Source organism: Macadamia integrifolia, chromosome 6 (genome assembly GCF_013358625.1).
Source record: "Macadamia integrifolia cultivar HAES 741 chromosome 6, SCU_Mint_v3, whole genome shotgun sequence".
Classification (NCBI taxonomy): domain Eukaryota; kingdom Viridiplantae; phylum Streptophyta; class Magnoliopsida; order Proteales; family Proteaceae; genus Macadamia; species Macadamia integrifolia.
Window position 1 is genome coordinate 3,334,422 of NC_056562.1, and position 72,089 is coordinate 3,406,510.

At 39.8% G+C, this 72,089-nt stretch overlaps 1 protein-coding gene across 2 annotated transcripts; it reads right to left on the reverse strand.

Moving 5' to 3' along the window:
- Window positions 1–6,780: 6,780 nt before the first annotated feature.
- On the reverse strand, window positions 6,781–29,796 carry LOC122081693 (FIP1[V]-like protein). Of its 2 annotated transcripts, none has more exons than XM_042648890.1 (9): window positions 28,573–29,796; window positions 15,460–15,713; window positions 13,633–13,759; window positions 13,489–13,557; window positions 13,219–13,368; window positions 12,820–12,921; window positions 12,360–12,715; window positions 9,802–11,515; window positions 6,781–7,131 (listed from the first exon to the last, which is right to left on the reverse strand). In XM_042648890.1, the coding sequence occupies exons 1-9, from the start codon at window positions 29,599–29,601 to the stop codon at window positions 7,117–7,119; spliced, it is 3,816 nt and encodes a 1,271-aa protein (XP_042504824.1). In that variant the 5' UTR covers window positions 29,602–29,796; the 3' UTR covers window positions 6,781–7,116. The 2 variants fall into 2 exon arrangements, with proteins under 2 accessions (XP_042504824.1, XP_042504823.1); XM_042648889.1 differs by lacking the exon at window positions 6,781–7,131 and adding an exon at window positions 7,133–8,123 and having other exon boundaries at window positions 28,573–29,792.
- Between the last annotated feature and the right edge of the window lie 42,293 nt (window positions 29,797–72,089).

A 72,089-nucleotide genomic window follows, 5' to 3' on the forward strand; every position in this document is an offset into this window, starting at 1 on the left:
ACTCAACAATTTTATGAGTTCAATAATCAGATGTCATATTCAGGTATCGGTGCTACCCATTGAGAATTGTATGCAGGTTTGGGAAAAGTAAATCTGAACTGAAAGGATTGTCTTTATTATACGAATTAATATTAAAATTAAAAAATTGAAATTAATGAAAAAAAATAAAGAAACTATAGATACCACAATAATTCCATTAAAGAATTATATAGAATTCACAACATGCGACTGTATTCAAGAAAAATGATAATTGAAGTTACAAACGGTATTTGTAAAGTAAAACAATATCAATAACTATATTCAGAGTTGTTGTGTCTATGATCTTCTTAAGAACAAATCCTTGTACAATTTTTCCAAAAAGGTGAAACTAATGTTGTGATGCACTCAAAATCATAACCCCTCATGTCATACTTATTTGAAGGACGGGTGCATTTAGACATGGAGAACAAGCAGCCTTAGTAAACCTTAAAAAAACATTCAATAGATATAGGATCAAACCCCATCATCACCCACCAAACTCTTAAAAGATGTAGTAACCATTTATTATTGAGGTTGAATCTGGTCACTTTTAATAACTAGCTAACCCTCCATTTAAGTTACAACTATTGACAGACTAATACTGATTCAATTTGTTGTTACTGGACTTTCACTATGCCATAAATATAAAGGGTGACATCTTGAATGTATTACATTACCATGAACTACAAAATCCAACACCTAGAATTTACTTTTGTTACACCTTCCTTGGCAACCTCGTATGAACCCATCTAGCGACATTTATTGATATCCATATTCTTGATGGCATCATTGTTATCTATGATAAAACAAAGTAGAGTAAAGATAGTGTTCAACATTTAATCTAAGCAGAGAGATTAAAGTCATTATCCAACACTTTAATCCAGGTACGGACTAAACCACCATACACCTGATTATATGTAGAAAAGTTTATATATAGAAATATTATATACACCAAATTAAAAATCTACTTGGTAAAATTAATGCAGCATTAGCCAAATTCTACTAGGGATCTAACATATTAATGTAAAGGTTAGGTAAAGTAGCGCATGTTATAGTACAATGTTCAGAGATCCCTGCAGTGAAGGTTGGTTTGAGCGAGGGAGTTGGAACAGAAATATAGTTGAAAGAGATGCACTTACACAGAGGCTGGAGCGCGGAAGTGAGGCCGCAAGGTTAGCTTGGCCCTTGGGTGAGACTGTGAGAGGCAGCAAAGCTGCAGAGCGGCTTTGAGCTGCAAGAAGAGCTTGGAGATGGGGAGAAGAGTGAGCTCAACTTTGAAGCCTAAAGATATGAGTGCAAATGTGCAATTAGGTTTTTGGTTATATTGAAAAAGACATTATATGCTTAGGTTTTTGGTCGGTTGGTTTCACGTTCAATTAGGGCTCGGTCGATTTGGTTGGTTAGAACTGAGTGGGATTTGGTGTGGGAATAGATAAATTTTGTTTTGAATTTTTTTATTGTTTAGTTATTGGGTCAGTTTACCATACATATTTAAACAAAATTAAGGGAAATACCTAATTTGCCCCCTTTTAAGTTTTAATCCCTTCCTATGAAAGGGTTTTTCGGTAACTTACACCTTACTATGTACTTGATTTTTTATAGGTAGAAGTAAGTACATGATTTAAATATATGAAATTAAACACGAGATTGACTTCCAAAATTAGCCAAATTACATAGAACCCTAGAAATTGGAATAAAAAAGAAGAACCAAAGATTTTCTCAAGATATATGATTTTTTTTTTCAATAAATTTTTTTTGATAGAATTCAATAAAATTTAGAATCTTGCTATAGGAGCTAAGTTTTGTTAATTTACTATTATTGAACTGGTGAGTTAAAAAATATTGATTAAGCATGATTAATATGCTATTTAAAAGAGAATTGCAAGAATCGATATCGGGTTTATCCAATTTGATTATGAATCCTAAAGGCTAAAACCAAAGGCGATTTTTTTTGTACCCCAAATTCAATAAGAAGAAGATAATTGCCGAAATTTTTAGAGAGAATTAGAAAAAGAAATTTTTTTCGGGAATTACATATTGATTTCATTTTCTCCTTTTTATTTTTAAATTTAAACAACGTTTTTAAAATGGCGAAGAATGAGGATGAGCATATGAAATACCAAAGTAAAATTATGTATATGTAATGACGATCATTGATGTTCTACTGGAACATAAATATGGAATACGATTGTGCTTGTAGATCTAAAGGTTGCCAAAAGTTACAAGGTCTTCACATTGGGGAGGACAATGCGACGTAACAATGCAATGAGGTTGTGGGAATATTTTAGTGTTGATTTGGGGGTTTGTCGAATAAGGCTCGTTTATTTTTTCTTTTCATCTTATGGTCCGAAATAAATCCCTAAATCTAGCCTTTAGATTGGTATATATCATTCTTAAAAAAAAAAAATGACATGTGTCGGTATCACATATTTCTATACTACTATTTATGTAATGAAAATTAATATTTACTTAATATTAAAATCGGAGAAACAGATTCAGAGAAATGAGTACGGATATTCTGTTACCATTGGATTGTTAAACAAATTGGATAACAATCGGTCGGAAACTAGGATTATCTTATTTGTATCCGCTTAATTTGTGGTTAGATTCAAACAGTTTTCGGATAGAGGTTTTTCAAATATGGATACTCCCAAACGAATACAAACACATATCGAAAATAGATTTTTTACTATCCATTGACATCCCTATTTACTTGTTTGAAATTCACAAGTGTAAAAAATCTAAATTAGTCCGACCTTTTGGCACAAGTATTGAAACCAAATCGGCAAATGATATGGTATTAGGGAAAACAAGATTTAAAAAATGTCCTTCATTCAGAAAATACATATAAAATAATATTAATTAAGTTTTTCCGAATGAACTCTATATATCCAAAAGCAAGAAAATATCTCTACTGAGAACTTCTAGAGTATTATGTGTAGAACTAACAAGGAAAATGATAATAAATGTCACATTGTTAAAAAAATATAAAATAAGAGAACATGTACGATTCCCGAGAATACGACATGTAGTTGATCAGCTTAGGAGATCAGTTACAATAAAAGATTGACAAAAAAATCATCAGCTTCATTTTCTTGGAAGCTAATTAATTATTTCATCAAATCATAAAAAATATGAAAATTAAAAAAAGTTAGAATTAAATATAATTTATAAATATCTAAAATTTATAAATTTATAGAATACATATCATTATATTAAAAAAAGTGAAGGATTTTATGGACAATCGTGCACCATGTACAACCATGTATAAAGGCGTTAGATGAGGGATGAGGGTCTATGGTACACCCCTTTACTCCATCCAATAGTCGTGTGCATGATCATGCAGTATGCACGTTTGTGCACATAACCTTTCGCCAAAGATAAAATATCTTGGAACGAAAGTATATAGTCCAATGCGTGCAACGTTTGTATAAAAAAGGTATAATTAAGAGAAGATATTATAAGATTTGGCAAATATGTAAAATATGAAAATATTAATATCAACATAAGTTGGATTTTTTTTCTATATTCCTTGGGAAACCACAAAAGGATTTTAATATTATTTCAAATTAACAATTACTTTTCATATGACAGGTACATAATAAGATTCAAGGTTATAAATTTAAGTGAAACAATAGTTATTACATTATTTAATGAAGTTGAAACAATTATAAAATATTTAACAAATGAAATATACAAAATCAATATAATAGGTTAAAAAAATATCTTCTTTAAATTACTTTAACAGATATAATAAAATATAATAGTATATTATATTAGCATATTTATTCTATCGGTTCTTTTTATATTCCATTGCAATTCCTAAAGAAACTATATTTTTGTATATCATAAATATTCTATTTTTACTTTAGGATGTATATAAGAAATAATGGCAGTCGAATATTAAGAAGAATTGTTACTGAGAATATTAAAGGAAGAGATGATGATTCAAATACCATTATAGATGTTAAAGAATATTTGGATAAAAAATACAAAAAGAACAAAATACAGAAGGATTATAATAGCCCTCGCTACCCTCTCTCTCCACCTCAATGTGTACTATTTTATTTTCAATTAGGGAGAGGGTTTCCCACGTTACCAATGTGGCAAGGATTCTACACGATACCACTAATTAGTGGTATAAAAAAGGTATCATCCATATGGACCCCACATTTTCAAAATAGATATAAAAAAAAATTATTTATAGAAAAGAATCTGCATTCGACCAATTTGTGGATCTTTTACTTTTCAATTATTGATTATTAATATTTAATGTTTTAAAATTGGATACATAATGCAGCCTTAAATACATCATATCTAAGTTGATAGCTATATAAACAAGAGGTGTAATTTTGATGCAATGAGAAATATATTTTTTTTAGGTAAGAGAAAAAAATATAATTAAGTCCTCATTTTCAAACATATCTGTAACAATTTACTGACAATTACAATTTTTGTGAAATTAATCACGAGAAATATGCCAATGTCAAATTCCTCATCTCTTACCTCTTTCTCTCTCTCTCTCTCTCTCTCTATATATATATATAAAGCATCAATTGCGTTCTGAGCTACAGCGTTAGGCACTACAGAATCAATGTCTCCACTGCACAAAGAATTCAATCGTTGGTCATGATTAGATAAGGAAGCATAAATAATCCAACATGGATTAACTGGTGACTTGTCTTTATGTACCTTAGCAACAATATAACATAGTAAGCACTATCTAGACAAACTCGAAGGAGTCAGAGAGGGGAGAGGAGGAATTTGTCGTTATTGTAGTTGCTCTTTTGTCTTCCCTCTGGTATATATGGGCAAGGGCTCTTCTGTGATGAATCCTCTACAAGGAAGGGAGATAAATGTTTGACTTTTACACTGTGCACAAGAGAGCCACTCAGCATCTATCCATTCATTTTTGAATTTTTTCTTAAATAGGGAGAGAGACGTTTGGGTTTTACACCACGCACAAGAGAAACAGAGGATATGGAGAAAATTCAGTTCTAGATAAAATGCTGTGTAAATGAAAAAAATAGATGTCAATCAAATGCTGAATCCGTAGACCATTTAATTACACTAAATGTAGCCCAAGAGAGCCATTCGGCTTCTGACCCTTCATTTTTTGGATTTTTTTTTTCTCATGTTGAATAAATGTCAAAAATAGACGTCAATAAAATGCTAATTAAATACTGAATCAATAGACCATTTAATTACACTAAATGCAACCCAAGTGAGCTGTTCGGCTTCTGTCCCTTCGTTTTTGGATTTTTTTTTCTTATGTCAAAGGGTTTTTTTGGTTATTTAAAATTTTTTTTTATAGATGCCAACGGCTTTTTTTTATCTTTTTAAAAAAGTAGACCAAAGAAGTGATGTATGCACTTTTAATAGTAGTATGATATGATATATATATAATCACAACAAACGTAAGCACATACATTCTTGTCTAGAGGTACATTTGTATGCCCAAATTTGAAAGTTTATATCATTCTTTTATATAAATGCATGAACTCATGCTTGTAGAAAATATATATTTTTTTGATAAAAACACCTCTCCTCAAAATATCTATAAAAGTATTTGCAAATGTTACTTTCTTAAATATATACTTGTTTAAGAAAATAATAATATCCTTTAATATATAATGATTTTTTTTTTTCAAAACCCAGATTCAACATTCTTTTTCTCCTACGCGCGCTCTCTCTTTCATAGGGATGAAAAACCCTATATGCAATATCTCTCTCTCCCCCTCCCTCCCACCTTAAACTAAAGAGTATAAAGCGAACTAGAAGACAACATATGCTTTCTCTCTACACTGGACAAGCACTCTCACTCCCATCCTCATAACCCTAGCATTGATCAGACCCGGTTTCTCCCTGGCATCGACAAACACATCTCTAAGGAAGATAAAAAGACTGCTGTTTCTTTTCTCTTCTTCGTTTTATTGTTCTCTCTTTCTCTCTCTCAACTGTTTTATAATGTAGAATACCAAAATAAAATAGATTTAGATACCGTCTTGTTGATGAGAGGATGGGGCTATCGAAGCTAAGTAAATGTTTGTGGTGATAGCATACTTCATTTTCAATTGAGATGCAATCATTGCACTATATACTTCATTTGTCTTTTTTTTCTTCCCCTTTTGAAAGGGATGTTTAACTTTCCTTGATGACTTGTGAAAATAGGATCAGAATTAGGCTCCGATTGCTTTCTACATATATGTTCCTCAGTTCCTGTGTCTTATGCTGTCCCATATTTTTTTTTTTTTGTTACCAGTAGCATTCTTCACTAGAGTCTATAATGGTCAACAAGAAATTGGCCTCGTGATTTTTTATGGCATTAGATGGATGAAAGGTTCATTTTGTTGTGTCATATGGCTTTCAGCATCATAAACCGAATGATTTTGCATACTAGAGGTATTGTTGGCTTTTGGGAGGGAAAACCAGGTGAAACAATTTAAGGATGGGAATTGAGCATGATGAAGCATGTAGGGGGATCCAGATGCAGGGGTCATGGAAGCTTGCTCTGGTAAGTTGCAACTTGCATGATCCTTTTCTCCTGCAAGCACTTGGCAAGAAGAAATGGTCACCATTTCCCATGTGAAAGGGAGATGGTGTAAATTATTTCGCCTTCCTTTATTCCCTTCAACACCAAGACAATTCCCGTCCCAATACGTGCGCTTTGGGATTTGCCAATGACATGGGTGGGTGGCTATTTTTACCCTGGGGTGGGGTTGGGTTGGGTTGGGTTGGGGGGGGGGGGTGTGAATAACCATGTATTATACATCCTTAAATTTCAGATATCATCAATTTTCAGCCTTACAGACATTGTGGTTCCTAGACATTCTCTCCGTAACCTCCACATTGTGGCCGAGACTTCTCTCATTCTTCTGCTGTGCAGAAAGTAACCTTCACAATCCATTTTGCTCCAAAAGCTTTGTTTGATTGTAAGGTAGATATGGGATTACCAAGAAGTGAATTGACTTGATCTGCAATGCCATATCCATCAAGAGCCAGCAAGACTTGTGCTTTTCCCTCCAACAGCACCAGCTTTCTGATAGTTCGGGCCATGTTAATAATAGAGGGCAGGCCTGGAACGTGATTCGCATGGCATCAGACACCATGTCCCTGGTTTACAAAACAACAGTATTCAATGTTGAAAAAGGGTTCCATGGCCACCATCAAGGACCAGAACAATGTTACAAAGTTATCAGCATGCATACACTATGATGAAGCATACATAATGGCAGTTGCGAAGAAAAAAATAAACTAATACTTAGATGAATGAACTCTAATGGTACAAAGGCTGCCACCATGATAACTGTTGGAATGCTTAGAGGGTGTTCTTAAATTTGCACAGAGAAAAGAACTTTTAAGTTTCCAAGTCGAAGAATCCACCCAACAGAGATCTGCAAAATTTAGAATCAGAAAATACCATTGACCTCCTCTTAGTTACTAATCCACCTGCGTTTCCGAGCTGGTCGCTCTGGTTTGACTTCTGTATTTCCAGCAGTCTCAGTCTGGGTTGCAGGCAACTGTTCACTTTCATTCTTCTTGTTTGAAATGCCATCCTTTTCACCAGGCATCGGAAGTTTGAATCGCTCACTCCGCTTTTTCAGTTTTTCTACTGTGTCAAGATGGTGATCACCTCTAATTTTTTCCACATCAGATTGCTTGCCATATGTAGGACCAATATCAGAATCCTTTAGCTCCAAACCACCAGTATTTCTGTCATCCCCAAGGGAAGGTCGGTTATTGACAGTCTCAGCTGTCTTGGTTGATTCATCTGGCTGTTCGCTGGCAAAGGAAGATGGGTCATTCATGTTAGCCTCTATAGGCTTTAACAAAGCTGTCTGAGAACTGGTATTATCATCCCTTTCTTTCTGGCTTGTCCAGCGCTCCAATTTGGACCGACCTTTCCTCAAGGTTTGTTGCTCATCATCCCCTGAGGGAGCATCTTCTCTATGTTTTCTTGAAGAGTGACATTGTGGAATTTCATTTTGAAGACGACTCTTTTTGGAAAACACACTGGAGGACCTAGACTGTGCAGGATCATTAGAGTCAGATGGCCCTAATGTCGGCAGATTACCACTTTCTTGCTCACTTCCTCTCATGCTCACCTGAATGAAAGCAAAATTTCATGATAAGAAAGCTTTCACCTGCAGCAAAAGGAAGTTTCTATTTCGAAATGGGAAGGAGCCTACATTTTTCCCTTTCTAGGTACTAAAGATGGTATTTACTTGGTGGTAGAATAAAGTCAGGAAAAAGAAACATTTTGTATTATTTGTGAGTTAATTCACGTATGTACTGAATTACATTGTCCCAATGTAACTAAGGTCATTAACGGCCAGATTTGGCTGTGATACCAAGTTGATGCAGATAAAAAATCGATGGTTTGCTGGTGGTGGGTTTAGATCGTTGGAAGAGGAGAAAATAAAGGAAAGAGAAATCATAGAGCGGGTGGGGGAGAGGAGAGAAAGGACACAACTGGCTTTTCAAAAGAAATAACTCTGTTCCATAATTCCAAATCGTGGATGATGTCTAGCCTTTTACATGTATTTATAAAACAGAAAAAGACAAAATATAAGTCTATCTACAAATCTTCCTATTTGACTCAAACAATTAAATAATAAAAGAAATAACAACTTGAATACATAAAGAATCCCTTCATACATATGCATTTTAAAAAGAGTCCTAGGCTAATAAAAACAAACCTCATCTCCTCCAAATTAAGTCCCACGAATAGGATAAACTTTATTTAACAAGATAATTTCTTAACTAAAATCTAATGGGCCCTGCTACTAATATTAACTGCCTAATTTAGATATTAATTTCGTGCATCCCTTTTGGACCTAAACTTGGGCCTTATAATTGAAACCATTACAAATAAAAACACTTAAAACAAAAACTCATAACCATATACTATCAAAACAGGCCCTAAGAAAAAGATCAACCAACAATGGTGATGATCAAGCTCCTACATTACCCTTGCTACTAGGCTGAACTGGAACCAGCAATTATGGCCATCACCACCCCACCACCAGAGAGTGAGGGGGGGGGGGGGGGGGAGGAAATGTTAGAATGTCTTGACTAAGTTTAAACTGCTACAACAGCTTATAACGTAAATGTCATTTGGGTGAGTCAGTGTAAAACAGTGAGCTAGATCCACATAGTTGCATTCTACAACAGCTGGTTAACTGAAGGTAACAGCATGAAGTTAAGACCATTACAAGATAGCAGCATAAAAATTTGAAATAGGCTTACTCAACTTGGCCCCGAGGCCCCTAATAGTTGTTATGCTCTGTGGGAGGAATTTCCTGTCCATATATGGACTTCTTCAAAGTTAACCTATTAATCAAGATCAGAATTACTGTACATATGCCATCTGGATGATGAACAACTTATCTGGAGAATCAAGCCCTTAAAATCCGTACCGTTAGCAATCCTGCCCTTTTGATTGATGTGGTTAAACAAATTTCATCTCTTTGGTTAAAAACAATAGACAGGGGAGACAAATTCCAATGCAAGAGACCTCACTCCCATTTACTCATAAAAAAGGAACTACAGTGCACCTATGTAGGTTTCCCTTTTTTCCTCTATGGTTGATTATTAAAGAGAGCTCTCTAGGAAGACAGGGAAACAAAAGGTGGGGCACAGTTTTGAATTAGTTCTAAGGTTCATTATCTTCACTACAAGGATTTAACCTTTTCCTAGTTCAAATCAATTTCTGCCCTACTTTGTTGATGTCTTGCTTTCCTAATCTTCAAGATACTTTGCATATAAGAAAATGGATCATACCTTATCATTCCGGTGAGAAGTGTTATTTCCTTGTTTCCGCCTGGCAAGTCCCAGAATGTCCTGATCACCTACTTCAGATATTTTACTTTTCTTCATGTTCTCTTTATGACTTTCCTTGTGCATCCAATGTCTATCAGAAGCATTTACTGGGTGATCATTATGGCTGCTTGACCTTGCATGCCTTGAGCTTCTCTCCTCCATATTGCTTCGACTGTCACGTCCATGGAAATCTTCATGTCCCATTTGCTGTGAAGGAGTTTCATCCTCTATTCTGTTTCTTTTCTTAGTTTGCTCAATGTCTCGCCTTTTATCTTTCAATTGGTGGTCCTTATCAGATCCCAGACCTTTATACTCATCCTTAGCCCTCAGATTCACAGTCCAAAGTTTGTCTTCTAGACTTCTGCGACTCCTCGATGATCCCCTTGCTTCTTCGCTATCCCGTTTTGTTATGGAATCTTCATGGGATTGCTTGAGCCTCTGCCGATCATCTCTCTCCCTCTGTCGCCAGCTCTCATCTCTGTGCCTAGAAGAATGGTGATCATCAGGTCGATCTCGTCCTCCTGTTTGATCATCCCTCCTCCTTCGGTCCAGAACATCATCACTTTCCCGCTTTCTTCGGCTGATCTCTTCCCTAGCTCTGTAGTCATGCAAGGCTTCCTTCTCAGCATGTTCTCTCCTCTGATGCTCTTCATCCTTCCTCCTCTTGGAATGAGGAACATCCAGATTCTCATGCCGACTTGTCAAATTATCATCTCTTTCCCTGTGTCTTGGTCCCACCTCTATATCAGGACGACCTTTCCAATCACCATTGTCCAATCGCTTTCTGGATTGAAGATGCTCATGTTTGTCATTCCTCTCACTCTCCCGTATCTTACTTCTGTGTCTAGATCCTATTTCCTCAACACGCTCATGCTTCCCTGTCTCTTCATCTTTCCCCCATCTCCCATGTGTCTCCTCATCTTGTCTTTGACAAACCACAGCAGAATTATCCCACTCCTTTAGCCTCCCAACACCCTCAGACTTCATACGTGAATAATGTGCTGACCTAAGATCCCAGTCTCTATGAGGATAAGAGTTATATGGATCTTCCCTCCCTTTTGCGGCCATGCCGTTTTGGTCCTTCTCATGTCTGCCATCACGGCCACAATCATTTCTCCTTCGGAAACTATGTTCATCATCACGGTGCCTTTTCACATCTCCCATGTGCCTAGACCAGCCCTCTTGAACGACCTCTTCCTCACCACTCTCACGTTGCTTCTGGTAATCTCTGCTGCTTCCTGATCTTGCTTTACTGTTATCACTACTATGTGTTACCCTCAAGTCATCTGAATCACCAATATCTTGAACTGCAGTCTGTTCAACACGGGAACTTAATTTTTGCTTCTTAACAGAAATTAGCAGGTCTCCATCTCTGGCGGTATCACTTGAGATTACTGAATTGGCAGCCATGTCCTCCCCTTCTGGTTCAGTGCTTCTATCGCCTATCACAAGATCATCATGCATGTCATCTTTATGTCCCACAACTGGCTCCTTAGCATCCACTTCTGTGATAGGGGAAGACTCTGGAATCTGCTTGTGATCGATAATTTCCCCTGATTTCTCCTTCTGACTATCACCAAATCTGCTCACTCGTTCCCTTGGACTCGGAACCAAGTCATGCCCATGCTCAGCAGTTCCAGGGTGGTATCTATCATGAGCTGCATCTGGTGGCCACCTGAGGTTGAGAGAAAGTTCAAGTTGCCAGTAAGTTCATAAGGAACAATATCCATGGGGATGTTCTGGCTAATAACATAATGGTTTGGTGACTAAAGGACATAAATATAAAGCATAAAAAAGCTTCCCAAAAAAAAAAAAAAAAAAAAGGAGGGGTGGGGGTAAGGGTTCCAAGTTAGGGACTTAGGATGCACTGCCTCAATTGGTAATGTCAACTATATTCATGTATAAATTGGGTTACACATCCAACCGTTTTTATTTTCAAGGGGTTAAGACTTTTCACATCCCTCCCTCTTCCTATTTATTGTATGATTGTCACGTGTCAGAGGAGGAACCAATCAGCATCCCCTTAAGGTTGTATCTGGCTTTTCTCCTCTATTCAACACAATGAATGATGAAGCAGATTTAGTTAAAAAAAAAACATGAAATTTCTATAGGTGTATTCAAATATTCTAAAGGCTTCAAAAAAATTGATGGAACAGTCCTCGTAAGGCACCGACTCCCTGTCAAATCTTCACATTTTGAACTTCTGACTTCTCATATTCATTCCTAACTTTAAGGTAACAGTCAATTCACTTTATGGATGTGTTGCTAATTAAGGTGTGCTTTGTAGCCGTCAAGAATGGTTTCCATCCTTCTTGATCAAGGGGAAAAAAAAGGGTTGAATTGAAAAAACAATAGAAAGAAGATTAAGCAAACTCCAAGGACAGCAGATTCAATTCCTAGCTTGCAGGAGCCTATGGTGGAAAATACAAAAAAACACTCGTTTCTCACAATATTTATTAAACAAATGAGTTTCTACACATAATGAGAAGCATAAAACTTCTGTCACATTTTTGCAATACCTCTCTTCATGAGGCGTACCATACATCCCACCAGGGCATATGAGAGAATGCCCTTTAGAATCAGGATGGTTTTGAATGGAGGCTTCTTGAGGGAAGGGTAAGATTCCATCTCCTTCAGGTTTGTTGTTGTGAACAGGAGGCATAAATGGTGTTCTTCTACCCACAATCTCACTCCTATTGTCGTTAGAAGTTAGTGGAAAACGTTCATCAAAATGTTCTCTCTCAGTCTGGCCCATATCTTCAACTTCATGAGCCCCTCCATGGTGATGCTGTCTGTGGGAATCATTTTCCGGTAGCTCTAGGGTGCTATTATCAGTTACGAGATCATCATCATCATTGGAATCCTGTAAGACAATCTGTTTTCCAAAGTAACTTAGATAAGTGTAAATTCAAATCCTCTATATAGATGTGCAAGGAATTCTAGAACAACATATGAAAGGGTAAAGAAAAGTTCTATTACCTCAATAACTGCGTCAGAATCACGGATTCGTGGTGGCCTAGTATCTACTGAAGGAAGACGCTCACCATAACCACCTTCTACTTGTATTGCCCTTCCAGTTGGCTGGTTTTAAGAACAAATAACATGAATAATAAATCCATAGAACCTGGATTCAGTGTGTGTGTGTCTGTGTATTGAGAGAGAAGAGTGTTATTGGGTCCATTATTGGACATTAAGCAATATGGGAGAAAAGCAAGTTCAGAAAGAAGAAACGACAAAAGAAAAATGATCCACACAGTAGAATATTAAAAAGGAAAGGAAAGAAGAAAAAATAAATGAAGAGCTAAGCTAAAATTGAAAATTAGCATGCTATTTAACAAATCTGCATTGAGATTTTGAAAATAAACAGCCAGGCCATACAATTGGTGGGCGCACATGTGCTGCTCCTCTTCTTTGGCCTATTATATCACTTCGTCCACCTTCTGTCTTTCCCGGATGTGCACCTTCAGCTGAAGCATCATGAATCCCTGCTGCAGCTGCAAGTTCTGGCGGCAGGTCAGGGTCGTAGTCCTAAAACATGACCAAGATATGTCACTTCATCCATGCTTCTGGATAATAAAAACTTATTTGCATTAAAAGTTCAAGAAGAAAAAATCAGCTAAACACTTTCAGACTCAAGGAGCTCACAACCTGCTCCGATCTCCCACTTTCATAGACACGGATTTTGCTTTGCATGGCTGCTTCCAGGCGGAATTGTTCCTGTGTAATCCAAAATTAAACCCCTAGTTGATGTGAAAATATCTACCAAGTATACAAGAAGAGATTGACACTTGCCAACCGTCTGCAATAGCCCTTCCATTTCTCCTCATCCAATCCAAAGTTGAAAAAGTCAGCTGTATCAACACCAGGTTGTTTCCATGGTTTTTCCTCAAAACTATCTATGTCAATATCAAATACTGTCCTGAAAATGATTGAGATTGGAAGGTAAATTATTTAAACGAAACAGAATACTCGGGGAGAATTTAAGTTAGAAAATACTATGGGAGTAAAGCAACATAAATAACAGCATTCACAATTGCTTTGTTTAGACGTGTAAAGAGGGAATTATTGACATTGAATGTATAAGGGCCACAGAGAAAGTGCCACTTGCATTTAAAAAAGACCAAAGGCCAATCATTATACAAGCAAGACAGTGCACTACCAAGATGCTTCCATAGCATAATGCCCAAGCACTAACACTTGTTCAGAGTGATCAGGTCTCACAAAAGGTTACAGAAAAGGGGTGAAAAAAGAAAAGGAGAAAAAGAACTAGCACCTGACTAGGAAATATCAATAATCTTCCACCGTTCTACCATGCATAGACCTGCATGAAATATCTCATACTTGGTAGAAAGCATAGTTGTCATGGCGTCTAAGTGACCCAAGACGTTGGCGGAGCCTGGACACAAGGGTATATGTAATAGGTATTTTTTAGCCCCCGAGTCCAGCTATCTTCTGCCCCAAGATGGCCATTGAACAGCAGGACAAAAGGGGAGATTTTTCCAGATATCGTGGGTCCCAGCTGGTGGTTAAGTGGATAGATTTCAGGGTGGTTACTTCTTTGCTTTGAGGAGATTTTAGAAGATCTTTGTGGGCCCCATGGAGACAGCTTGCGTGTGAAGGGATTAGGAATTGCTGAGATTTATGTTAGTTGCTATGTCTGTCTATTTCTTTGTATGACAATGACATTAACTAAATAGGTAGTTTCTATTTTCAGTTTCAGTTGTAGAAAGTAGATATCCGTCGTTGTCATACTAGCAACGTGGGAGTTTCTTTTGCTGTCCATCTCTCCTACACATGGAGTGTTCATCATGCAATTGCTTTATTTTATAAATAGAAGAAAGGGAAGACTCCTACATCGGTTTTTGACCTTGAAAAAAGAATGGCTTTGTGCTGGCTGCTGTGCGATACAGTTACTGTGAGAGACAATTAATGGTGAGAGGCCATGGGCGAGAGCAAAAGAGCAACGCCTTTATCTCAATTCAACCCTATCCCGAGTAGCCCTTCCATGATTGAGCTTAGGCCTCCCTAGTGGATCATATCAATTCAGCCAGTCAAGGGCTTCACCTGCTGCATCAATTCCTTCATGCCTAGTTAAAAGAGCAACGCCTTTATGCTTTCAAAAGAAACTTCTCATTCCTTTGGAAGCAAGATTGACCTATACATTGGCGGATTCTCCAGCTAGAGACAAGGTAACTAGAGAAATTTGGTACATTGGACCCTACCTAATATATGACGTGATGGGAAAGGGATCTTTTTTTTTTTTTCAAATGCTCATCAATGGTGGTCCCATCTAAGTTGTGTAAAATTTGGATGTTTCCAGAAGTAATGTGGGCTCTTTTGTACATTCCCTTTTGGCCAGGCCCAGTGCATAATGAAATTACTGCTTATCAAAAAATTGCTTATGCAAGATGAAATGAGCTTGTGCAACTGTTCGGAAGAAAGTACTTAGTGTCATGAAACAACCAAAATTGTTAGTCCGACCTACTAAAAAAGAAATGATAGTCCAAGATGAAATGAGATTATGCAACTTTTACGAAGAAAGTACTTGTTGTCATGAAACAATCAAAATTGTTAATCCAAGATGAAATGAGCTTATGCAACCGTTAAAAGTTAGTTTACTTGTGAGAAGGAAGTATGAACTCCAATCCGGCACCATAACCACGTCCGATTGAATTGTTGGCCCAAGCAGGTCCAAATCCAGAGTGAAAACTTTTTTGCATGATAGGAGCTGCCTTAAATCCACTGGGTCTCCAATCACCTCTACCACGACCAGCAAAAGGACCCATGTTGGCAGGTGGACGAATTTGACCCAAGGCCCCTCCAGGACCAGCGACAGATCCTCCAGGCATGACTGCAGCACCAGGTCTTACATACTAGAAGCCCCCCAGAGAAAATCAGATTAGAACTTCATCCAAGTGAAGAAATAGAATAATTTGAACGAAAATTGTTACAATACAACGATTTAAAAAATGTACCATATATCATCTGGGGGTTGGGACTATAGTTTGCCAAGTACAAATCTAAACGCAAGATCTCAACAGAAGGGAGGGAGAAAAGGGAGAAAAAGGAGAACCTCCTTATGACAACAAACAAGAACATCCATAACTGCAGATCAAAATGAAAGTAACACTGGTAGTTTTCCATTGTCTTTTCTGGCAAAACTATCTTTTAACCCTTACCATGTAGTACACTATTTATTACAATAATAAGGTTGGTCTGCAAGCAGAACAAATGCGTTGGAGATGGAATGTAGGTGAATTTATGAAGAACAAACATGTGGTCTATCTTCAGGCTTGTTCCCACCAATTGTAAACATAAGGTATTGAGAAAAGTTGACTGGTGCAAGAAAGAACGTCAGCAACTAGAAAAATAAGTTCTGGAAGCATGGAAGACATCCTACCTATATGGTGACGTGAAATGCAAACAGTGGAGTAGTGGACTGTTGCATATCACAGGGAGAAGATTTGGAGGATTTGTTTATTTTGGATGAATATGGTAATATATTCAATGAAGCACAAAAAGTACAAGCAGCTCAGAAGAATGAGCAGGTAAAGATACAAAATGACTGGAAAAAGCCGGAGCACCTAAGATCTACAGACTCAAGAGAACTGAATAGGAAGATCCCAAGAAGCCAAAGTCAACTTATTCTTAGGGGTATTGATGCAGTATTGGTACATCGATGGGTCTCCAAATCGGGTCTGGATTTGGGTCATATTCTGGGTGTATTAAAGCCCATCAATCCAGCCTGTTCAAGCCAATATTCTGCCCGTATAACGGGATTGACCAGCAGTTTTATTTGGGATATTGTCCAGCATTAAAGAAGAATTAATTTCCAGAGGAGATTATTTCCGGACAGTTCCCTCCCAGCTGTGGTCATACAATTTGGAGGATATTTCAGAGATCTAGAGGAGATTTGAAGGATATTCTAGAAGATCTGGAGGACATTTTACAAGATCTAAAGGATATTTGAGAGGGGAATATTCTGTTAAAGATATTTTTCAGCTACTATGGGGATTGTGGGTTTCACTTCGTGGTTTCTTACTTTCTATTTTATAGGTTATATAGATAAGCTACAATCAAGCCATAGTTTCTACTTTGTAATGTTCTAATATTTTCTATTTCGAAGGAAGACTTAGTTGTCAGGGATCCTCCAACCATACTAAAGGTTTCCTATTTTGTTGGTTTCCATGAAGTTATAAATAAAGGAGAAGGGGCTTAGATCCTCCAACGATTGGGGGAAAAAAAAAAGCTAGTTTTGGCTTCAGCCTTGTTGATGCAGTGGTGATACTAACCTTTTGGACTGTGGTCATATAGTTCCAGCCCTCTTGGTGGTGATTCCAAGAGCATGGCCTCAGTTTTATCCTATGCTGGTCGTCCACAGCAGTCCATCGAACCAGCATAGCAACCCCTATTACTTCAGTATTTTGTCTCTATTTTTTGGCCTTCTAGAAGCTCCTTAACAGTGCCCTTTGATCCAGCCTATAGGAAGCTGTCCAAGCTTCTATTTTGGTGCCCTGCAATCTCCGTAGCTGCTGTCTTTTTGTATTTAGTGGTCTGACCAGTCAAACACTAAGTTGGGTGCTGCACAAGCCTTCAAGAATGTCCCCTTATTGTCTTATGTTAGTTTCTTAATGGTCAACTCAATTCTTAGTTACTAAAGTCCATTAGTTTCTAATTTCAAGTTAGTTTCCTTTTTGAGTAAATTTCTATTTTGTAAGGCTGTAGTATCCTCTTCTATATAAGAGAAATTGCTGTGCCAAATTCAAATTTAATGAAAGATTGATGAATTGCAGCCGTTGTTGCTCCAACTCCTGAGATAGGATGTCAAACAGCTGAGATAGCTGTGGGTGAGAGCCCAGGCTGAGATAGCCATCATTCCACCCACATGTATCCCAACTCCATCCTTCTCTTCTTACTTTCTTATTTCCTTCTTTGTTCTACTGCTGTGAGAGGGCGTTTAAGTGCGCTTTGCTGCCTATTTAAGACCCAAAGCCTGCTAATAGACTTGCTTGAAGACCTGCTGCAGACAAGGAATGGAATAGGGAACTAGGCTAACTACTTCTATCTTTAGTACTCTGCTCTCTGCGCTCTTCCTGCCTGCCATTCCTGGCATCAAGGAAGACTTGCAATTCATTTTCACAAAAGCAATAAGTAGCAAGTCAATTTTTCTTTTTTGGTTATATAATGGATCTAATTGATCTATTTCTTGATAAATCTGTCTTTTGTGTATTCTGTGTTGGCAGGGGATTTTCCAAGGTTATTTGTTTTTATATTCACTCGTTTGAGTGGCGCAATAAGGCATCTATGGAAAAAAGAATTCCTAAAGTAGGGTGGTCGTAGATCAGCTCGAGTGAAGGTTGTCATTGTGATTTCAAGCTGGTTTTGGCCTGGGATCGATTTCCCAGATCTCACAGATCTGAAACCAGTTGCTGAAGCACTTTCGAGTGTAGGTTCAGCCCCTAAAAAGACCTTCAGCCGGGAATACAAGGTTATCAGAGACTTCGTTTGAGGGCTGCTTATTTTCTCCCTATTGAGCTATCAAACCCTAGTTGCTGCTGTACTGTTGGTTGCTGTGCTACTGATTCCCTACAGCCTATCTGCAAACCAGATTTGGAGGTCCTTTAGACTCCATTCCAGGCATCTATCAACCAGGTGTGTAAGCCCCATATTCTCTCTAACTTGTCAGTTATAACAACCTGCTCGATTCAGCCCCTGCCCAGACTTTGTTGTTTCTTGAATCTTTAAACTGAATCAGATTTGAAGGGGGCTGTTTGCCTTGGGTAAACAAACCTTACATCATGTGATGATTCAATAGGTTTTGTCTGGTGATTCCATTCCTGCAAGCCAGGTGGTGCAGCCTTGGTCGTATACTTTCTTGTTTCTTCTTTTATATGTAAATAAATAAATAAATAAATAAATAAAGGGGTGTACACAGTGCACGAGGCTCTCACCACTGCAGGGTCTAGGGAGGGTCATAATGTATGCAGCCTTAACCCCTCTTTGTGGTGAGGCTGTTTCTCGACTTGAAGGAGCAACCTTACTGTTGCGCCGAGGTCTGCCCTCTTTTCCCATGTAAAACAATATATATAAGAAAAAAGAGAGTTGGAAAAAAAAAAAAAAATTCCATTGTTGGTTTACGTTTGTCCCATATTGCAACCTTGTGTTGATTGATCTCTCACTAATTCTTCCCTGGTTTAAGATCGATACTGCATTAGGCACATAAAATGTAGGAGTGCGAGGAAAGCAGAAATTTCAAAAATGTTACTATAGTACCCCTAGAAGTCTTTCACAAAGCACCTTACAAACACATATGACATCATGGTTACAAAAATATCATACACAATGAATATGGAAATCAGTATAACCTAGAACAGGGAAGTCTATTACTATTTCCAGTGGAGCGGAAGCCGACAAAGTACTAGTATTAACATTACCCACTTAAATCAAATAATAATGGCATGGGGAGGGCTAAGGTTGATGATCATTCTCTTGTTCAGATGTTAGTCTTTATCCATGTCATCAATTGAGAGAGACAAAAGTAATTCTTCAACAATCATGGACCGTTCGTAAAACAGAACAAAGCATCAGCAAACCAAATACTCTTTTCCTTTTCTTTTAGGAAATTAGCAAAACAAATACTTTCGAAGATTAATGGGTTGGATATTTTTTCTATTCACCAAAATCTTAAACCTAACCATGTGTTTCAGTTACTTAAGGTTTGGAAATGATGTTTTAGACACTCTCTGTTTCTTAAACTACGGTAGAGAGCTCTATCATTAGTGCCCTCTACCATTAGCTGATATTCTACCAAGGACATTAACAATATTCTGGTCGGCCTGAGAAATGAAGAAGGATGATCAAAAATATTTTTAACATCCAAGTGTTAGTAGGTCAGCACTTTTCTCCATTTTGGTTGTCTTGGCACTTGTGAAGCAAAATGCCCACTGCCACCTTCCCTATTGGAATGTTAGGTCTTTCCTAAGCAGCATTTATAAGTTTTTTCTTTTACAGCGCTTATCAAAATTATTATTATTATTATTAGGGAAAATGCTACACCCGCCGCCCACATGCCTAGCCTGTGTCTATATCTCTTCCCACCCCCTTGAAATGACCCCCTGTCTCTCCTGAATGACGCCCCATCCCGCTCCCCCATTGGTTCCACCTACTAGCGTGTTGCACACGGGGTGTCGTGCCTATCCTTCTCTGATGTAGATAAGTCATTTAATGGGCTAATTTTATTGAAAATCAGCCTTGGGTTGGGTTATGTATGTGTTGGGCCTTTGATCCCATGAGTTTTATTTGTAATAGGCCTAAAACATGAGTAGAAAGTAGGAAAATGTGATTAATTCATTAGTTTAGTTAGAGTCCTGTTTAAAGTCTATATTCTTTGTTATTTCAATTTCCTAATCAGTTTAGGTTTCCCAATTAGTTAAGGATTGGGTTATGCCTTTGCTTCTTAGTGTTTTGAGTCAGTTTTGAATCTCCTATACAAGTTTGTAAGGGGCTACAACATGAAACACGAATTTGATTGAATGAAAAAAAGAAAAGAAAGCTTTGTGCTGGAAAATTGTGAGATGCAGTATTGTGAGAGGCTTGGGTGAGATGCCCTAGGGAAGAGTGAGATACTCGACCCAACCTATTCCCTTACCCCCGTTCTTCCCTTCATTCACTTATTTCTGTTTTGTTCATACTAGCTTTCTTACTATCTGATTTTTATTGAATTTACTAAAGATCCTACCTGGGATTGGGTCACTTGTATCAAAGTGATGCAGTTTAGTTTCCTAAATAGGTTTGTTTTATTAGGAATAAGCTGAGGGTTGGGTTCCATACATGTTGGGCCTTTGATCCCATGTGTTTTGAGTGCAATAGACCACTTTTATGGGTCTAAAAGGGGGGCTCTAAGGTTGCATACGGGATTCAGTGATTTGTTTCATTTTTCTTTAGTTTCCTTTTTAGATGAGATTATCTAGTTTCTAATTTCAGTACCTAGTTAGTTTCCAATTTTCAGTCATAAGTTAGTTTCTATTTCTAGTTTTAGTAACTAAAGGACTTTCTATTTTGTAAGTTTCTATTTTTAGGTTTAGTAACTAGGTGAGTTTCTAATTTTTTATTTCCTATTTCAGTTTTTGGAAACTAAAGTTAGTTTCTATTTTATGTAACCCCCCATCATTATTATAAATAAAGGAGAGCTCTCATTAGTAGAGCCATGATTTTATGAACAAAAAAAGATGCTACTGCGTTTCTCCTCTATAAGGGTTCTTTGTGTTTGATCAAAGAAGAAGGGTTTAGTGTTTGATCCAAGCGACACTCTGCGGCTAGAAGTCCGAGTGTATCTTCATATTTTCTAGTTTTCTTATTGTTTCTAATCCATTCAGCCAGCCAGGTAAGTGCTCTAATCTGTCTGCAGAATTTCTGGGTTAAGATTCTCTATTTTATCTACTGTTGGCCTAGCTGTTTTGGGAGTTCTGGCCATCCGATGACCTTCTAATTTTGATCGAAGGTTAGTCCTATTCTGAAGGAAGTTCGATCCAATTTTGAGGCTAATCAGACCACTGGTTCCTGCTGAAGTGGACTGTTGCTCAGTTCTGGCCGGTTATGGATTTTGCCCAGATCTGAATTCTGAATTCTGCTTTGTTTAAATCTGTATGGAACTTGACTGCTGCTATTATTCTCCAATGGGTTGGACTTTCAAATTAGTCCTTAGATGTGTTATTAGTTCCTTGATAATACTCTGCTGAAAAATTCAGAAGTTAATGCCAGATTTCAGAACCTACTGTCAGAATCGAGTTATGATTTGGTTATCTGGTCCTGATATGTTTTGATTCTGATCCTACTTATTCAATTACTCTATTGCTGTTGCTGGAACTTCTAATTGTTGATGCAAACTCTGTTTCCTGAAATTTCTGATTGTGGATCTGCTAATTTTGGTTTCTTCAAGGACTGTTGACTGGTTTAAGTTGGACTGTTGTTGCTGTTTACTATTGGGTGGTTTTGGTTGTTCTTAGTTTAAAAGTTCCTGCAGTCTTGGGTCTGGTTTGTTTGTCAAATATAGTCCTATATTACAAAGCCTAGCCAGACCAAAGATGGAGCCACTTGAATTTCGTGAGAAACTTTAATTATATATCTTCCTTAAATGGTTAAATGAATTGAATATGTACTTTGACAACTACAACTTGACAGAGACCCAACAACTTCGATATGTTCACTCCCAAATGAGTGATTGTGTTCGAATACAATGGAGAGGGCGTGAAAGGCAACTTTAAGCTCAAGGGCGTGAGCCTAAAACTTGGGATGAGATGCAGTACGAGTTGACGGGCATATACCTATCTAAGCATGAGCGAAGATGTACTTCCCTCCACCAGATTTCTAAAAGCCACCCACAATTGACAAGAACATGAATGAATTATCGACCTCTACTGCACAATGCATTGTAAAGGAGCAACAAGAGAAGATACCTCCGACCAGTGAACCATAGTTAGAAGTTGAGATTAGTGTTGAAGAAATTCCAGCAATTCCTATTGTCAAGGAAGAGCTAGTCATTGATGTTCCCATCAACGAGACTCATGTGGAAGAATTCGAAAGCAACAAGGTTGCCACAATGGACAATGAGGTTAAGACTAAGGAACTTGACATTACAACTATGATGATTGTGAACAGCCAAGAGGAAGACCCTAAGGAGCTTGAGATTGAAATTGTGGAGGTCAAGAATACAGTGGTTGAAGGCGTTCATGTGGATGATACCATAGATACATTTGAGGTTGTTGAAGCTGAGCATGTGGAGTTCGTCATCCCATTAAAGTATCTTGAAGATCGAGCTCCCCACATTCTAGACTACATCCTTATTATCAAAGAGCTACCTGAATTTTTCTACTGCTTGATGAAGGACGTGCACCATACTATAATCACCCTCACATTTCTATGAGAGGGCGAATTAATGCAGATAAGTCATTTAATGGGCTTATTTTATTAGAAATAAGCATCTGATTGGGTTATGTATGTGTTGGGCATTTGATTCCATGGGTTTTATTTGTAATGGACCACTTTAATGGGACTAAAATATAGGTAGAAAATAGGAAAACGGGATTTAATTCATTGGTTTAGATAGAGTCATGTTTTGAGTCTATATTCTTTGTTATTCCAGTTTCCTAGTCAATTTAGGTTTCTCAATTAGTTAAGGATTGGGTTAGGCCTTTCCTTTTTAGTGTTTGAGTCAATTTTGAGTCATCTATATAAGTTAATAAAGGGCAACAATATGGAACATGAATTTGATTGAACGAAAGAAAAAAAGAAAGCTTTGTGTTGGAAAACTGTAAGATGCAATGCTGTGAGAGACAGCTTGGGTGAGATGCCCTAGGAAGAGTGAGATACTCAACCCAACCTATTTCCCTACCCCCATTCTTCCCTTCATTCTCTTATTTATGTTTTGTTCATACCATTTATTGAATTACTAAAGATCCTACTTGGGATTGGGTCACTTGTGAACCAATCTTACATTATTTCATTTTGTTTGGCATTATGTGAATGTCATAGTATGGAATAAAAAAAAAAAAAAAATTCTATTCAATTTGAGACCAGGAGAGCATGAGAGAAAAGTCTACTTGATCTTAGTCTTCGCGGTAGCTTATGATTTATTTATTGTAAACATTTTCTTTGAAAAGAGAGATGAGCACTTAGCTACCTACAAAAGTGGACATTATACCAGCCAAATAGACTTCTTCCTAACTAGAAGGTTCGACAGAATATTGTGTAAGGACTGTAAGGTTAATGTCGGGGGAGAAGGGTGCCAAATAGATTTGTGGATGTAATTAAAGATATGTATGAGGGCGGGGGTCACTAATGTGAGAACTATGGGAGGTCAAACCGTCAAAGTATTGTAATGTAGACTAGGATAGATAAACAACCAAGCCTTCAGCTGCAGGATTATTTAATCAGAAGAACAACCATAAACCAACCCAAAAACATGCACAGGAAATCAGATTATAAAGGACTGCAGAAAAAACTCTAGCAAGCTTAGATGATGAAATAAGTTAGTAACAATATGGAAAATATGTCTGAACACCAAAGGGATCAAAAGCAAACAGATCTATACTATCGATTTCAGTCTCAGATCTGAAAATAGGATAACAGTCACTATAGGACAGAATTGAGTGGATTTTTTAATAACTCAAAATCAGGTGGTCCAATAGGGCAGAAATTTTGTCGAGTCTCACACTAGGAGAGGTGCATCTTCGATCCAAATTTGAGCCTAATTAGATGGTTGGTCTGTCCAAGAGAGAGAAGGATTGCAGAGTAAGAAATTCTGGACTTTCTGGGAAGAACTAAAAAAGAACCCAACCCAAGAGGCCAAGACTAATTCCTAATAAAATAAGCCTAGTTTGGTGAAGAATCTGCATCAACTCTCCCCATCTTGAAAAAATTCGTCCTCGAATTTTACAGTGATGAGGGGGAAACATGTGATTAGCAGCTTTGACTATTCCCAAACAAAATTTTGGTTGCTTGTAAACTTTCTGAATGTAGTCTTCAAGGCGTGGAGCTTTCTCTTCAAAGAACCATGATGGCATAACAAACTCTATATGCTTGACCTCTGAATCAATACCAACTGTGAATGTCATGTGCATAGAGTTGTCAACGTTGGTATACTTTTCATCAAGGATTGAAGGAATAGGCTCTTCCTTTTCATTATGAATCTAATTGATTTGTTGTGGACTGATCTCATCCACTACATCATCGTTCACGGCTTCAATATTGTCTACTCTATTCTATTCAGTGGAGTCTTCTTCCATAGTTTTAGTAACCAAGACATTACTTGTAGCATGAATGCCACAAGATCCATCATCATATGCATTGGCCTCATCAAAGATATTCAAATCCCCATCCTCAAGCGGACACGGATATAGATCAGGGTCTACATTATCATGTGCCTTTTTAATTGCAGCAGCAACATTTGTTCTCTGACGAGGTGGACAAGTCTTCGCATAGTGCCCAACTTTTTGGCAGGGATAACATTGCACTTTATTGCCACTGGTCATAGGTGCCTTCCCTTTGTTAAAATGTGGTCTGTGTAGGAGTTGCAGTAATAGAGTTAGGTGCTGAAAATATTTTCTCATGCTTTCCAGCTTGAAAATCAAACCTTATACCTTCCGGTTCTATAAGTTCCTCTGTACCAGCCTTGTCAAAGCATTCTCTCACTGTGTAAACATCAGCAACACCAATTCACCTATTAATTTCAGCTCGCAATCCCAGTCGAAACTGAGAAAGCAATTGCCTTTCATTCTCCCTAATGCCGGTGCAAGATTAAAGTGCATCAAATTTGTTCATGTACTCTGCAACAGTCATATTTCCTTGACGAAGAGAGTTCAACTGATCCTGTATGCGAGCTTTGAAATTTTGTGGCAAGTATTTGTTAGCCAATTCTTACTTCATCTCCACCCATGTAGTAATAGGTTCTCTACCACGATCTTCAAGTTCTTGCTTATAGGTTCTCCACCAATCACGAGCAGGATCAACTAGCTTAGCATGAGCTAGTTTAATTTTCCGTTCCTCAGATAGGTCATGTAGTCAAAATAGTCATCCACTGCAACTATCCAATCATAAAACACTTGGGGGTCATGCCTACCATTATACTCCTTGAGGTCAAGCTTGACCTTTTGTGAATCTCCTGAGTACCTCTGGTATGTGGGATGTTTGGTGTCAAAAAAACTCCTCACATGTTCTTCAAAAGTAGGTTGCACTACAGGATTCCTCTGTGGTCCTCTCAGATTAGTGTTAGGTCTCCTATTAGCAAGTTGGGCCACTGAAGTCATAGGAGCATCATTCTTAGGTGAAACATGAGTATCCTGATTGGGTTGTTGCACTTGGGTCTCCACAGCCACTACTCTTGCACCAAGAGCTTGTTGTTCAGTCCTTATTGTCTATAACATCTCCATCATAGAAGCTATGGAGTTCATAATATCAGCGGTAGGGTTGTTCTCTGCCATGCTTTGATACCACTTAATGTAGACTAGGATTGATAAACTACCAAGCTTTCAACTCCAGGATTTTTTTATCAGAAGAACAACCATAAACCAACCCAAAAAATGCACAGGAAATCAGATTATAAAGGACTGCAGACAAAACTCCAGCAAGCTTAGATGATGAAATAGGTTAGTAACAATATGGAAAATATGTCTGAACACCAAAGGGATTAGAAGCAAACAGATCTATGCTATCGATTTCAGTCTCAGATCTGAAAATAGGATAACAGTCACTACAGGACAGAACTGAGTGGATTTTTTAATAACTCAAAATCAGGTGGTCCAATAGGACTGAAAATTTTGTCGAGTCTCACACTAGGAGAGGTGCATCTTCTATCCAAATTTAAGCCTAATCAGATGGTTGGTCTGTCCAGGAGAGAGAAGGACTGGAGAGCAAGAAATTCTGGAATTTCTGGGCAAAACTGAAAAAGAACCAGATTTAGTTACCTGTGATGGATTGAGGTTGAAGTTGCAGGTCTTGAACACTTTGGACAGCAAAGATGAAGAAGATAATAAAGTAGAAAAATGACCTCTCGGGCTTCTCACCGCAAAGAGTCAATTGGATCAAACACCAATTCCATCAGCCTTGATAAAAAACAAGACAAACCTTCATGGAGAAGACAATAGCAGCAACCATTAATTTGTTTATCAAAATCGCTCTTCCTTTAGGAGCCTCCTCCTCTTTATTTATAATGTTGATGGGGGAGGGAATTACAAAATAGAAGGTTCCTGAAAAAGGAAACCAAATATTCTCCTCATACAATAATTATTAAAAACTAAAATTAGAAACTAGTTGAAAAAGGAAACTAGCTACTAATGACTTGACTCAACTCATAACTTGACTCCTAAGGAAACAAATATAACTCAAATCAAACCCAACTAAAAAGGAAACTAATGAAAAAGGAAACAAACTAGTAATCCCGTATACAACCTTAAAGTCCCTAGTTTAGACCCATAAAAGTGGCCTATTACACTCAAAACATATGGGATCAAAGGTCCAACATGTATGTAACTCAACCCTAGACTTATTCCTAATAAAATAATCCTAATTTGGTGAAGAATCTACATCATATTGATTTCCCAATTGTAATAGGGATACATCAAGGTCATCTTTAAGCCTTTATTTGTTTGTGCTCATCATAGATGACCAAGAACATTCAAGACGAGGTTTCGTGGTGTATGCTCTTTGATGATGATATTGTTTTGGTGGATGAAACAAAAGCTAGGCTTAAAGCTAGCTGGAGCCATAAACCAACCTCAAAATCAAGAAATTTTAAGATAAGTAGAACGACAATGGAGTATATGATGTGTAACATTAATTACACTACGATGGATCATGAAATGGTGAAGGTTGAGAAGACAGGTACCACAAAGTGATCGTTTTAGGTATCTGGGGTCCATCATAAATAAATAAGGTGATATTGAGGATGATGTTTCACGAGGATTAGAAGGATGGATGAAGTGGATAGGGGCATCCGGGGGTGTTGTGACAGATGTATTCCTTCAGACCAGCAATGATGTACGGGGCGGAATGCTGAACAATTAAGAAGTGTCTAGATAAGTTGTGTAGTAGAGATGAGGATGCTACAATGGATGTACGAAAAAACTAAGAAGGATGACGAATGGAATGACCATGTTAGAAAGTCATTTGAGGTGGTATGGTCATGTTGAACGGAGGCCTAAGGGTGCATCACTAAGGAGGAGTGATCTCATTCAGATTGAAGGAACTAAAAGAACTCAGGGTAGGCCTAAGATGACCATAGAATTATTGAGTAAAGATATTCATAGTTTAGCTCTTGTCCTAAGTATTACCTCGAATAGATTTGATTGGAGGGCAAGAATCCACGTAGTTGATCAGAGACTTTACTGCTTGTTATTGTCCATACCCTTCTACTTTCCCTCTACTCTTACTTTTATACTTGGCTTGGTTCAGATCCATGTAGACGACTCCAATGAGTTGGGATAAGGCTGAGTTGTTGTAAAGCATGAGAGAAACTGGTTGCATAAAGCAGCTACTTCAGCTCTACACCCTTGACTGTAGAGGAAACAGGTGCAATTTTGTTTTCCTTAGATTATTATGACAGGAACCAAGGACAGTCTTACCCATTTCAGTGGTGTTACCAGGCCCCAAAAATTAAAGTTGCAGGGAAAAAATTTCTGGGATGAGTAAAAGGTAGCTTATTTGCAGTCAGCTTGATATATAAGAGGGGAAATCCAAACCCCAAATTTTTTATTTTATTTCTTTGACATGGGAGTTTTCATTCCAGTTTTGAAAGGCCCTCATACTCCAGTTATGGTTTCCGTTTGTTGCAACTCCAATATACTTTACTTTTATGAAGAGATCAAATCAGTTTGCTGTTATTTGGACTGTAGGAAATAACTCTGTCACCAGAGTGATCCATCGCTTGCATTATATATGGTTGCTCTTTCTTGTCTGCTTGATTTTTAAGTGTCATGCACTTGCATTATTGCCCATGTTGATACAAGAAACCAGAAACTACGACAATTAAAGTAAAATTGAAGTAAGACCCTTTTTTTTCCCCTTCCAATAGCACCTTTCAGTAAAACAGGCTATAAATGTTACAATTAAGCAGCTGAACATTCTAAAAGAATGAAAATTTTTTGAAATACAATTCTAGAACCCAGAAAGAATGGGTAAATAAAGCTCACCCTACATCAAACACTTTCTTTTTCAGGCAACACATATCAGGAAACTAACCTTAAACTGAGAATGATGTGGATGGTACCCAGTATTGCTATACCCAATTCTAGCTCCCAAAGCATTAACCATTCCTCCATTAACTTTAACTGTATCGCCGCTTTCCTTCCTCTCTCCATCCGGAGCCTGTGCAGAATCATCGCCCCATTCCTGCTCTTCCATGGGCGGATGATGCTGATCACCATCAGCAACAATAACCAAATCTTCCCCGTCTCCATCCTCATCACTTCCCAATCCGTCAATCCTATCCATGCGAAGAGGCCCTGTGTTATCATTCAGTACAATCTGCAGATCGTCCTCGCTATCGCTGTCCCAATCGTCACCAATGCCACCACTATCCTCCATTCTAGCAGCAGTTTTCGTACTTCCCACATTTCCTGAGTCATCATAAAAACCAGGAATAAAAGAACCACCGGAGATTCCAGGGATCATCGGCTCCGTGTCCATACCATTGATGTCAACATCAATATCCACCTTGCCCCCCGCCTCTTCCTCTTGGAACACCCCACCATCCTCCATCAAGGCCTTATCTATATCACCTCTCTCTTCATCTTGAGCAACACCAATCCCAGATTTCTCAAAAGCTTCTGAAGTTTCATAAACTCTAAGATCTTCTGCTTGTTGTGGTTCCATGGCTCCGTTCTCCAAATTTCTTGAGACACCTGCTTTTGGAGAATTCGATAATCGATCATCATTAGTCCTAGATACTTTTTTATTCTTTTCTTCTTCTTCTTCCCTCTCATCCAGTTCAACCCCCCTATTACTATCGTTCCAATTCGAAGCGGGATCGTCGCTCCCCGCAGGAATCCGGGCTATATTTTCCTTCTTAGGGTTAAAAGTTAAGGTTTGAGAATGGACAGAGGTAATAGGACTGGGCGCTCCATAGAGAATTTCTTCGCCGTTGCTATGGATGTTAGAATCGGATGAAGGATTTGCCAAGGAGAAGACTGGAGGCTGAGAAGATTTGGATGAAGAGAAAGGGAGGAGAACGTCTGTGTAGAGATCTCCGAACTCATCGTCGTCTTCCATCAGAGACGAGAGCCAAAGCAACGAGAGGAGGCCAGAGTTGCTCCGTCGAGTTTATTGGGGGTCACAGTAGGGACAAAACGAGAGTACGAGACTTGGGGGTGTGAATTTATTTTGGGAAAATTACAACTGACTGCTCGAGTACGGCAGGTAGGCGGCCGGCACTGTTAACATATCTAGCCATGGTACTTTTGAATGGACCCCTTCTGATTTTTAACTTCTTTTTTCTTTTGTTACTTCTGTGTTTTATTTTGATTTCATGTCCTTCTAGACCTTTTCATTAGGGCGTCTCCCATAACCCTGAATGCGATGATAATGGCAAGTAAGGGGTGAGATTACAGTCAAGAAATGTAGGATTAAATTGGCATCCTGGAACATTGGATCCTTATCAGGGAGGAAGAGCTTGGAATTGATTGAGATTATAAGAAGAAAAAAGATTAATATTGCATGTATCCAAGAGACTAGATGGAAGAGTAAAAAAGCTAATGCATTGGATGGCTTCAAACTTTGATATGTAAGAGATCAAAGTAATAGAAGTGGAGTGTGCATTATTATAATGGATAAAGATCTAAAGAATAATGTAGTGGAAGTCAAAAGAATGGGTGATAGGATCATATCTATCAAACTAGTATTGAAGTAAGAGGTTGTCAATATCATATGCGCTTATGCATCCCAAACAAGATTAGATGAAAGTATCAAAAGCCATTTTTCGGATCACATTGATGATTTAATGCAGAATATTAACCAGGATGAATTGATTATCATTGGAGGTGACTTGAACAGTCATATTGAGAGAGACTGTTGATGATCTGAAAATGTCCATGCTACGGGGTTGGGGAGAGGAACGAGGATGGGACCTCAATCCTAGACTTTGCGATTGCTTATGATCTTCCCATTGTGAACACCTTTGCAAAAAAAAGAAGAGAAGCACTTAGTTACATACAAAAGTGGGAATCATATCAGCCAAATTGACTTTTTTTCTAATAAGAATGGCAGACAAAAGGTTGTGTAAGCACTGTAAGATTATCCCTGGGGAGAGTCTAACCACCCATCAGAGACTAGTGGTCCTGAATATTGTCTTAATGCATGCTTTACTACCTATATTTCACACATAAATGTGTTCATCAGAATTCCCCCACACTTAGACTTTGCTAGTCCTCTAGCAAAAGAAAAAGAATAAAAGCAAAAATCCTAACTCACTTTCGTAGGAATCACGGTTGCACTTAGCATGTGCAACAAGTCTTTAAACCACTAGGTCGCCCTTAGAGGACGAGTTGTGTCTCATGGGTGTTTATAGTGAATATACACCTAAAATTCAAAAAAAACAAATCTCAACCTTGGCTAAAGGTAATGGTCATACCTATATGGAGCAAAGATGATTCCTTTTATACTTGATCTAGGGACCCCACACTTAAATTTTTATTACCCCATATCAATTCCAGGTGCAAGCATATTTCTTAATATGGAACTCACCTTGTCTCTTCCAAAACATCCTTATCTTAAGGCAAAATCATTTGTGAAGTAATAGAGAACCAAGGACTAAGGCGTTGGAATGTTTTTGACCAAACATGTTACTAAGGCATTGATGACATTTTCACATACTTTCCTGCTCTGTACTCTATCCTACTCCACTATTGTTGACTTGCATGAATGGTGAAGCAAACACCAAACACCTGAGTTACCATGTAGCTTTGCTTTTTGCATATGTCCACATAGACAGTGATACCAGAGTTCTTTCAGAAATTTCCTCTCTAAGATTTTCGATCAAGACACCACGCTTCCTGAGGCGCAATGCCTTGTCTAGTTCTAAGGAAATCAACTCTTATTTTTCAATTATATCACTTTCCATACTTCATTTAAAATTGTGTATTTGTCATCTCATGCCAATCTAAAATGAAATTCTCAACTCCAAATCTAGAGTACAGAGAACACACAGACTTACATATAGTCTAACACCGTAAAACAATGGTCTCTTATTTTTCAAAAGAGAGTCCCTTCTCAAGACACAGCTTATTTCTTTTTTCTCAACATGGTTTTTATGGTTCAAGATGGGTACCTTAATCAAAACTATTACTTTCATACATTAAGCAATCGAGTGGTATGATCATTAGCCAAAAACCAAAGTACGACTTTTTAAAAACAAAAAGAAAAACAAACACAAACAAAGGAGAAAAAAGAAAAAAAGAAAAAGACACTGATTTCCCTCCCCCACACTTAAGTCATGCAATATCCTCAATGCATGGAAAGAATTAAAAGTAAGGACAATGCAAGGGGGTCATACCTAGGTAAAAGTCAGTCATCTGTGTAAAGAGGTTCATGGAGATCCATGACCTCTTCCAGAGCAAAAGATGGCAATTCAATGAAGGGTTTCAATCGTTGACCATTGACCTTGAAAATTGCACCTGTGCTAGGGTTCAAAACCTTAACAGCTCCATGAGAAAAAATAGTCTGCACAATATAAGGATCATCCCAACGAGATCTCAACTTGCTTGGAAAAATATGCATCCTAGAGTTATATAACAAAACCTTGTTGCCAACTTAAAAAGATTTCCTAAGAATTTGTCTATCATGGAAGGCTTTGGTTTTGGCCTTGTAAATCCGAGAACTATCATAGGTGTCGTTCCTAATCTCCTCCAACTCTGCTAGGTGGAGTTTCCTATGCGCTCCAACAGTAGGCAGATCCAAATTTGACTATTTGATAGCCCAAAATGCCTTATGTTCTTACTCAATCGGTAAATGACAAGCTTTCCCATACACCAAACTGTAGGGAGATTGACCCAAATCAGTCTTATAAGCAGTCCTATGCTCCCACAAGGCATCCACCAATTGATTAGACCAATCCTTGCGATTAGTATTAATAGTTTTCTCTAAAATCTGCTTGATTTACCTATTGGACACCTCCACTTAGCCACTAGTTTGGGGGTGATAAGGGGTAGCCAGCTTATAGGTGATCCCATATTTCTTCATTAAGGCCTCGAAAGGCCTATTGCAAAAGTGTGCACCCCTATCACTAATAATAGCACGTGGTGTACCAAAGCGGGAGAAAATGTACTCTTTCATAAACTTGACTACCACTTTGTGGTCTCTAGATTTATAGTTAATGGCTTCAATCTATTTGGAAACATAATCTACAACCAATAAGATATATAATTCCAAAAAGAATTAGGGAATGGTGCCATGAAAATAATACCCCACATATAAAAAATTTTAACAACTAGAATTGGGTTGAGGGGCATCATATTTCTTTTGGCCACACGTCTTAAAGATTGATAGGCTTTACATGACTTGCAATACACAAAAGCATCCTTGAAGAGGCTAGGCCAATAGAATCCACACTATAAAACTTTGGCCGCAGTCTTCTTTGCACTAAAATGGCCTCCACATGCCTGATTATGACAAAAAGATAGAATAGACGTCGGATAATCTTATCCAGACACGTCGTAAACAAATAAGGATCTTTCTAGAAAAAGATACTTAACTTGGGAATGAAACCTATACTTATCTTGGGTGGAACAATGGGGAGGTATCACAACCATAACCAAATAGTTGACAATGTCAGCGAACCTCGGCTCACTAGCGACTGTCAATAACTGCTTATCAGGAAAGTTCTCGTTGACTGGAGATTCACCAGTTAAAGAATTAGGCAGCAGAGATAGGTGATCTACAACCATATTCTCTGTTCCTTTCTTTTCCCGTATCTTAAGATCAAACTTTTCTAGCAACAAGACCCATCGAATAAAACAGGCTTTAGCCTCTTTCTTTGTTTCAAGGTATCCGATTGCTGTATGATCCGTATAGATGATCACATGAGACCCAATCAAGTAGGGCCTTCTCGAAAGCGAATACAACATCTAGGAATTCCTTCCTAGTAGTAGTGTAATTATGCTGTGCATCATTTAGAGTCCTACTTGCATAATAAATCACCATGGGTAATTTATTGAGTCTTTGTCCCCAAACGGCCCCTATAGCGAAGTCTGACGCATCACACATCAGCTCAAAGGGATCAGTCCACACAGGTGGTTGGATGATGGGTGCAATGGTCAACTCTTTCTTCAAGTGCTTGAAACTCTTGAGACAATATTTAGAGAACTCAAAGGGTTGATCCTTAGCCAGTAGGTTAGTTAGAGGTCTAGCTACTTTGCTAAAGTCCTTAATGAATCTCCTATAAAAGCTAGTATGCCCCAAAAAAGAACGAATATCCTTTACAGATTTGAGGGGTGGTTGATGAGCACATTTATGTGTGAAATCTAGGGTAGTAAAACATACATTTTACATATTTAGAATGGAGCTACCTTGGGTTTTACTCTCTTTTTGCAGGTTTTATATTTTCATGGTCTTAAGGACTATCGGGTGTTATATCTCTAATTTTACACATAAAGAGGTCCTGTTTTTTTTATGGTTGCAAAGAGGACGAAATTCTGAGCAAGATGAACGTGTTTAATTAAAAGTATACATTCGTTTGGTCAACTGTACAAGTGATTATTCTTTTCAGACTAGAAAAAGAATAATGGAACAGAACTGAACAGAGATGCAGAACCAACCAGTCTGCAGTTGTCCCAGGGGTACAAGGAATATTCTAAATGCCAAAAAGGATCGATGAATCACACCCTTAAGTGATTGAAGATTCGTTTTTGGCAACAATAACTACCTAGCGTAGTTGGTGAGTTGTGGTGTGAAAAATCCCTTGCTTATTAGGAGGTCTCAAGTTCGAACCTGTGGCTACCATTTTTTGATATTTTTTTTGAAATATTTTCTCTCTCCTACTCATCACTTAAGAAATAGGAAAGAAAAAAAGAAAAAAAAAGAAAAAGACAAGGGCATGGATGGAATTTCTAACTCAATTAGAAGATTGCCCTAATCAATTCAAGCAAGGAAGAAAATCGTTCAAAGCAAGAGAGGCTGCCAAACATGAAGGAGAAGAGAGAAAATATATAAAAAAATGAGAGAAAAATAGAGAAAAGGAAGGGAAATTCGTTGGATCTTCGCTCTCCCTTACGATTTCTCTCATTGTCTCTCTCCTCTCTCCTCCACCTCATCAAAAGGGAATCTAAAAATATCCTACTTTTTAGAAACCAAAAGCGTGGGGCTCTCTCTCACACATTTTCTCCCTTTTCACTCTTCTCTCCCTATTCCCTATAAAAGGGAGTCGACCAAACCCTAAAGGGTCATCCTTCTCTTGCTCTCTTTTTCTCTAATTTTTAGTTGTCCTCTATTTCTAATCCTAGTTCTAGTTCTAGTTCTTTTTAGTTTTTCTTACTTTAAACACTTTTGTAATTGGTTTTTATTTCATAAATGCAATGTTAATTTTTTTTTTTATTTTTTTTTATGGTTCATGTTATTCAAGTTATTCGAAGGTGTAATAATTTTAATTTCTAGTTCTAGGCTTAGTTCTAGGTGACAAGAACAAGCTATGGAGCATGTCTTTCAAGTTCAATTTTTCTCTTCAGATTTGTTTTCTCTAGTACTAGCAATTTCAGATTTGGTTTATTCCAGATCTGGTTTTTGGTACTGGTAGTATTTCAAATCTCAATCAAATTCTCAAGTTCAAGTTTTGAAGTTTAGGTAAGTAGGCTTCTACATTAGTCTTCTCACCCCCCTCTGATTCCCTCTTCTTACTATCCATTCAATTCTTAATTTAGGTTTTAAATTTCAGTCTTTACTTTATGGCTCTCTCTTTTCCCCAAGGTTCATGGCTAGATTATGCGTTGGCTTTGCCCCTCTCTAGCTATGGAACCATCATTTTATTTTGATTATTTATATTGCATCCCTTCCCCTAAAGCCAAGTAGAAAAGCCCTTGGAAGAGTACTCTCTAGTCAAGTAGGGAAGCTCATATTATTTATGGTGCATCCCTTAAGCTAAATAGAGATACCTACTTGTGTGCCTCTCTCTAGCTTTCCCCCCTTTTTATTTTATATATTTACTTTTCAGCACTTTGTATTTCAGCACTTTTACTTTCAGTTATTTGCTTTTTAATTGCGTGGTTCTTGGTTTTCTTATGATATCAGCTTTCTTTCTTACTCTTTTTTGGATAAGAAAGTCAAAGAGTAAACCTCAATCCACACCATTAATTGGTGATCGGTTCTTAAAGATTTCTTAAAAAGAGCTCTTCTAAGCAATTGGAGGCTTTTGTTCAGCTAATTTCATTGGTTCTGATAGTTTTGGCTTTGTACACAAAGAGATTATTGACCAAGATGAAACCATTGTCGCAATTAAGGTACTCAAACTTCAAAATCCAAGAGTTTACAAGAGCTTTATAGCTGAATGCAAAGCATTGAGAAACATTTGACATCGAAATCTTGTCAAGATTTTAACTTCTTGTTCAACTCTTGATTTCAAAGGCAATGATTTCAAAGCCCTTGTTTATCAGTTTATGCTCAAGGGGAGTCTAGATGATTGGTTGCATATGCCAATGGAGAAACATAATCACTCAAGGAATTTAAGCCTTCTTCAAAGATTAAACATCGCAATTGATGTGGCTTCTGCATTGGATTACCTTCATTACCATTGTAATGCAACAATTGTTCATTGTGACTTGAAGCCAAGCAATGTTCTACTTGACAGTGATATGACTGCACATGTCAGTGATTTAGGTTTGGCAAGGCTACTTTTAGAACCTGATGATGATTCATCCCTGTTAAGTTTGTCTTGAATTCTTGACCCGTTTTGAAGATTGACCCGATTTGACATATTTTGGTGGAGACCCGAATAGAAAATTTTCTGAGATCGACCGGGACCTGATGGGTCGACCCACGATTTGGAGTATATAATGTACTATTGCTTGTTGAGAAAGTCATTGTATTCCAGAGTTTTCACGCAGCTAGGGTTTCAGGGTGAATTTTTCCTCGCCACTGCTAAGGTGTAATTTCTCTTCTGCATAGTGAATCATCTTCTTCTTCGCCCGAGGACGTAGCACATCACCCTGGTGTGTGAACCTCGTTAAATCTCTGTGTCGTACGGATCTATTGTCTCTTTATTATTCGTGTTTCTTGGTGTTTGATCTTACAAACTGGTATCAAAGCTCTGGGTTACTTCGATCCATGGCTTCAACAAAATACGATATTAATAGGTTTGACGGCAACATCAGTTTTAGTTATTGCAGGTTCGAATGATGGTTGTTCTCACGCAGCAGGGTTTGAAGAAAACCCTATTTGGGAAGGCGAAGAAACTTGCAACTATGTCCGATGATGATTGGAACGATTTGGATGATAAAGCCCTTTCAGGTATTCAGTTGTGTCTTTCGAATGATGTTCTACAGGAAGTTCTCTCAGAGAAAACAGCTGCAGAGTTATAAGTGAAGTTAGAGAACCTCTACCTCACCAAATCCCTCACCAATAGGTTGGGATTGAAACAACAATTGTATACCCTTCATAAGGGTGAAGGTACTTGTAATACCCTACTTCTTAAACCCGGTCTGATTACACGGTTGACCCAGTTTAACTATGTAGGACCCGAACCGGAGAGAGTTAGAGCAGGCTCCTTATGGACTATGATGGCAAGGGTGACCTTAAACACCGGCTGGCCCGACAAGTCCGAGCCAGTGCCAGAAGAGACGGGAGTACCCAAGCCGTGTACATGCACCTATCATAAGGCCATGTACGGATAAAGCAGGTATTGTAGCCGTATATTAAGGTGTATACGTATATTACATCGTATGCCAAGGGTGGGGTTCGCGCCGAGGCCCGAACTCTGTCAAAATCCCAAGTTTTGGCCCTCAGGTGGGCGGACAGGTGGGCGGACAGGTGGGCGCACCCACCCACCTGAGTGACCCATCCATGTGAACTATTTAGTTATTTAAGAAGTATATATATAGCATTTATGATTTTCTTTTCTTTTTCATTTATGACACTCGTACGTTGGTGAGGATAGTAAAGAGGAGAGAGAAAGGAAAGGAAAGAAGAAGAGAAGAGAAGGAAGAGGAAGAAGAGAAGGATTTCGGCAGCACCGAGGCTCGATCTCCCCATTCCAGCCCCGGAAGAGTGATCTTCAACACTAGATCTACATTTAGAGGTAAGCAAAGTTGGGTTCCTTAAACATTCACCATACCCAAGGGAAAAACCCTTGATTCGAGTAGGGTTTCTTGAGATCTTGTAAATCCCCTTTGAAATGATGAATCTAAGGTTTAATAGATGATTTATGTGTTGATCTTGAAGGATTTGAAGAAATATTTACAAGGTTGGAGAAGCATTGTGGATTTGAAGTGATTTTTGGGGTTTGAAGGTGTTCTTGAGCAAGAAGGTAAGATGGCTTCCCATTCCTTAAATCTAACCTAGATCTAGGTTAGAACCATCCTATAAGACATTGAAGGTGTGAAGAATGGGTTTGGAAAAGCCCCATTTTAATCCCCAAAGAATGGAGAAAGTTGGGAAGAAACAACAGTTTTCCCGCCAAGACAGGTGGGCAAGACCGATGGGCCATCTGGCCTGCCTGTGGGCACTCGCCTGAGAGGGCAGGGCCCTCGGGCACAATCGGCAGGTCAGACCGGCGGGCCAACAGGCGGGCCACCCTGCCCGTCGGTCCAGATCAGCGGGCCAACCGACGGGCCACCCTGGCCGTCGGTCTAGACCGGTGTGCCACCCTGGCCGTCGGTCTAGACCGGTGGGCCAACCGGTGGGCCAGACAGGTGGGCTGTCTGACCCACCTGAGAGGCCCCAAATGTGATTCTTACGTTCGATTGGACCCAAATCGGACAAGCGACCTTATTTTAACGTTTTAAACATGATTTTATCATCGGATCTCATTAATTTTGATCCTAAGAGGGTGAAATACTAACCCCGCTCACTCATGTTAGGTTCACCAAATTCCACGCTTCTCGCACCGGATCTCACTAGTACCGAGCGGGAATCCTTGTACACTACAAGTAAGTGGGGAGAGGACGTTTGGCCTTGTTTCAAGGCATTGTTTGGCATTCATTTAATTGTATCTAGTCTAGTCATGCCATCATGAAAATGCTATGTAGATTAGTCATCCTCACATTGTATTGCATGTGTGCTATGTTTACTTTCTAAATGCCAAGTGATGAGATGCTTATGTGATTGAATGTCGACATTATTGTGCATGATGCATTAATAGACTAGATGCCGTAGTCGGCTTGGAAACGAGTGCATTGGTGGCCCGTGGTATGGGACGCGGTGGTACTATGCAATCGTACTATTGTCATATTGGAGCATGCGGTTTAGGATTTTCACCATCCCATGCTACGACCCTTCCCAACAGGGGTTAAGGTGTTGGGTTACCATTTGGGGGAAAGCAGTGGCCACGGTTGTCGGGTCACTGTGGCGGTTAGACATAACGTCCGGCAGGTCATTAGGATAGTCGATAACCCCGGTGTTATATTCAAGAGGGCCAATCGCACTGCTTTTAAATTGCTGGAGTCAGCACCTTTAAATTCAGTCATTTACTTTTCTGTTGAGAGCCGGTGGTCGACATGTTTTTATTTTTCTGAGTACTCACGGTGGGCCTTTTCCGACAGCCCTATGGGCGTATCGCAGGATGGAGTTCGCGGCTCGTACCCGGAGTATACACGCACTGTGGCTGTAGTAGCACTAAACCAAAGACTTAGTAATGTTGCTTAGGTGGATGTGATTTAAAATGTATTGCATAGCATGTAGTGCATATGATTGTGTTTGTTGTGTGGACTGCTATGTGGTCCATCTTTCCACTTACTGAGGTAGTGAGCTCATCCCACGTGTACACCCTTTTTTAGATGATTTTACAGGTCATACATCTGAGGAGTATGGGGTGGGTCCCATGGTCGAGTTCCCCGAAGAGGACTGGTGGGCTCCTGAGGAGTTAGAGCACGACATTGATTGCTCATGCAAGAGTTGTGCTGCGGGACTGCAGTTCTGATGCCGAGCTGTGCTCCACTTTGGAGGCTGAGCTGAGCTCTACCATGTGATGCTGAGCTGGGCTCAACCCTTGTTGCCGAGCTGAGCTCTAGCCTTGATACCGAGCCGAGCTGTATACTCTGATTTTTGATGGTTTCCTTTATGTACTTGATATGTGAAGTATACTTTTATTGTGTAAATATCATGCCTTCGGGCCCACATGTATATAACTATTGTATCAAAATTTGGGTATCAAGTATTATGGGAATATTCATAGATAAACCAAGTCTTCCGCTGATCTGATAATCTTTTATTAGTTGTGTGTATGCTGTGGTGGAATACAGTATCAGATGATCTTGGCAGGTTTGGGTTAACCGGTGTTAACCAGGTCACTGGCCCGGTTCGGTGTGAACGGGGTGTGACAGTACTTCTATTAAATTCCACATATCTGAGTTCAATTCTATTGTTACTGATTTGAAAAGGATAGATGTTAAAATAGATGATGAAGATTTGTCCCTATTATTGTTATGTTCTCTACCTCCATCTTATAAGCATTTTAGGGATACCATGATTTATGGTAGAGAGACAATCTCTATTAAGAATGTCAAAACGAATCTGCAAAGCAAGCAGAAGATTGATGATGAGTTGACATCTACCAATAAATCTGATGGTGTTAGTTTAGTAGCTAGAGGGAGAATGAATGAAAGGGGTTGAAATGGTGACAAAAAGAAGGTTAGATCAAAATCTAAGCACAAGAATTTAACCTGCAATTACTGTAAGAAAAAGTGACATATTAAATCTGAATGCTATAAGTTTTTAAATAAGCAGAAGGCAGGTGGTAGTGCTCAAAATCAATAGAAAAGAGATGATTCTGCAGAAGCTAGTATTGCTGAAGATGAGAGTGTGTCTGATATACTTTTGGTGACTGCTGATAAAATTAGATCACAGGATGAATGGATTCTTGACTCTGGTTGTTCCTACCATTTGTGTCCCAATCGTGAATGGTTCTCCACATACAAATCAGTTCGAGGTGGAGTTGTGTTGATGAAAAATAATGCTTCTTGTAAGACTATTGGAATGGGAACGATCAATATCAAGATGTATGATGGCATTGTCAGAACCTTATCTAATGTCAGATATGTCCCTGATTTGAAGAAGAATCTCATCAGTTTAGGCACTCTTGATTCAAATGGGTGCAAGTATATAGCTGAAGGTGGAGTCATAAAGATCAGTAAGGGTGTTCTCTTATTAATGAAAGGAATCAAGGTTGGCAGTTTATATGTGTTGTAGGGTACTACAGTCACTGGGTCTATTGTAGCAGCTTCATCATCTATGTCTGAATCAGATGTCACAAATTTATGGCATATGAGGTTAGGCCATATGAGTGAAAGAGGGATGGCATCATTAAGTAAAAGGGGCTTGTTGTGTGGTCAGAGTACAGGAGCAATGGAGTTCTGTGAGCATTATGTGTTTGAGAAGCAGAAAAGAGTTAGTTTTAGTACTGTTATTCATGGGACCAAGGGAACTTTGGACTACATTCATTCAGACCTATGGGGGCCCACCAGAGTTGCTTCAAAGGGGGCTGGTGCAAGATACTTGCTTACTTTCATTGATGATTTCTCTAGGAAGGTTTGGGTCTATTTCTTGAAGCCCAAAAATGAAGTATTTGTCACTTTCAAACAGTGGAAGAATTTGCTTGAGAAGCAGACCGGGAAACAAATTAAAAGGTTGAGAACCGATAATGGCCTAGAGTTTTGTGAAGGTGGCTTTAATGAATTCTAAAAAAAGGAAGGTATTGCAAGACACCATATAGTTTTTAAAACACCCCAGCAGAATGGAGTGGTAGAGCATATGAATAGAACCTTGTTAGAAAAGACGAGGTGTATGTTATCAAATGCAGGATTAGGCAAGGAGTTCTAGGCAGAAGCAGTTAACACAACAACCTTATTGGTGAATCGATCTCCTTGCACAACTATTGAGTGTAGGACTCCAGAAGAAGTTTGGTCAGGTAAGCCTCCAGACTACTCAAATTTAAAAGTATTTAGATGTTCTGCTTATGCACATGTAAATAAGGGGAAGTTGGAATCTAGGGCTAAGAAATGCATTTTTCTTGGGTATGGATCTGGAGTGAAATGATAGAGGTTGTGGTGTCCTGATCCAAAGTCTCTAAAATTTCTTATTAGCAGAGATATTACTTTTGATGAATCTGCTATGTTGCATCCTAGGAAAGAAGCTCCTATTCATTGTGATGAAGGTCAAGAAAAATCTAGAGAGAAGGTGGAGTTTGAAATTGGTGGTTCATCTTCAAACAAAGCACAATCTACTTTAGTCCAGCTGTCTACTTTTACTGAAGGAATTGATGCTCAAGAGAATCAAGAAGAAGAGCGGTACAACATTGCCAAGGATAGACCAAGGAGGAATATTAGACAATCACAAAAGTATGGGCATGCTGAATTTGTTGCTTATGCATTGTCTGTTGCAGATACAATTGAAAATAGTGAGCCTGCAACATATTCTGAAGCTGTTGCTTCAATTGATTCTATAAAATGGTTGATTGCCATGAATGAGATGGAATAACTTCATAAAAATCAGACTTGGGAGCTTGTGAAGCCGAGAACAGGGAAGAAAATTATTGGTTACAAATGGGTCTTCAAGAAGAAGGAATCTGCCTCAGGTGTTGAAGATGCTAGGTACAAGGCACGTTTGGTTGCAAAGGACTACAGTCAGGTACAAGGAATTGATTTTAATGATGTTTTCTCACCTGTTGTTAAGCATAGTTCTATTCGTGTCCTACTTGCTTTAGTTGCTATGCATGATTTGGAGTTGGAGCAACTTGATGTAAAAATAACATTCTTGCATGGTGAACTAGAAGAACAGATTTATATGCATCAACCTGAGGGTTTGTTATTGATGGTAAGGAGGACCATGTATGCTTGTTGAAGAAGTCCCTATATGGTTTGAAACAGTCTCCTAGACAGTGGTATAAAAGGTTTGATTCAGTCATGGCTAGTTTTGGATACTCCTTCGGTGTCAATATGACTATTGTGTTTATTTCAGAAAGCTCTCTGATGGGTCATTCATATATTTGTTACTTTATGTTGATGATATATTGATTGCAGCAAAAGATAGGAATGAGGTCAATAGGTTGAAGGAACAATTAAGTTCTGAATTTGAGATGAAAAATTTGGGGGCAACAAGGAAGATCCTTGGTATGGAGATCAGGAGGGATAGAAAAGCAGGGAAGCTATGGCTATCTCAACAAAAGTACACTGAAAAGGTATTGAATCGTTTTGGCATAAAAGATGCCAAACCTGTAACTACTCCTCTTGCATCTCATTTTAGACTTTCAACTGCTCTATCACCTAAGACAAATGAAGAGGTGGAGTACATGTCACGTATTCCATACTCTAGTGCAGTTGGCTCCGTTATGTATGCTATGGTTTGCACTCGTCCTGACATTTCACAAGCTGTCAGTGTGGTGAGCAGATATTTGTCATGTCCAGGTAAAGCTCATTGGGAAGCAGTGAAGTGCATACTTAGGTACTTGAAAGGGACCTCTGGTGTTTGTTTGGAGTTTGGGAGGAATGGTGATAGTTTATCTGGTTATGTTGATTCAGATTATGCAGGTGACCTTGACAAGAGGAGGTCACTCATAGGCTATATATTTACTCTTGGAGGAAGTACGGTTAGTTTGAAAGTTACTTTACAGGCTACAGTTGCATTATCTACTACTGAAGCAGAGTATATGGCAGTAACTGAGGCAATTAAAGAAACTATTTGGCTTAGAGGTTTATTGGGAGAACTCAGCATGGATCATGGGGTGACTGTTATCCATTGTGATAGCCAGAGTGCTATTCACTTGACTAAAGATCCAATGTATCATGAGAGGACAAAGCACATTGATGTTTGGTATCATTTCATAAAAGAGATAATTGCTCAAGGTAATATTCAAGTGTTGAAGATTGGTACTAAAGACAATCCAGCTGATATGTTGACTAAGCCTTTATGTGTTGGTAAGTTCAAGCAATGCTCGAACTTACTTGGTGTTTGTCGTGTTTGAGTTCAGCCCTTTGGAGGGCTATTGGAGAAGATGAAGATATTAGCTATTTGTTTATCTGTTGGAGGAGAATTCAAGCCAAGGTGGAGATTTGTTAAGTTTGTCTTGAATTCTTGACCCGTTTTGAAGATTGACTCGATCTGACATATTTTGGTGGTGACCTGAATGGAAAATTTTCTGAGATTAGTGATGGAAGCAGAGGGGGTGGGTATGGTTCGACTGGATCGACCGCGACCCGATGGGTCGACCCACGATTTGGAGTATATATAATGTACTGTTGCTTGTTGAGAAAGTCATTGTATTCCAGGGTTTTCACGCAGCTAGGGTTTCAGGGTGAGTTTTTCCTCGCCGCTGCTAAGGTGTAATTTCTCTTCTGCAAAGTGAATCATCTTCTTCTTCGCCTGAGGATGTAGCACACCACCCTGGTGTGTGAACCTCGTTAAATCTTTGTGTCGTACGGATCTATTGTCTCTTTATTATTCGTATTTCTTGGTGTTTGATCTTACAATCCCAAACTCAAACTAGTACCATTGTGGTAAAAGGATCTATTGGGTATGTTGCTCCAGGTAACAAATAAGCTATACAATTTTTGTTTGAGTTATCAATATATTAAATTTTGATTCTATAGATATAATTGCCCTTTACCAAGTTTTTTCTACGTATTCTAACAAGTAACTATTGTAGGCTGTTAAACATGACACAAATGATGAATTTGAAAATGGTTCTAACCTAAAGATCTTGTTTGTTAGGTTAATATTTGAATCCAACTATTATAGGATATTCAAATTCTTTTCTTAATAGTTGATTGAGTATATCAACACACTCTTATATCTTAACTAGAGTGGATCATGGTTTCATCCATTTTCATTTCAATTAGGAATTCACTATATTATGAACGCAATGGACAATGGTATCTAATTGCACTAAATTTAGATTGGATTCCTTTTAACATAATCAAAAGAACCATGGTTCCCAAATTGAAGAAATGACGATGTAACTCACTACTTTTGAATAATGTTATCACAATTTCCATATTTGAGACTATAATTTCTTGTATTATATGAAAACTATGTCAATCTCTTATTGTTATACTAACAACATGAGGTTTCTAAATTTCAGAATATGGCATAGGTGGAAGGGCAACAATACAAGGGGATGTGTTTAGCTATGGAATCCTTTTATTGGAGATGTTCATAGGGAAAAGGCCAACAGATCAAATGTTTACTGATGAATTAAATCTCCATAACTTTGCGAAGACAACTTTACCTGTAAAAGTGATGCAAGTTTTAGATCCCACACCTTACCCAATGAAGAGAATAGAGAAGAAATTGAAGAGGTTGCTATCATCAGAACTGAAGGTCCTAGTCGTAGGATAGATAAATTGCAAGATTGCATAACATCAATAATTGAAATTGCACTCCAGTGCTCCATGGAATTGCCAAGAGAACGTATGCACATGAATGATGTTATGAGGGAACTAAATTTAATCAAGGGAAATTTTCTTGAAGTATGAATGAAACAATAATGGGAAAAAGAAAGTTTTAGATCATGTCATTGAGGTAGATTGTTACAAATGTTGTTATCCTATATCTTGGCAACCTTTCAAGCATTTATAATAATGGCTAACTATGCTCTTGGCATATGCAATTCTTATGAGAAATTCCTATGGCATGTTGATTGAATATTTGAATGTTAATGGGTTAAAATTGTGTGCTATTACTCTTTCTTTGATTTCAAAAGTAAGTTTATTCCTTGTTTTCCTTGTTACTCATACATCATGAATTCTCTAGAGTTGAAAAAACTATGATTTGAAGCATGGTTAGTTATGTCGCAACCGCATGTTATTTAATATGGAGAGCTATGTGTGGATATACAAAAATGTACATCCTGGGGGTGCCCCCACTTCTTCCACTTTCTCACTGTGAGGGAAGGGAAGAGAAGAGAGCACAAAGGCTGTTCATGGCTCTTATCTATCTTGTATTTTCTCTTTAGAGTTCTTTTGGACTTTCCACCTAGATAAGGGTCTAGGATCCATAAATGTCTGCCCTTTTCGTGGCAGAGAATTGACTCTAGTGGATAAAGCAAAGATTGCACCAGAGCTCTGGGTAAACTTAAAGTTACATGCTAGGAAGGTCTTAAGCATGTAGTAATTTTCCTACCAATTAAGGGTTGGTTTCTTTATATATATATATATATATATATATACCAAACTCCTAGGTTAATTAGTAGGGTTAGTCCTACTAACCAGTCCTAGATACTAACTTTCATGGTAATGTGAGAACAATGGTACACCGGCTAGAAAGGGGCATACACACTAGTCCTTCATCTCATCTGTTGGGGAGGGATAAATTATCAAATCAGAATTGCCACCTACACAAAAGAAAAGATTGGCTCAATGACCACCCAATGGGAGAATTAGTCAAACCATTGGTCCGAGTAAGGGTTTAAGTTACGGTTCAGGGACGGTTTTAGGCACCCAATAAAAATCGATCTTCCTTTAACATAAAAAGAAATAAAAGACTGAAATAAAGAGTTAGGCTTTAGAGATACATACATGGAGGTTCGGCTACAAAACAACGGTTAGTATGCTGAATGTAAACAAGATAAACATAACATACAATAATGTACACAAGACAATGATAATAAACAACAATGTAGTGAAGACAAGGTTCCAAAACCCTAACTAGGCAAACCCTAATCTTAATGCATGAATATATGGAATGACCAAAGAAAATTCATGAAAAGATAAAACCCTAATTCCTATAATGAGAATACAATGGAATAAACATGGAAATTTGTGTCCAATTAAAATATGGTTAAAATTACCAAAATATACCTAGGGCTAAAACAAGCTTGGAAAAATCTTAAGAAATTCCCTAAAAATCTCTTAAAAAAAAAAATCTATTCTAAGGCAAAATTAATGATAAAAATATAATAAAAACACTTAAACACATGAATTTAAGATAAAAACATGAGAATCATGATTAAACTTGGAAAAATGACAAAACAACTATTGTAATGGTGGAAACCGTAAAACATTGAAAAATGTCATGCGAGTATAGAACGATGATGTATGAGACACCTATTCATATGACACATGAATTAAAAAAAATTAATAATAAAAAAAAAATCCTAAACCTATCATAGAAAACATACATGAACTAGAATATAGATGGAAACATGGATCTAAAACAACACAAGCATGATATCATAAAAGAAACATATGATGCTAAGATATAATAACGATATGAATCCACTAGACCACTATCACATAACATATCAAAATATAGGCAAGTTAACATGAATGGGAATTATGGATCAACCGAAGAACAAATGAAAAATAATATGCTACCCCTACCATGTATGACTAACATATGGAAGCACAAAGAATAAGAAAGATTCGATATCTAAGCAAGAAAATCATCAATGGAGGGAACATAACACATTAACATGTAAACATGAAGCAAGTACTATGATCTACCATAGAATCAACATAAAAAGAAGAAAACACAACTTTAATATGGTAGAAGAACAAAGACATTTATAACCTAGACTAAGAATGCAAGGAGAAAATAAAGAGAACATCATTATAGACACCACATTTTGTCAACCTTAATAGGGCTAAACAATGATAATTTGAGAACGCCTGAGATGTAGAGTGATCCTATATTTACAATCAAGTTCTTTTCTTAGACCAAGGCAATGTATTTTACCTTCCATGTTGCCATAAGATGGTTGATCAATTGAATAAAAAATATTTTTAAAATTGAAAAATGGCTTTGACACACTTAGAATTGACTAATACCACCCAATAAATCATAGACCGATCTTAAATTAAGCCAAAAACCCAATTGGTCCAAACCCACTGAGTCAATGCGAGCTAAAGTTACACTGATTTAGGCTAGCGTCAGATGTATTTGGCCGACACCATTGCATCTAGGCCAATGTCAGTGAAATACCAATTATATCTGCTAGAGTACAAATTGTGTCGGATTCTGTGAAATTGTAGGGATTTGGTGAATATTTGGTCATATCTCGTTCCAATCTCTTACTTGCTGCCCAAGGCATGTACCTAGACTTAATCTAAGACCTCTAGGACACCTAAAAGACTCTAGAAAAGCCATGTGAAAATACGATTATTCATCCACATCTCTTGGGATACACTTCTCATAAATAGACGCAAGATCTCTCTCCAAGGAGGAAAGAGATCACCCCACACTTGGAAGTATTTTACATTATCTTTGTTGACCAAGAGGTCTCCCAACTATAAATACATGATCCCTCTCAAGTTTTGGAGATCCCACACACACATTCAAACAATCCTGTATAGTTCAAGCCGTCGAGATTCACACATTGGAATCATAAGGAGTTGTTTTACTATACTTCACAACAGCTCTAGCTTGCATTAACAACACCTGAGCTCACACCCCAGAAACACCCTTCATGAAAGTTGTAAAGGGGTAAGTCTTCTTTCATACCCATTTTATGGATTCATATTTTGAGTTTTATGCACTTAATTATCGTACTTCCACTAAGCACAACTCACTGTTGTCCCTCGTAGGGAAGTATTGAAGTGTAATCAATTACATGCCTTTTTGTTTGTAATTTCATAAAAATTTCTTCTTCAAAGTTTTAGATTAGTTCATGATTTGCGTACTATAAAAATTTCATAATTTTTTTACTTACTTTACTATTTTTATCATATTTATTTCCTTGTTGGTCTGTTCAAATCCTTAGATTTTCATGCTATGGGATCTCTCATTAAATACCATCTAAAGATATTTTCCTTCATTTTATTTTTATTTTTTCTATTAATTTTTTTTCCATCTAACCTGATTTTTCAAGGTTTTTTACAATTTTTTTTTCATTTTCTAATCGATGATTTTTTCCTAGTTAACTTATTTTTTAGCATATTTACATCTTTGCATTCTTTTTCTTTAAATTAAATATTATACATAATATCTCATCTTGCTTATATAAACATGATGGCTATATGTTGAGCACAACTCACTACTATCCTCAGTAGGGCAACAGTGAAGTGTAATCAGTTACATGACTTTTTGTGTATAATTTCATGAAATTTTCTTCTTGAAAATTATAGATTAGGTCATGATCTGTCTACTGTAAAATTTTCATAATTATTAGACTTACTTTAATATTTTTCTCGGATTTATTTCCTTGTTGGTCTGCTCAAATCCTGAGATTTTCATACCATGAGATCTTTCATTACAGGCCATCTAAAGATATTTTCATTTGATTTTTTGTAAAACATTTCCCTCTGGAAAAAAAAAAAATTGTCTTGATATTTTCCATCTAAACTGATTTTCTGAGGTAATTGACGGTTTTCCTACAGTTAACTCTCTTTTTAGCATATTTACATCTTTGCATTCTCTTTCTTTCAATTCAGTATTTTATGTAATTTCACATCTTGCTTACATGTACATGATGTTACTCACACTATATTTCATGAGATGAATGCTAGTACTAGCTTTGTCTTGATTTCTCAACTTTTTAGGATGTTTGCTTCACATTCAGTATACTACCGGGAAAAGCAGTTGGATACGAGTATGGATTTAATCCCTCTTTTCTATTACAGTTTGGCTATGTTTTTCTTTCAATGCATGTGTGATATTGATGCTTGCATATACAAACCTAGATGGGCCCGTTCAATAATGCATGATTTACTTAGCGTTGAAGTCTGATTTTACTGGTGGACCGAAGTACCTAACTCCTTCCTCGGACTTCAACCCTGACATCAACCCTAATCCATCGTTAAACAATTTGGATGGAGTTATATTAATTTCAATTTCAATTTCAATTAGCGATGGGTCTTAGACCCTAATTAATCTATATGGCGACTCCAAGTTAGTAAAGACCGTTGGACCCGAACCACTCATTACATGAGGGGGAAGGAGGTCCGCGAAACCCCTCCAGTCCTTATAGTGGTGAATCCATCGGGGACTCAAGTCAAACTTCATAGAAAACCTATTTAGGTCATACATGAGTGTTTACTTTATTTGTAAAATTAATTGTTTGAGCCTTTTTTGCAAAAAACATGTTTTCTAGAGTTTGGTTGTAACTAACAAGCTTCATGCATTACACTTGCACCACATGGATGAATGGCTACCCACGTGATAAGTAGCTATAGGACCAGAATGAAGGGTCGTAGGGCCCCTATGTTAAACCCACAACCCTCCAGTTCAGTACCTTTGGGTAAATTAAAGTGATGCGTCAACTTACCGTTTGAACACAACAACGAAGGCCGGGTGTGAGGTTTATCTGATGCTCTTTACTATAGTAAGGGAACCTTATATCCTATTGACTATTATTGCATACATGTATTCAAAACATAGAAATTACACGCCTAGGGTTAAAAGATTACTAACTCTGGGTGAATAACTTCTTTATCCAAGAGACTTAGAACGGTTTTGTTTGGTGTGAATATGTGTTTGTGCATCATTTCATTGGCTAGATGCATGATGTTGAGGGCTTAGGCTAGTTTGAATGAGGTTGATAAGGGCTTGTCTTTTGTTTAGGCACCATTCTGCTCTCTACAAGAATGCATAATCCTATCTAGACTAGGGAAGGATCTAGATTGGTCCGGAGTCTTATTTCAAAATTTTTACTTGAGTCATCACCAACTTCTTCCATGAGTACCAATGAAGGAATCTCTGAAACAAGTTAGCTTTGATTTGAGATGTCCGATCTAAAAAATATTGTTGAAGATTTGGCCATAGTACTTAGAAATCAAGTATCCCATGCGGTTCCCGAATAATCCTCATCCCGACCAACACTAGTTACTGGACCAAATGGAGGGACACCTAGCAATGACACATTTGTCAACACCGAGTCATCCCCCTACTCCAATGAGGAAACGGTAAAGAGAAAAGTGATGTACACTACCATATCATCATTTTTTCCATCTCATTACTGACACGTGGCCACAGTTACCAATAAGGACAACCAATATGCATTAGATATATTATTTAGTGTAGAGAAATTCCCTCCTATACCAGCCATATATCAAGTATGGGCTTGACTATAAAAGTAAAATATGTCATGGGTTAAGCTCAAGTTCAACATAACTATGGTTGGCTCACTTATTTGCCACTCCAAGCTTGACCCTTTGTTTTCCGTTTCTAAAGTAACCCTCATTCTATTTTTTTTGTTCTTTGTTGGACCAAATTCCTCTATATCATGAGTGTAAAAGGTATCTCCACATCCACCAGTGATGTGACCATGGATTGCATCAGAGAGGGGTAATTTATGCTTCATCAATAAGGGTGAAAATATAATGACAACCTAGGAGTCCAATCATATATATATATGATTTATTAATCTCAACCTAAAATTTGACACGTGATCAATCCACCTAAGCACATGACAAAAACATTTTGCGTGCTGAACTACTTATGGGTGAGTGCATGCAGAAAAGTTAAAAATATGTTACTTTTTTCATATGGCAATTATTGAATAACATGTTATTCTAGTTTTGAGTGAGCGTTTGAATACATGTTCATTTTTTTATGGGTAATTTACAGCACTACTAGGAAATGCCATTATTAAAGAAACACTCATGTATAATATCAAATTATATTCACATCCCCTGTCATTGATCGTTAGTATAGAATATACTTTATATACTGACATCAGCTGGTTTAATTTTTTTTTAAATACCAAAATACCCTCATAGCTGAATTTTTAAGACAACCTAGAACGGAAACGGGAATAAGAATCAACTCCCGCTTATCACCAGTGGAGTTTTCACCGTGAACCAGAGGAGGAATCTTTAGAAAAAAAAGACACTCGCTCATCTATGAAGAAAAGAAGAAACCCAGATGCGCAAAGCAAGAACTGAATCAGTAGAAAAATTGACCCCCGCTTATCACCGATGGGGTTTTCACCGTGAACTACGAGGAATCCAAAAAAAAAAAAAAACCATCTATGTAGAAAAGAAGAAACCCAGAAGCAGGATCGCTTATCACCGATGGGATTTCCACCGTGAACCAGGAAAAAAAAAAAAATCGCCCATCTATGGAGAAAAGAAGAAATCTGTAAGCACTAAGGAAGAATTCAATCCGCAATGAGGGCCCTGATTCTGATCGCTTCTTCCTTCTTACAGGAATTTCTAAAAGAAAACAAAGGAAGAAAAGATTGAAACAAGCAAAGGAGAAAGAAACAGAAAGTTAGAAACCCGCAGTTTCAAACGAAACCACCACCAAAATTGGTTTTAGAACCAGAATTCCGAGTTGCGTTGTCATGAAAAAGAAACTTTAGGTTTGAGATGATCACAAGACGCTTGAGTTTGAAAATCAGGAGGAGAAAAAAACAGAAATTGTGGGTCGGTAATGAGAGAGAGTGAGAACAGTAAATATGAGAAGTTCAAAGGAAGAACCAAGGAAATTTATCCCTTGTTAATGTTTGTTGCTTACAGAAAGCCCATGACATCATTCTCTCAGGATTTGGTTTCTGGTTTAAATCAGGCTTCTAGTTGGAGGATTTCTTGTAAGAGTTGAATTGGGACCGAGACATGTCATGAAGCCCATCCTCTGCAACTAAGAATTCTGGGTGAAGGATTGCAAGATCTTTGAAACCAGCCCCTTTGTTGTGACCGATCCATCGAAGTTGGGAAGCAAATTTGCTACCCCGACTGAGTTCTTGAACCATCCTTTTCTGACTTTGATCTCGCAGAAAAGAAGAGATAAAGGGGGTAAGAAGAGTAAAAAACGAATAGAGGATGGAGTGTATGTGATGGGGGTATAGCCGTCATTTTAAATCTTCACTTAATAGAAATTGATGACAAGGGGTGTGAGTATAATTTGGTATTACATAAGAGTATCTCTTTAATAGTGGCATTCTCTACGGGATGACGCTATCAATTATTCTTTTTTTATTTTATAGAAAAACACAATGACCGCTTCTTATGTATCTCACAGAACAAAATGATAATTGATCTCAATTGATAACTTTAATGATTGTTGAATACAACGTTATCATTATAATTTTAGTATTATATTCTTCATTATAGTTCTATTTATCCAAATCAACCCAATGCCCAACTTATCATATTCTAATCTCATCTTCCAGTCAATAATGGTTTAGCATGTTTAGAATATCTATAATGGACCAATATGCCTAAAACCTTCCTTCGACTACAACCTGACACGAACTTGACCTTTGGTTGAACTATTTTGGAGTGGACTAAATAGTTTTTGTTTGTGAATACTAGATCCAAATTTTGGTGGCAACACTATGCCATTGAGATCCAGCCCTTTTTGGTTTGAACCGTTAGTCTCACATCTGTCTTCCATACTTTCTCCACATAAAAGAAGATTGAATTTCTAACTCAAGGATTGAACTCTCGGGTATTTCTTAGTCTTCTTGGGGACACGGAAAATCATTTTTTGCACTAGTTTCGTAATTTAAAGAAAGCATGAAGGACAAGGTATTGAATGTTATAACTTAAGAAAGCAGGGCGACATTGCAAATCCTCTTTGTTGTTATATGTTGAAAGTATTGTGAGCTTAGAGAAGCTCTTTGTTTTGTTGTAGGCTTGACCCAAAGGACTGTGGTCAGTAAGGTAATCCTTGATCGGTGGCCTGGGTACTTAGCTTGAAGGATGTGGCTAGGTGAGGAAACCCTTAGTCTAGGTGACTCGGGTGTTTAGCTCGAAGGACTACAACTAAGTTGGAGGAAATTCTTGGCAGTGGAAGTCTAGGTGCGAATATGAAGGACAATAGTTTGTTGTAAGGTTTGATTCTTGTTTGGGAAAAGAATCACTTAATGGAAAATAATTAGTTAGGTTGAGTTAGGGAGTGGATGTAGGATTGTGGAGCCGAAACACTCTTAATCTTTTGTATTCTTTACTTTCCTTGCATTACTTACTTTACTTTGGATACATAAGGACACACACACGACACTTAGTTTAATGATGTTTTGCATTCTTTATCACACCCGTTCTCACAGAATTGGACCGGTGATCGAGTTAACTCATGTTAACCTAAAACCTAGCCGGATCATTTGATGCAGTAATCACAACACAACATACACATAACTAAAGAAAGTAAAATCTGTATTTCAGCGGAAGTCTTATATGTATATGCCTGTAAATACCCTAATGCTCTTGATACCCAAATTGCGTTACATAGTACATTTACATGTGGGCCCGTAAGCATGATATATACACAAGAAATACAATTTAAATATCCAGAGCACAAAAGGGGTAATATAACAAAGATTCAATAAGAATCTCGGGTCGGGTATCACTGTTGCTATCCTGCAACATAGCTCTCGCACGGGCATTTAGCATCGTGCCCAAGATCTTTAGGGACCCACCAGTCCTCAGCTGAAAATTCTACAGTGGATCCCGGCTCTAACTCCTTAGACAAAAATTTGCAAAATCAACTAAAAATGATGTGCATGTGGGATGAGCTCACTAGCCCAGTAAGTGAAAAGAAAGACCAAGCAAGCATTCGCAATACAAATGAACCTATATGCATGAAAAGTCTATTTTTTATTATCCTAAATCACCTAAGCAACATTGTTACGTCATAGGTTATGTGTTACTTACAACCATAGTGCATGTATGCCCTGGATACGAGTCACTAACCCCATCACACGGTATGTCCACAGGGTTGTCAGAGAAGGCCAACTGTGGGTACCAAAAAAACTAAATTGCTGCTCCTCAGCGACAATAAAGTAAATTGGGCCTTGACCTGCATTAAAGTAAATGCAATACGATTGGCCCCCTGATTATATCACCAAAGATTTTGACTGTCCTAGTGATCAGTTAAGTGTACTTCTAATTGCCACCGTTGGTACACAACCTCGAGCTTCCTCCCAGTGATATACCCAATACCTAAATCCTACTAGAAAGGGTCGTAGCATAGGAAAATGTCATTCTTAACCGTATACTTCTATATGAGATAGTACGACTACATAGTTCCACCGCGTCTCATTTCACGGGCCACCAATGCATTCATTTCTAAGTCGATTACGACATCTAATCTAGTAATGCATCATATTTAATAATTGAAATTATCCATCTCATAATCCATACAAGCATTAAGAATTTGAAATGTAAAGCACAACAACACATATTATAATTGAGTTGTTAAAATGCACCAGCAAACCATGCAAATGGCATTCAAGAGTGGCTAATCTACCCACAAATAGAATGATGACATGACTAGTTTACCTATAGAATAAATGATGTAAAATACTCTATAAATTAAAGTCAACGTCCTCTCCCCACTTACTTATTATGTACAATACCTCACGCTCGGTACGAGCGAGATCTGACATGAGAAGACGTGAGTTCCTAGTAGAACCTAACATAAACGAGTAAGTTTATCATTTCGCCACTTTGGGGTCAAAATCAATGAAGTATGATGTTCAAAACACATTTAAAATTGTGAAAGAAGGTTGCTCGCCCATTTTGAGCTCAAACAAAACTCAAACTGTCGGACTGGTAGGTGGAGCGACGGGCCAGATCACCACCCATTGGTCCCCGCCCACTGCTCGACCTAAAGGCTCTGCCAACACCGATGAGCTGGGAACGATAGTCCAGGTCGCCCATCGGTCCTTACCCATCAGTCAGGCCAGAAACCCACTAGTCAGAATTAGGATTCTACTGTTCACTTCCATTCTTCATCCCCGCCTTGGGAAAACCACAAGGGGTCGATTCGATCGCATTTTTCACACATCTAAGGTCCCATGTTGTGATTCTAACCTAGATCTAGGGTCGATGCAAAGTTTTAAGTACAGATCTTACCTCTTTGCTCAAGAACACCTTCAAAACTCCAAATCTCTTCTTCAACTCTAGAAATCATCAAATGCTCTTCAAATCTTGTGATTTCTTCATCTAAGGCTTCAAAACAACTTGTAAGTCTTCCATTAAACCTTAGATTCATCTTCTCAAGTGGGATTAACAAGATCTAAAGGATTTCTACCCGAATCAAAGGGTTTCACTTAAGGTTTCTTGAGGGTTTAAGAAATATATCCTTCACTCACATCAAATCGTAGATCTCAAGGCGAGGATCACTTTTTCGGTGCCAAATGGAAAGATCTAACCTCGGTGTCTCACCATGAGCATTTCTTCCTTTTCCTTTCTTCTTTTGCCATTTTCTTTCTTTCTTTTCTCTCTCTTCTTTACTCTTCTCACCCACCTTCTAAAGCATTAAATAAGGAAAAAGAAAAGTCATAATGCTATTTATACTTGGGTTAAAATATCTAATAACCAAACTGGTAGGTCACACTGGTGGGTTCGACCCACCTATGACCACCCACCAATCAGTTGAAACTTAGCCAAATAATTGGGATTTCGATGGGACTCGGCTCCCGACACGTATTTCACTCCCGGTATATGATTTTAAATTATTGTTCATATATGGCCTTAGGATACATGCAAGTGCATGGCTTGGGCACGCAAACTTCACTAGGCACAGGTTCAGACTCATCTGGCCAACCCAAGTTTAGAGTCACCCTTGCTATCATGTTTCATAGGGTACCCATCTCTACTCGTTCGGGTTCAGATCCTACGCGACCCAACTGAACCAACCAGGTAAATAAACCGGGTTTAGAAAGTAGGGTATCACATTCTTTCTTTGGATGCATGATAAGCATCGTAGGTTTAGTTAAGTTTAAATTTCTATAACCCAATTCACCTCTTGGGTTTCCTTCGATCCTACATAAATGTATTAGTTAGTATTCAGTGGATTGATCATTGCAAATCCCTTTATTGATTGGCCTATTCGGCTAACCCAATATTGGTTTATGACCTTGAAAATAAGATGTATATTTGTTATGTCATATATTAATATATATAAAGTACTCATCCTAACTTGACTTAAACTCAATCTTTGGCTTTAGAAATCCCAAGCCTTATAATTGATCTTAGGGAAATACTAGCCCTTGAAATCGAGGCTATGAGCTGAGGTTACTAATGGAAATGTGTCCATCAAATCGAAATAATTTTTAACTAATTTTTTTATTAAGTGTGACGTAAAATGGGCTTTGGTCATCCTTAGGTTTTAACATAAACTCTTTCATGACTGGGGATAGGACTAGGCACTTTATCCTTATGGTTAACACATTGTGTTCTTAGGAATGAAGATTCTATTACACAAATGCGATTATACATTAAACTAAGTCATACAAGAATTTCACATGTATTAACTATTGCTCAGCTTGGAATGAAATTCTTGTTAATAGTGTATGTTTAGTTCCTTGACCTGATCAAGGATCCTTATCAATGCAGTCATGCATTGTGAATTTTATTGCACCAAAGTTTGATGTCACCTTGACTATATATTAGTGTATTGGACACAATGTTTGATTGTATCAAAAGAGACACCCAAAATAGAATCCATTACTCTATGAGAGTATATCAAAAGAATATTTTTAGTTGATTGGACACAAATTTGAATTCAGTGGCTTTTTTCTTTCGCTAAGAGATCCAAAAATTGAATTAATAGAAAAAATATAGTACAAAGAGACCAAACTCAAAAAGATGGAAGAAAATCTTAAGACTAAACCCCCACCTTTGGCATTGCCATCAGCAGGGGAAAGCCAACAAGAAGACCAACCCAAAAGGATTACATGAATCTATAGTGAGGATGCAAATTTGCATCTTGCTCAAGGTCCAAAATCGTCAAATGCGGCCAGAGAACCACAGGGTCTGAAGTATCATGTCTTGTAGCTGAGTTCACTAAGAAATCTAAGATGATGTTCGCCTCATGAAAATAGTGAGAGATCTTCCAAACTATGGAAGACAAATATGATTGCAGCCCCCTCCATCTTTGAAAGACAAACCATGGGACTAAGCCTCTAGAGAGGAGAGTCACCATAGCCACAGGGTTAATTTCTATCTAAAGATTCTGAAATTCCCAAGCTCTTGCGTACTTGATCCCAGAAATCACTACAGGAAATTCTGCTTCAAAATTTGTTTTCACCCCGATTGCTTTCCTGAAGTTTAAGATGACCTCCGCTTCATTATTTCTAAAGACACCTCCAATACCAGCCTGACTAGGGTTTCCAAGGGAGCATCCATCACTGTTTAGTTTGGTCCATCCTGATTGAGGGGGGCACCAATAGACTTCCATAGGATCTCTTTGCTTTCCAAGAAATCTAGAAATGCCAATCCGCCTGGCACATAAAAAATCTGAAATGGAGAGGATTTTCCCTGTATAAACTAAAGAAAGAGATCTGAGTTCACCTTGAATAATAGAGAAACATTGCTCACGAAGATGAGCCATTCCATCATGGCGTCTTGCATTTCTTTCCATCCATAGGAAATAGGGAATAAGAACCACCCCACAGTCCCAAACCCCTTTGAATGAGACCTGATTTGCTTTCCTTTTCCACTATAAGAAAAGATCTTCAATCTTGAAGAAAGAAGGCCGATGGAAGCCAAAAAGATCACAAAAATTTTGCCAAAGAAAGGAGGCATAACTGCAATTTAGAAAAGATGGATTCTAGATTCTTCTGCTAAACCACAGAGATCACACTTCGAAGACATCTGAACTCCATACTTAGAAGCCTCATCATCCGTAGACAATTTTTTGTGAGCAAATTGCCAACCAAAGGCTGCTTGGCGAGGTTGAAGTTTGGACTTCCAGACCAAGAAAAACCAAGACACCTTGCGGTTGTCTTTCCTTATTTCCTCCCAAGCTGAACAAATAGAGAAGGCACCCGAGGGGGCTAGCATCCAGTGACACACGTCAACAGAATCGGATACATGAATATGGGAAGCTTTGATAAAAGACTCTTTTAAAAATAGGTAGGTCAAATGAGGGAAGCTCCACCTATTATCAATAATGAAGTCAGCGACTTTTATATTCATATCTTTGAAAAGAGCCAAATTCAAGTTTGAATTCTTAGCAAGAGACCTTCCATCTATCCATCTAACAACCTAGAAATTAATATTCTTTCCATCCCCTACTGACCACCTTTCAAAGTCTGAAATAAAATGCCATACCTTCTTCATCCCTGAAAAAAATTGAGGAAGACTTATAGCTGAGTTTTAGAGTGCCATCTGCATTTACAAATCTAGCCCTGAAAAATTTACTCATGTTGGAGTCTTCATGCTTGATTTTTTAGGCAAGCTTACATAGGCAGGCTTTATTGACATCTTGCATTTGCCTGATTCCTAGACCACCCTCATACTTAGGCTTGCATATGCTATCCCATTTGACCACAATCTTCTTTTGCTTCTCAATATCACCAGACCAGATAAAATTCCTCATCCATCACTCTACAGTGTTAATGGAAGATTAAGGCTACCAATATACTGCAAAGTTATGGATAGGAAGGCTAGAAATAACTGATTTGACTAATTCCACTCTTCCTGCAAGGGAAAGAAGTTTTTCCTTCCAACCCGCAAGCTTAGTCTTGATTCTATCCACCATAGGCAGCAAGTGCTTCTGAGAAACCCTTCCTTTAATCTCAACACCCAAGTATTTTGTTAGAAGTTTAGAAGAAGGAATTCCTAAGAGATTAGAGATGTACTGTTTTCTGTGCGGAGCCACCTTTCCAAAAAATAACTTGTTTTTGTTCAAATTAATATGCTAACTAGAGAACTCCTGATACTTGAATAAAAAGCTTTGGAGATTTCTAACGTATGAAACTATAGACACCCAATTTTGTCACCTTCCTCCGACTATGATGAAATGTGGATCTTGGATGCAACTTCTAACTTCTAATCAACAAAGATGATGGACTAAGAAAATCCAAAAACATTCCCCAACCTAAAATTGGGGAAACCCCTGCACGGGAGAGAAGAAGGTCCAATTTTGACTTTCTATATATGAAGGAATCTAGTCAAGATGACTGCATAGATGGATAGTGCTCGGGAATACGATTTCGATGATATAAGGCACGTTAAAATCAGATCGACATATCTCCTGCGATCATCCCCGAACAATTACACTTTCCCACACGTATGCCGCCCACATGGACAGTCCTGTTGGAAACTTGAAAAAATCCTCTACCTACCCCAAACACCCTAAAATTCATTCCCTACTAACCCAGATAACCCAAAAAACACTCCCCTACCTGAAACCCTAGAAACCCTCAAACAGGAGAGAAGAGGGTCCAATTTTGATTTTTTTATATACGAAGGAATCTGGCCGAGATGACCACATAGAGGGATAGTACTCGAAAATACAATTTCGACGATATATGGCACGTCAAAATTGGATTAGTTGGATCTCCTGCAATCTTCCTTAGAAAATCATAGTTTTTATGTGCATGTCTTGCACACTAGCCTAGCCAAGCCTGCCTTGCATACCCACGTGCCCCAGTAGGCCAGCCTATGCATGCGTGCACTATTTTCTTCCCAGACCTGTGCCCACCTGTGCCATACTGCTTGTCCAGCTTGTGCCCACCTGTGCCATGCTGCCAAACCATTTTTTAACCACCTATGCCATACTGCCCGCACCCCCTCTGTGCCCAATTTGTGCCCACCTATGTGCCCAGCTCACACCCATATACCACTACCCATGTGCCATGCGCCGCATACCCATGACATTGCCCACATTGCTTGCCCTCCCATACTGACCATGCCCCGTGCACTTCGGCCTAGTCTCACGTGCCGTCATCAATGGCCGGGATTGATATTCCCCTGACCCAATGGGTGAAGAAATTCCCTCTTCACCCACTCAAGACCAAAAAACCCCTTTCTTACTAAGGATTCTCTGTCCCAAAAAACCCCTTTCTAGCTATTGTATAAAAGTCCGTTTCACCCATTTTAGTCCAAAAACCCCTTTTGTCCATTGGATAGAAGCTCGCTTCACCCACTTGAGGCAAAAAACCCCCTTTCGTCCGTTGGATAAAGATGTTTCCTCTTTCCCATTGGTAGAAAAAATCTATAAATACCCCTCCCCCTCCTGTGGATTTCACACACAAAAAATCCCACCTCACTCTACTGTAGTGAAACTTTCCTCCCCTCCCCATCTTGATTTTCTTCAGGTCTTTGGAGCGATCTTCGTCAAGATCCAAAATCTTGTTTGGATCTTTGAAGTGTTCTTCGGGACTTTGAAGTTCTTCAATCCAAGTTCTGAGTTCAATCAAGTTTTTTTCCAAAAGTAGTATGTTCTTTAACCCCCTCCTTTGAGTGTTCTTGAGTTTTATCCAAAGTAGAAACCCCCCTTTGAGGTTCTTCTGGTCTACGAAGAGATCTTTGTCAAGATCCAGAACTCTATTCGGATCTTCAAAGTGTTTTTTGAGACTTTGGAGATCTTCAATCCATTTTTAGGTCAATCCGTTCTTTCCAAAAATAATATTCCCTAGTGGAAGCCCTGTTCGAGTGCCCCCAAAATCTTTTCAGAAATAGCCATTCCCAGTGGAAGCTCTATCGAAGTGCCACCTCAACCTAGCCCTCCCCTAGCCTATCCCTGGCGGAAGCTTTGTCAGAGTACCACCTCAACCTGGCCTCCCTAGCCTATTCTCAGTGAAAGATCTGCTGAAGTGCCACCTCATCCTAAACCCAGAAATAGCCTTCCCTAGCCGAAGCTCTATCCGAATCCAAACCCAAAAGTAAACGTTCCTAACCAGAACCCTATCCGAATACCATCACAATCAGCATCTCTCAAGGAAGGGAGTTGGAGGTCAAGACCATCTTCCCCTGAGCCAAGAGAAGCATGGAAAACAGTCCGAGCTGGTACTAATCAGAGGCCCACCCCTCTTGACCCAAAACAGGGGTTAAGTTCAAGTATAATTTCTCAACCAACTTGTCATAATGTAGACTTTATATAGACCTTATTTTAGTGTATATAGTAGTTTAAATTCAGTCAATGTGCATACGTGTGATAACCTAGCCATGCATGTGGAATAGGAATAACTGTGGAAAATGTTCGATCTTTAGCATCTAGTAGGAAGACCGGTTGAACTGGGCAAATTGGGTGCCTAATACCTTCCTAATTCTATAACTTGACATTTACCCTAAATCTTTGGACTAGACAACCTTTTGGGTCCTTTTCTCAGGAATCGGGCCCACCCCTAGGTCCTAGGCCTATAACCCTAGGTGGCGGCTCCAAACTCCATTTGTATAATCCTGATCCCCATATTGGACCATCATCAAACCCCCATCTCAAATGATGAATTTCACACTCTTGTGAAATAGGCCTCCACATATCTCCGAGAGGCAATACGATTGTGTGGGGCCCACAAGCAAAGCACATATGACATGAACCCCTCCCCTCATATGAAAAAGAAAGAGAGAGGAGAGAGGATGGGATGCAAGTCCTTTTCCCTCCAAGGGAAGAGAGACAACAGGTCATCTCCGGCCGCTACCCTCACAATGGCGACTCCACTAGGGATAACTATCAAGCTTCCAATACTAGATGCTACCTTTAAATGCAAGAACATTTTCCACCACATTTGTCTGAAAACGTGTTTGGCTAACTCTATGTTTGTAATTGTATTCACTAACCACATCATGCATAGTGCTCGAAGTGAAATTTGGCGAGGGACTCCCTATCATGCCCGCACCCTCTGGGAGGTCATTGTATGTCATGGACAGTACTCTGAGAGCAAACGATACCCACTTCTTATACAAGAGTGGAAGGTATCATCAAACGGCAAGGATGTTGTAATTGTGCCAGCACCCTCGGGGAGGTCCGCGCACTTTATGACATTCTAAGATCAGATGTGTCGTCAAACGGTGAGGATAACTGTAATTATGCCAGCACCCTCAAGGAGGTCCGTGTACTTTATGGCATTCTGAGATCGAATGATGGTTACCCTACATTACACTTTTGCACACAATCACTCACGGTTCCACCACCCCGTGGCCAATTGCTTAACCTCGTGTGTAGTCCCGACTAATGGGAAAGGAAGTCACCCCTTTGATCTCGTACCTATGGGTATATCAAAAGGATCATGTACCTTGTATATATAAATCCTGTCAAGGAAGCCTTGTTAGTCCTATTGCATCCATCGCAAGCTCGCATCATGTAGAAAATAAATGAAGAAGCTAGGAGTGCCACAAGCTAACTATAGAACTTGTTTACGATCTTGAAAAGGAACATTTCTACATTATATTCCCATCGTAAAGAATTGCTTTCTTAAGTGGGTTTCGGATAGAAGTTGTCCCTCCTCAAGAAAAAAGTCCAAATACGTGACTCGGGGGCAATCCCATCAAAGTCACGTCAAGTCTTGAGAAGTCCCGAGAAAATCAGGGGGAAGGCCACCTAGTGGGAAAAAGAATAAGGAAAGCATGACTTTATTACATGGAATGTCTTATGGGAATATTCTCGACAAATCATTTGTATGAATCTCCCGCTTATGACATTGGGTGGACCAAGGGCATCGAACCCTATCCATCCCCTATCATTAAGCGGACTAACTTTGGATGGATCATTGGTTGTTGATTAGTGAATGTGTGAACAAGGGGTTGGGAATTTAAGAATCTTAAAATAAACTTTTGGTTCAGGCACAATTCCACACCTCAATTATTCTCTGTGGTCCCTTTGGACACGTCAGGGTAATCTGTTGACTCGCCTAAGTCCAGTGTCACCTCCATCGTCTCCTTGAGACTATTTACCACCAAGTGATTATAGCCCAGTTAGTATGGATCCACACGACTCTGAATCACCTGCACAAGCCTGGGTTCATCCCGTGGAGACCTTGCAAATAGAAATGGATGAAGTCAAGAGAGGGATAGATCAAATATTGTATGCACTTCAGAACCCTCCCAGAGTTGATCCTAGGAATGAGCCGGCACCGGCTACGGGAGATGTGGAACATAATGGAGCTGCAGGTAATCATGGGAACTCTTCTTGAGTTGACTCAGGAGAACCAGAGCAAGCTCAAGCCAACCAGCCAAAGAGGAACCTCACCGTCCAAATAGTCAATAGGGAACCTACTCCAGGGTCCCTCCTACTAGGGTAATAATTAAGGATGAGGAAGAGGAATTTGTAGCAAACGTCTGCATTAAGCCTCCAAAGACGGAGAAAGAAAGGAAACTCAAAGAGCAGTTAGAGAAGTTGGAGAACATGATTCGAGCGGGAAAAAGCTCGGAAAGTCAAACAGTGGATTAAAAGGAAATGAGTTTCTTCTCCGGGGTAAGAATTTCTAAAAAATTCAAGGGGCAGACCGACAGGTTTGATGGGTCAGGAGACCCCAAGGCTCATCTCAAAGTTTTCCTTAGCATCGCCAAGTTGTGGCAACTTGTAGATAACTAGGTGGGGCAAGCCTTCATGCTAACTTTATCAGGACCAGCACTAAGGTGGCTCACACAATTGGAGTCATCCCAAAATCAGAATTGGGCAACAATGGTAAAAAGCCTTTACCAAATAGTACTCATACAATATTGAGGTGGCTATGAGGCGATGAGAGCTTGAGACATTGAGGCAGCAGCCTTGAGAAGGATTCATTGCCTTCTTGATGAGGTTTAGAGATAATGCCGCTAAGATGGCAGATCGACCTTCGGAAGCAGAGCAAGTGGAGATGTTGATAGATTATTTACCAAAGCCTTATTATGATGTTCTTTACTGCCAACATCTACAAACTTTTGATGCCTTGATAGCCACCGGCACACGGGTGGAGAACAGAATCCTAAGGGGAGCCTAGTATCAAGGATCCTCCTAAGATGTAGGGAAGAACACCAGAGTCGAACGTGGAAAGAACCCAGAAACTAATATTGTAATACCCTGCTTCTTAAACCCGGTATGATTTCGCGGTTGAATCGGTTTAACCATGCAGGAACCGAACTAGAGGGAGTTAGAGCGGGTTCCTTATGGGCTATGATGGCAAGGGTGACCCTAAACACCGGCTGGCCCGACAAGTCAGAGCCAGTGCCAGAAGAGACAGGAGTGCCCAAGCCGTGTACATGCACCTACCATAAGGCCATGTACGGATAAAATAGGTATTGTAGCTGTATATTAAGGTATATACGTATACTACATCATGTGCCAGGGGTGGGGTTCGTGCCGAGGCCCGAACTCTGTCAAAATCCCAAGTTTTGGCCCTCAGGTGGGCGGACAGGTGGGTGCACCCACCCACCTGAGTGACCCATCCATGTGCACTATTCACTTATTTAGGAATTATATATATAGCATTTATGACTTTATTTTCTTTTCATTTATGACCCCGTACGTTGGTGAGAAGAGTAAAGAGGAGAGAGAAAAGAAAGGGAAGAAGAAAGGAAGAGAAGGAAGAGGAAGAAAAGAGGGATTTCAGCGGCGCCGAAGCTTGATCTTCCCATTCCGACGCCGGAAGAGTGATCTTCAACTCTAGATCTACATTTGGAGGTAAGCAAAGTCGGATTCTTTGAACATTCACCATACCCAAGCTTAAACCCTTGATTCGAGTAGGGTTTCTTGAGATATTGTAAATCCCCTTTGAAATGATGAATCTAAGGTTTAATGGATGATTTATGTGTTGATCTTGAAGGATTTGAAGAGATATTGACAAGGTGGAAGAAGCATTGTGGGTTTGAAGTAATTTGGAGGGTTTGAAGTTGTTCTTGAGCAAAGAAGGTAAGATGGTTTCCCATTCCTTGAATCTAACCTAGATCTAGGTTAGAACCATCCTATAAGACCTTGAAGGTGTGAAGAATGGATTGGGAAAAACCCCCATTTGAATCCCCAAAGAATGGAGGAAGTTGGGAAAAAACGGTGGTTTTCCCGCCAAGACCGGTGGGTGCAACCGGTGGGCCCCTACCCGCCTGTGGGCATCCACCTGAGGGCAGGGGGGCCTTCGGGCACAACCGGCGGGCCCAACCGACGGGCCACCCTACCCGTCGGTCCTAGCAGGGGCCCCTAGCCCAACCGACGGGTGGAACCGGTGGGCCCTACTGGCGGGCCCCTACCCGCCGATCCAGACCAGTGGGTAGGACCGGTGGGCCAGACAACCCACTTGTCTGACCCACCCGTGTGGCCCCGAAGGTGATCCTTACGTCCGATTGAACCCAAATCGGACGTGTGACCTTATTTTGACGTTCTAAACATGATTTTCTCATCGAATCTTGTTGATTTTGATTCCAAATGGTGAAGTACTAACCCCCGCTTAATTATGTTAGGTTCACCAAATCCTACCCGATTCGCACCAGATCTCACCCGTACCGAACGAGAATCCTTGTACGCTACAAGTAAGTGGGGAGAGGATGTTTGGCCTTATTTCAAGGCATTGTTTGGCATTCATTTAATTATATCTAGTCTAGTCATGCCATCATGAATATGATATGTAGATTAGTCATTCCTCACATTGTTATGCATAGGTGTTATGTTTACTTTCTAAATGCCAATTGAATGAGATGTTTATATGTTGAATGTGGACATCATAGTGCATGATGCATTGATAGACTAGATGCCGTAGTCGGCTTGAAAACGAGTGCATTGGTGGCCCGTGGAATGGGACACGGAGGCACTATGCAATCGTACTATTGTCATATAGGAGCATGCGGTATTAGGATTTTCACCATCCCATGCTACGACCCTTCCCAACAGGGGTTAAGGTGTTGGGTTTTCATTTGGGGGGAAGCAGTGGTCACGGTCGTCGGGTCACTGTGGCGGTTAGATATAACGCCCGGCGGGTCATGTAGGACAGCCGACAACCCCAGTGGTACATTCAAGAGGGCCAATCGTACTGCTTTTAAATTGCTGGAGTCAGCACCTTTATTTTCAGTCATTTACAATTCTGTTGAGAGCCGGTGGACGACATTGTCTTTACTTTTCTGAGTACTCACGGTGGGCCTTCTCCGACAGCCCTATGGGCATATCGCGGGAGGGAGTTCACGGCTCGTACCCGGAGTATACGCGCACTGTGGCTTTAGCAGCACTAAAACCAAGGACTTAGTAATGTTGCTTAGGTGGATGTGATTTAAAATGTATAGCATCGCATATAGTGCATATGATTGTGGTTTGATGTGTGGACTGCTGTGTGGTCCATCTTTCTACTTACTGAGCTAGTGAGCTCATCCCACGTGTACACCCCTTTTTAGATGATTTTGCAGGTCATACATCTAAGGAGCACGGGGTGGGTCCCACAATCGAGTTTTCTGAAGAGGACTGGTGGACCCCTAAGGAGTTAGAGCACGACACTGACTGCTCGTGCGAGAGTTGTGCTGCGGGACAGCAGTTCTGAGGCCGAGCTGAGCTCCACCTTTGAGGCCGTGCTGAGCTCCACTTTTGAGGCTGAGCTGAGCTTTACTATGTGATGCCGAGCTGGGCTCATCCCTTGATGCCGAGCTGAGCTCTAGCCTTTGTTGCCGAGCCGATCTGTGTACTTTGATTATTTTGATGATTTCCTTTACATACTTGATATATGAATTGTACTTTTATTGTGTAAATATCATGCCTTCGGGCCCACATGTATATAATTATTATATCACAATTCGGGTATCAAGTATTATGGGATTATTCACAGGTAAAACTTAGTCTTCCGCTGATCTGATGAGTTTATATTAGTTGTGTGTATGCTGTGGTGGAATACAATATCTGATGATCCTGGAAGGTTTGGGTTAACCGGTGTTAACCCGGTCACTGGCCCGGTTCTGTGAGAATGGGGTGTGACAAACAACCTTCAAGGAATTCGATGTGAGGCAGGTGCCACGAGAAGAGAATGCTAGTGCAGACGTACTATCGCAGTTGGCCACCTCTAACTTCACAAACCTTGGACGATCGGTGTATTTTGAAGTGCTACCATAGCCAAGTACCGAAAGACCCCAAGAGGTATTACCCGTAGGTGAACACGGCCATAGCTGGATGGATGCCATAACTGAATACCTAAATGAAGGAACACTCCCCGAGAATAGGGATGAGGCAAGAAAAGTACGAATGAGGTCAGCATGCTTCCTTTTGAAGGACGAGATGCTGTATAAAATAGAGTTCACCGTGCCGTACCTCAAGTGCCTGAACCTCACCGATGGAGAATACGCGCTCCAAGAAGTGTATGAAGGGATATGTGGCCAACACCTGGGAGCCCGGGCCTTAGCACATAAAGTGCTGAGGCAGGGCTTGTTCTGGCCGATAATGAGGAAGGCGCAGAATCATTAGTCAGGAAGTGCGTCAAGTGCCAGATGTTCGCCCCTGTCCTCAGGCAACACTCTACTGAGCTCTCATCCCTATCAAGCCCAATACCATTTGCCATGTGGGGAATGGACATCTTGGGCCCCTTCCCCTGGCCACGAGGCAAAGGAAATTTGTGGTGGTGGCGGTAGACTACTTCACAAAATGGGAAGAGGCCGAAGCACTGGCGACGATATCCAAAAAGAATGTAAGGAACTTCTTCCAGAGGGAGGTAGTCTACCGATTTGGAATCCCTCGGGTGGTGGTAACGGATAATGGAACTCAGTTCGCCAATCCAACTTTTGGCTTGTTTTGTGATGCCCTCGGCATTGACCACAGGAAAACGTCTATCGGTTATCCATCGACCAACGGGCTGACAGAGGTAAACAACCGTACCCTGCTCCAAGGAATAAAGAAGAGACTGGATGATGCCAAAGGGTTATGGGCAGATGAGTTGTACAACATCCTCTGAGCTTTCCGCACAACTGAGAGATCGACCACCGGAGAAACACCCTTCATTTTAACTTATGGCACCGAAGCTGTACTTCCGATGGAGGTAGGGGCCGTAACCCACCGGATTCAGTACTATAATGTAGAAGAAAACGATAAAGACCCCTCGGCCAGAGCTGAAGGGAAACAGCACTTGGTGAAAATCCTACTTGTTCAGGTGGGAACTTTGACTAAGGCCGAGCTGACCTGACCGAAGGTCACCACCTTGGTTGGGAGCTCAGACCAAGGCCGAGTAGACCTGACCGAAGGTCACCCCCTCGACTGGGAACTCTGGCTAAGGCCAAGCTGACCTGACAGAAGGTCACCACCTCGGCTGGGAGCTCAGGCAAAGGCCGAGCGGATCTGACCAAAGGTCCTTACCTCGATTGGGAGTTCAGGCAGAAGGCGAGCGGACCTGATCAAAGGTCCTTACCTCGGATGGGGGCTCTGGCTAAGGCCGAGTTAACTTGACCGAAGGTCACAACCTCGACAGGGGGCTCTGGAAAAAGCCGAGCAGACCTAACCGAAGGTCCTTACCTCGATTGGGAGCTCAGGAAAATGCCAAGAGGACCTGACCGAGGGTCCTTACCTCGGTTGGGAGATCAGGTAAAGGGGCAAGGGGACTTGACCGAAGGTCCTTACCTAGGTTGGGAGCTCAGGCAAAGGCCGAGCAGACCTGACCAAAGGTCCCACCACGGTTGGGTGCTCTGGCTAAAGTCGAGCTGACCTGACCGAAGGTCACAATCTCTGTAGGGAGCTCCGACAAAAGCTGAGCGGACCTAACCGAAGGTCCTTACCTCGGTTGGGAGCTCAAGCAAAGGTCGAGCAGACTTGATCGAAGGTCACCACCTCGGTTGGGTGCTTTGGCTAAGGCCGAGCTGACCTGACCGAAGGTCCTAACCTCAGTAGGGAGAAAAATCTGAGCTGACCTAACCGGAGGTCCTTACCTCGGTTGGGAGCTCAGGCAAAGGCCAAGCAGACCTAACCGAAGGTCCTTACCTCGGTTGGGAGTTCAGGCAGAGGCTGAGCGGACCTAACCGAAGGTCACAACCTCGGCAAAGGGCTCCGACAAAAGTCGAGCGAACCTAATCGAAGGTCCTTACCTCGGTTGGGAGCTCAGGCAAAAGGCCGAGCGGACCTAATCGAAGGTCTTTAACTCGGTTGGGAGTTTAAGCAGAGGGCGAATGGACCTAACCGAAGGTCCTTACCTCGGTTGGGAGCTCTGGCTAAGGTCGAGCTGACCTGATCGAAGGTCACAACCTCAGCAGGGGGCTCCGGTAAAATCCGAGTGGACCTAACCTAAGGTCCTTACCTCGGTTGGGAGCTCAGGTCAAGGCCGAGTAGACCTGACTGAAGGTCCCACCTCGGTTGGGTGCTCTGGATAAGGCCAAGCTAACCTGATCGAAGGCCACAACCTCGATAGAGAGCTTCAGCAAAAGCCGAGCAGACCTAACCGAAGGTCTTTACCTCGGTTGGGAGCTCAGGCAAAGGCCGAGCAGACATGACCGAAGGTCACCACCTCGGTTGGGTGCTCTGAAAAAGGCCGAGCTGACCTGACTTGACCTGATCGAAGGTCACAACCTCGGTAGGGAGCTCCGGTAAAAGCTGAGCGGACCTCACCGAAGGTCCTTACCTCGGTTGGGAGCTCGGGCGAAGACTGAGCAGACCTGACCGAAGGTCTTTACCTCGGTTGGGAGTTCAGGCAAAGGTCGAGCGGACCTGACCGAAGGTCCTTACCTCGGTTGGGGGCTCTGGCTAAGGCCGAGCTAACTTGACCGAAGGTCACAACCTCGGTAGGGGGCTCCGAAAAAAATCGAGCGGACCTAACCGAAGGTCCTTACCTCGGTTGGGAGCTCAGGAAAAGACTGAGCAGACCTGACCGAGGGTCCTTACCTCGGTTGAGAGCTCAGGCAAAGGCCGAGCAGACCTGAATGAAGGTCGCCACCTCGGTTGGGTGCTTTGGCTAAGGCCGAGCTGACCTGACCGAAGGTCACAACCTCGGTAGGGAGCTCCGGTAAAAGTCGAGCGAACCTAACCGAAGGTCCTTACCTCGATTGGGAGCTCGGGCAAAGGCCGAGCGGACCTAACCGAAGGTCCTTACCTCTATTGGGGGCTCTGACTAAGGCCGAGCTAAACAGACCGAAGATCACAACCTCGGTAGGGGCTCTGGTAAAAGCTGAGCAGACCTATTCGAAGGTCCTTACGTCGGTTGTGAGCTCAGGCAAAGGCCGAGTGGACCTTACTGAAGGTCCTTACCTCGGTTGTGAGTTCAGGCAGAGGCCGAGCAGACCTGACTGAAAGTCCTTACCTCGGTTGGGGGCTCTGGCTAAGGCCGAGCTGACCTAACCAAAGGTCACAACCTCGGTAGGGGCCTCCGACAAAAGTCGAATAGACCTAACCGAAGGTCCTTACCTTGGTTGGGAGCTCAGGCAAAGGCCGAGCGGACCTGACCGAAGGTCCTTACCTCGGTTGGGAGCTCAGGTAAAGGCCGAGCAGACCTGACCGAAGGTCACCACCTCGGTGAGGTACTCCGGCTAAGGCCGAGCTGACCTGACTGAAGGTCACAACCTTGGTTGGGAGCTCGAGCAAAGGTTGAGCGGACCTGACCGAAGGTCCTTTCCTCGGTTGGGGGGCTCAGGTCGCAGCCGAGCAGACCTGACCGAAGGTCACCACCTCGGTTGTGGGCTCATGCAAAGGCCAAGCTGGCCTGACCAAAGGTCCTGGTCGCAAGCAAAACTAAAGCCGGAGCAGAAGGAATAAGGCCTAAGGGACGCATGAATGAGAGAAAACGACGAAAAACTTGATTCGTCCCACAGGAAGAGCCTCCTGGTGAGAGTAAGGGGGCTACTGATACAACCAAATTGATTGCCCAATAAGATAAGGACACGTGGTATCTACGGAAATGACACGTGTCGCTCACCTGATAGAGGCTGCAAGGAGTCTGACTGCGTCAACCGCGTGAAGAGAATATTCTCCACGAAGGGGATAAGACGTATCCGAGTAGGACTCGAATAGGAAAGGAGGCGGACCTGAGGACTCCTCCAAGGAAAAGAGAAATCCTAAACCGTAAGGACTATAAGAGAGGCCCGAGCAGAGGAAAAAAGGTAAACAGAAAAACCCACACCATTACCCTTGTGAAAAGTTGTGCGGCTGATCTCCAACTTGGATGTCGAAGGACTAACCCTGGATAAACATCCGAGCCTCTGCCTTCTGTATTTGTGCAGGATCAGCTCATATGGATTTTCAACAGCAACAACCACCACCACTACCACTATATCTGGTGGTGCCGCCACAAAAGACACAAACAAAGGCATCATTAGTCAATCATCAGCAGCCTCTTCTACTAGGGTTTCCTGACCATCTTGCACAACTCTGCCTCTCCCTTTCTCTTTATACCCTCTTCTATTCCTCCTCTGCTGCCCTACTGCTCTGCTGCCATCACCACCACCACTGACGCCATCACAAACATCTTCCTTTGAAACCAGTCTCAACACCTAAATCAAATGCGGTCCAATCCTCTTCTACCTTTGTTGCTTGTTCCAAAAAAAGTGACACACAAGGCATCGGAAACCTTAAAATTCATAAAAAGTTCACCTATAAGAGTATGGCAATGGCTCCTATTGTAGAGTTCTTATTAGGGCCAACTTCGTAACTCCTCACTTTGAATTTCCGTTTGTAGGAAAACCCATCTTCAACCAAGCCACCACTAGGTCGATAACGACCATGACCACTTAACCTCAGGGGATTGCTTTGGTTCTTTGTCCAAGATCATCGATTTTGCAAGAGAATCCGATGATAACCGTAAGTTCCTTGCCGAGACAGATGGTATCGTTTCAACCATAGTTGGCATTCTGGGTAATAACGCCGATACGAAGATCTTCGAACAGTCCATGTGGGTTTTGGACGTAATTCTCATGGATTACAAAGATGAGTAGCTCATGAGATTAATCCTGAAGGGCGACCGTGATTTCATGTCTTCCATTCTTCTGGTCCTTCGGAAGGGAAGCTTGGATTTCAAAATCGCATCAATCTGATTTTGGAAGCCATAGCCGTGGACCCAAAATCTAAACTTTTGATCGCCAAGAAGGAAGGTGTCTTACTCGAACTGATGC

Coding starts and splice junctions, on each gene's coding strand:
- LOC122081693 (XM_042648889.1), bottom strand. CDS start 29,601: ATGGAAGACGACGATGAGTTCGGAGATCTCTACACAGACGTTCTCCTC. Junction 13,558..13,632: donor AGGGCTATTGCAGACGGTTG/GCAAGTGTCAAT, acceptor TGGATTACACAG/GAACAATTCCGCCTGGAAGC. Junction 8,124..9,801: donor CTTCTCACCGGAATGATAAG/GTATGATCCATT, acceptor GCTTTCATTCAG/GTGAGCATGAGAGGAAGTGA.